This window comes from Amblyomma maculatum, chromosome 9 (assembly GCF_055883805.1).
Source record: "Amblyomma maculatum isolate TAMU_Amacu chromosome 9, ASM5588380v1, whole genome shotgun sequence".
NCBI classification, from domain to species: Eukaryota; Metazoa; Arthropoda; class Arachnida; order Ixodida; family Ixodidae; genus Amblyomma; species Amblyomma maculatum.
The window spans coordinates 24,903,871-24,975,959 of record NC_139352.1 but is presented as its reverse complement, the minus strand read 5'-3'; the positions used below and the strand labels follow the sequence as shown (position 1 = coordinate 24,975,959).

At 42.0% G+C, this 72,089-nt stretch overlaps 1 non-coding gene across 1 annotated transcript; it reads right to left on the bottom strand.

The window, feature by feature from the left end:
- Positions 1–56,567: 56,567 nt before the first annotated feature.
- TRNAA-GGC (transfer RNA alanine (anticodon GGC)) lies at positions 56,568–56,641 on the bottom strand. Its single transcript has one exon. It is a non-coding gene; the product is annotated as a tRNA-Ala (tRNA).
- Positions 56,642–72,089: the final 15,448 nt, after the last annotated feature.

Sequence of the window (72,089 nt, the reverse complement as noted above, 5' to 3'; positions counted from 1 at the left end):
AGTCTAGCGAAACGTGTGTACTAGCGCAAATCGTTGTATTTCACGCGTGCTATGCCTGAGGGTGCGAGAGAAGCATTAATAGGGGCACATCGTCTAGAGAGACTGAGAGAAAAAGATTCGATTTCCGGTCAAGGTATACTTTCTCCCAGAATAAAACAACCGGCTGATAATGGAAGGCGCTGATGATGACACGGCCCTTAACGTACAGAAAAATTTGTTAAGCCTTAAAAAGCTCTTCATTAACACTGTAAGGAAGCCACGGGCTCTCATCAAGAGCAAAGCCTTGCTATGCTAATGTAATAAATTCAACGAAATGCGAAATAGAAAGAAACACAAGGAAACCAGAAATTTCTATTTTCTAATGTGTAGACGCCTCAGCCTCTGTAAAGGATGCATTGTCTGTAGGGTAAGTGCACAAAGTGTGTGATAGCGAATATGCGCCAAAAACAACAAATTGTAGCACATAAAGTAAAACATTTTGTGAAATTTTATAAATTTGCTTTCTGAAAAAGCCAATTATTTTGGAAAACGTAAAATGTACGTACGTATAATAGAGGAAATATATATTAATAGCGTTTCTTGTAAGAATATGAGAAAATGCTTAAAAATTATATATAGGGTTCGGTCATGCAGACATTCTGAGGATGGTCATTGACCCCTACATTGAATGGGCGATAGCAAAATTTATATTACACAAGTGTAATATTTATTTTACTCATAATACTCCTGAAAACGAAAAAAGGTGTTATTATTTATGGCTGATGAAAAGTTGCAATTACTGAAAACAATCAAGGCGACAGAGTTCACTGCAGCCGACAATATAATATATTTTACACTCAATTTAGCTTGGTTATTCAGGAATGGGAATATCGCAAAATAACATCTTTAAGTGTCTGTGAAAATTTCTGCTGATTTAGAACATTCTTGGGGTTCACAATTCGAATCTTGCGCAGAGATTAGACTTTGAAGCAGAGGGCAATGAAGAAAATTAAGAAAACATGTAAAAATGCTGCCCAAAACGATGTTCTTGATGCGACTGAAGGAAGGAGGAGGAGGAGAAAAGGAGGGCGGAAGGCAGGGATGTTAACCAGAATCAGTTCCGGTTCGCTATCCTGCACTGGGAAAGGGGAATGGGAATTAAAAGGGGAGGGTAGAAGAGGAGAGGAGGTGCGAAAGTCACAGTCTGTCAATCATTCTAGTCTCTCCTAAAAAGCGAAGAAGTGTTTTGTAGGCTTTGAGCGCAGATGACGTTTGTGGCCATGGTCCCAAAATCTTCCCTTCCGTTGGAGCGTCCAGACGATCCAATGCAGTACGCAGCGTATGTCGTTAAGTTGCAAAAACAGGACAATCATTATTTTTCTTTTTCATTTTCATTTTCTCTTCATTCTGAAAAAAGAATGAAAAGAAAATGCATGGGCCTGCTAATGGCTCTGTAGCTGAGCCATCTCCGCTGCCTCGTGCAGACAGAGGAGAAAATGAAGAAAGAAAAAGAAGAGGGAGAGAGTAAGACGATCGTTGCAACAGCCGTCGTCCACCACCAAAGCGGTGGCATCTGCCCCAAAATTATGCAAGTACAGCGACTATCGTCGTTTGTTATAACAGATGAAGTCAACGTTTTCTGCCCAGTTGTTTCCGGGATCGTAAACTAAACTATGCCGGAAGTATCCTCGCAGTGAACGGGGATCCTAACATCTTCTCGCAGAATGCTGGAATGCGTAAAGCCTATCAGGCGTCATACCGTGCGGTGCTACCGTGGCAACCAAATTGCTCTACTAATTGTCCCTGTTACCTGCAAGCCTGGCCACACAAATTACACAGGATTATTTTGGACGGCCGGTAAAATTCCAAGCTCCTAGCAGACACTGCTTCTACGAGCACATGGTATGTACTACATACAATGAGTAGGGAGAAGGGGGAGACATTTCAGAGCAGATATACAGTTTTATCGACCTGAAAGAGCGTCGAGAATTAAAGTACTATAGTGCGGTCGGGTCTCTTCTGCTATTTTTTTTTTATGACACCAAATATCTCATTACTGGCTGGCTTACTCACATATAGTTGATATTAGCGTTTCGTTTTTTTCAGTTCACCCATTTCTACGCCAGTTTGAAGAAAGCTTGCAAGCGCGGCTGGCCAATGGAAAGTCTTGCTAATTTGGAAAAGCCTTTCAGAAACGCTTTTCTCAAGAACAGTATGCTTAAAGAGCACGAGATGGGATGAAGACCATGCTTTAAAGAATGGGAGCTTAGGCGAATCAAATATACTTCGAGTAGGTATTCGCAATAAGCAACTAGCGTCTCCTAAAATCAAACAGTGCACTATTTAAATAATTAGAATATTTAAATCATTCCTATTTAAACTCCTATTTAAATATTTCTGGTAGGAGCAAACCTTTTGATTGATTTCTGTCCTTACACTGTCTTGTGTCGTGCTTCAAGTCCGATTAGAAAGAATAAATCGATTTCCTCAGCAGCATATGAACATTTTAAACAAATAATGAGTACCGCCTACCAGGTTAAATGTGGCCGTAGACCCCATTCTGTGATATCTCACCACTGTGCGCATAGGGCGTCGAATGCACTTTCACACAGAAAATTCTTGGTATGTATGCTAATGTAATATCTGCATTCGACATACCTTCAAACTCGTTGCGGTTATAGTATAATCATGCTATTTTGATTGATTTAGTGGGGTTTCAATTCGCGCAGCATATTCTTTACTAGTGCCCTAAAACAGGCCGAAGCATGAAGCAAGCGGTGGGACCCAAGTGCTGCATCTGACTGCTTTATTCTCGCAATAAATTTCAGTAAGGTGCAATAAAATACGAATGCCTGGTGTAGCCTATTTTACTGTTTTTTGAATGCCAGAAGTTTTCCGCGACTTGTATGCGCACGACTTGCTTCTACGTCTCTGGCGAAACACATTTGCTGGTCGCCCCAAAGAGGGATGCGCGACGGTTTAAGCAACGAGCAATGGTAATAAGAGAATTGCGTATACTATGCTTGGCACAGGCATGCCTCAATTCTGATCTCAAATAATAAAGTGTCGCCTTTGCTTTTGGCACTATACCATAAGCGAAAATCACCAACGACAACGAGCGTGACGCGCCGAGCAGTGGGTTCCCAAGGAACGAACAAGCAACGGACTTTGCACAGGTCACGCTAAAATTACCATATTATTGCGGTCTCGTTGCTTTCGTTTCGGTATTCGGGAATACATTTCCCACTTCTTGTTCATTTTTTTGTGGTGGATGTTGCCTGCCATATACAACCTCAATTTCTTCTTTTCCCTTCTTTCAAAACGGTGGGAAGAAAAAGCAAACATTTGCAAAGCTGACAAAGATGCTGTCATCTTTGTTGGTGATCTTTTCGTTTTATCACATTTGTATTTCCTTATTGGAATAAAGTAAGCTGCAAGTAATAATTTTTCTTGCTGAAGTGCACAAGAACAAACTGATGGTGTTACATAGATGTCTGTGCAGCGTTAGGGTCTCCCAGTAATTTGTCCCAAATCATATCAAATAGCAGCGGAGTAAGAACCAAATGGATCCCGATTGAAGAACTTTTTGTTGAATTTTATTTCTTTTTTTTTCTTAGGGTCTCAAACGAGACGCAGTTTGACATGGCTACGCATCATTCAACATCCTGAAAAAAGGAAAGGACAAAAAAAGCAAACCGAAGAAAGAAAAATGAAAATAGCGGTTTGTTTAAGCATTATGAGAAAAAAATAAAACATACGGGACTAAAAACTGACGGCCATTGAAAAACGTCACAAACGTTGAAAGAATGCAGTATGTGTAGTATGTTTAGTGCGGATAATATATCGCGAAGTCAACACTGGCGAAACATTCCTGCCTATATTTTTGGATGAAACGTTCTCTTTGGAGGGCTAGAGTTAGTCCATTCTAACGTCAATGACATGAAAAGAATATGATATTTTTCATTCGTCATGCGAAAGGCTTACAATTTGTTCAAAGCGGTTAGAAGTTAGTGTACAGAGATAAGTAGTCCATGATTTATATATCTTCGAGAAGAGATATTAATTGCATACAGTGATTTACACGCTAATAGCGGATATAAAATTTGTTCATACTATGTCATATTCGATAAAACGTCCAAGCAAGTAAAAATGGCACAGACCAACAATTTTCATACGTTGAAGCAACGATTTTCTGTGAATGCTGCTGAGGGAATTAAGCATGCCACAACCAATGTTAAAGGCATCGCCGCACCCATTACCGCATTTACTGTATATTCCTAACGTATATTGTTCTGTATTATATATTTTCGATGCAGCTCGTGAAACGAAGGTTGAGGATCAGTAGTCACAGATGTGGTGGATCAAGTACACGATAGGTGCTCGCACTATGTTATTTTTACTGAAAGCGCAGGAAGATCTTCCTGCGCTTGTTCGAACAACCGGTTTTTCGGTGCGCGGCTGCTGGCACAGATTGGTGCAACTATTTTCCACGTACAATGAAACAAAATGTGGCATGATCATCATCATCATCATGATAGCAAAACAACAAATAGACGTGCTATGAAACAAAGACCGAAAATATCCCAATGAGCGCAAAACTGCATTTGATTCGGAGAGCACGCCTTATGCGGCCAAACTGTCCGGAGGCCTCCACTATGGCTTCTCTCACAGCCTTAGCCGTTTTGATATATTAAACTCAGTTTCATAAATTGAATGTAAGCAGTTCTCATAGGACGTGGTCGTTTTTTCACAGCTATCTTTTCCAGCTTTCCTTTTTTGTGCAATCATTTCTCTCACCACAGATTGTGCATACGTTAGCAGCAGTGAAGATGGAAACGAAATCATTTTTTTTTTTTAAGGAGAAAACCTTTCTAGGCTCATGGAATGAAATCCCGTGCGAAAGAGGTGTGCGCGAGGTATGTGCACACGATTCCGCGATTTGTGTCCTCGTTGTCGAATGTTCCTGCCATCTGCAATCCTACACATGAACGCACGCCAAGGAACGCCACGTGACAGGAACGAAGGTACACTGTCCAAACACTTGCCAGATAAAGCATGATAGATACTGCGCCTTCGCTTTCATGTAAACCAGTTATAATTATATGTAGCACTGTAACTAACACCGATAAGAGGCAATCGATGAGAGGCAAAGAATACGAGAGGAATTGTAGGCTTTCGCAATTCTCTTCTTAAGAGACAGTTAAGATACCCTCTAATTATTTAAATCCAAACTGCTACACATTCCTTATATTTAGTATCTTAGTTGTATTCTTGTGAACAGTCAAAATAACCTTTGGAGGCCTGTGTTCAAAAAAGATGTGAGTGTCATAAACTGTTTGTGGGGGCAAAACAAATTTGTGAAGCGAAATTGCCTTTATCATCTCATGGTAAATTGAAAGCTCCCGTGAGAACATATACGCTTTCCCGATTTCAATATCCTAAGCACCATTCTACTAAATCAATTTAAACTTGAACAGCTGAATTAGCATAGAAGTTTGTTTTTATGAAGTACGAAGAGATCCTGCAATGTTCACCCTGATCAAATGAAGTGAACCCTGTATGTCAGCCTTATTTTGACTTCTAAAGCGCATTTAAATTCTCCAAATCTACTTCGAAAAAAAAAAAACGCTTGTAGAGGTACAGCCTTTTTCAAACGTTTAGAGCCCAGAGGGTTTGCTTTTAAGCCGTATATTATGACTTCTTAAACAATCGTAGAAGTCCTAGCCACTGAAGAGGGTAGAACGAAAAATCTTGCCTTCATCAAGTTTGGAAACCTGGGAATGCATTACCAGCCGCATAGTATGGCTCAGAAGCAGACCCCCTGTGCTCTAAATGTTGACAAAGGCTGTACTTCACAGGTAGATGGGCAGAAAGAAATCCAAAGAAAACAATTTGAAAAAGCGGTACAGAAATGGTGGATTCCATATATTCACATTTTAGATAAAACAGCGACTATAAATATATGAGTACTTATAGAACTGGCAGCGCTTACAGAACGCAAGCCAACATTTGCGGTATTGATTTCTTATCACCAGTAGATTGACTTTCATTGAAAAGACAGTTCCATTCTTTAGAAGTGTCGGAAAAAAATCACCGTGTAAACGAATCTATTCAGCATGGAGGTTGACTGTTTGGTAGGAATAATCAATAAAACGCGTTAGGCGATATGCTCTACGCAATTTTTTACTGTCTAAGGTAGAGCGATAATACAATTTCGAGAATAGGGTTAGCCGGTAAACTTTCGTCGAGAAGGTAATCTCGGATTCACGACGTCAGGCGTTTGTCCGCAAAGTAGATTGCAGGTGAAGTGAAGAACGTCGTTGAAACGATGCGGCAACTCACCATGCGTGTGGTTTGTCTAGCTGAGATAATAAGATCGCGAGAAATATATTTTCTTATGTTGCAGTCGTTTCAAAGGGTCAAACCGCCATGAGTCTGCATCAACTCGTAGAATGCGTTTCGTGTCTTGTCATCTAGAGCGGAAAAGGTATACGAGGGAAGTTATATCAGGCAGGTGTGGAGGTTCTTTGGCGATCACGTATGGCCGAGGATAAAATGCTTCCATTTACATGCAAACCAGAGGCCTCAAAGCACAGGTTAATTTTCGCTTTTTTGTTAGATCTTTATTTAGGTTGAAGGTGCGTTTTACGACCGCATATTGAATGCGAGTGGTTTCATTTATCTTACGAGACGGGTCTTGGTTTAATGTAGAGGTAGCGTTCTTTGACCTCTACTGTATATTCCGGTGATAACGTGGTAAAATTTCGTACGTCAGATGCAATAAAAACCGTGACGTTGCAGGTTTGCAACGCTATCTCAAGTCCATAAGATTGGTTTTGTGGTTTTATAGAAAGAGCGGAAATGCTACATGTGAATTTAGGAACATGACATTTTGAAACTCTTTTGATAGTTTACTTTCCGCGAGGTTTCGCTGCTTTCAAAACTGAAGTAAGACAAGATCACGTAGTAGACCTTTGTTAGGTTTCGTATGTAACACTGAAATTAAAAGCAGACTTCCTGAATATTATTTAAATTTCAACAACGGATAGCCGAAAAAAGAAGCAGAAGAAAATGCATCTAAAGATAAAAAGTTATTCCTGAAAGGGCATGGAATACTTCAGGCTAAAATCATCTTTTAACTTTGCCAACTACTCAAACTGCAATGAGGATGTACTGTTACTACGGAGAAATTAATCACTGATTCAATGATCAACCTATTTATTTTGCATTGTCTGCCAGAATTGGGCCACTTATATCATATTTGATTTGCGTACAATAAATCCATTTTTTTGGGATTCACCGCTTTGCGTTTTGAGTCGGCGTTATATATCCCAGAGGGTCGAATTACTCCACAGCCCTCCACTACGGATCCCTTTTTTTTTCTCCACTTTCATCCCACCTTTGTACCTTCCCTTAGGACGCGGTTCATGTGTCCAAAGAAAAAGTGTGACAGGTACTACGCCTATCCTTTCCTGTAAGCTAATTCTTATTTTGCTCCTAAAAATAGTCCTGTTTACATTGTCAGTACCATTTGAATTATTGATGAGCATAGAGACGAACATTATTTATGCAGTAGTAATTTATTTCCAGTGCGCGTATAATTTCGAGCAACGGTGCTATTGAAAATTGCTGGTGATGGCTTAATTATATATAAATCAAAGCCCTACTCGTCTGCTGCGATGATAAGTTCACGTTCCTGATTTTGAAAAAAAATTGTTCCACTTTGCACTGCAAGACTACTATCTTCGTAGCATTGGTTTCATTGAAGTGAACTGTATAATGTGAATGATTTAACTATTTCGTCAGCGAAGAGGCGCAATAAGCGTGGCTTAGTCTGTTAACATGCTCGGCTGGTGACCAGATGGGTAGGAGTTCAATCCGCGTTGGTACAGCACTGTACCACTGGGACATGATTTTTTTAAGGGGAAGCCTTTCTAGGCTCACGAAGAGAAAACGAAGAGCGTGGGAGCTGTGGGCATTATCTGTGTATTGCATGTGTGTGTGTCGCATCTATGCGCTGATGTGTCACTCGCAAATAGTGAACGTGTGAGGGGAGTGAAATGAAAAGGACGGCGATAGGTAATGAATAAAAGTTACACGATATATATCGATACAGTCAAAGAGCAATGATAATCACTAATATATAATAAGACACGAATTTCCTCTCATGCATGATATTTGTAGCTTGTTACGTCAAGCAGCAAAAGTAATCTTTAATATTAATATTACGCAGTAATATTAATATTAATATTACGCAGCGGTAACTTCAGGGCTAACTTTCATCCGCCCCCCGTTTATGCTTAAAACACGAAAGACTTAAAAAATACATGTTCACATTTCACGTCATCAAAGCCAAGCAATTGTAGAAGAACGTACTGCGCAAAAAGAAATCACGATCTAATTGGATTTCGATCGCAGCTGATGTATCTTCTGCGTGCACACCATGAGGTCAGGTCAATGCCATTCGGCCCCAGTGATGCGAATTCCGAAGTTGTACCTCTATTGCTAAAGTTTATGCCTACAATTTACCGAACTACACAGATACATTCGTGCGCGTGCTATATCACTAGCCCCATTCATTTTAAAAGCGTTGGAAATGACTGACATTTTCGAACCGGCCTCAGGAACGTTTTGTGCTAGCAAGCTTTTGCCTTTGAGACTTTAACTCAAACTAAATCAGGGTTTTATGTTTATAGTGGCATATGTATATACCTATTAGCCATGGCACCGGGTCAGCGCGCGTGAAGGCAAAATCAGAGCTAGAAGAATGCTATCTCCACGCGTCGGAGATTTCAACATTCAAGCCAAATAGCATTAAAATGTCTTGAGAAATTGGTTCCGAGCAAAGCAAATAACTTCCTTTGAAAAACTGCGTCGCCTTCTTTCACAACGGTCTTAAACAATGCCGTCGCCTTCTTAGAGAACTTCGTGCAGGCTGAGCAGCATCGCTAGGTATTAGCCTAAGAGCTTTGTACCTCGACTGGAAGCAGCGTAATCTGCTAAGGAAGGGCTGTATACGTATAACGTATCACGCCTACGCCTCTTCAGTACGTGCCGTGTCCTTGGATATAGCCTCCTCTCGATGCTTTATCGATATTGAAAAAAAAAAAAAAACCTCAGCAAGCTAAAAACGTCGCAGCAGTGTTTCCCCACAATGCCAAACCTTCTGAGCGAAGAGTCGGGATTTCACAGAACCTTATGGAAAGAATTCAGACGACCGGGTATGCTTGCACAAGGTACAGCAACGAAATAAGTGTGCAGGTGTGAGTTAACACAAGACGCGCTTTAAAGAAGTATTGAGGGGTAGGCATCCACGTCAGTGGGGGCGCACCGAGAATATGCGCCTTCGTGTTCTCGGACATCGGTAAGCCGCACGTCACTCATGAAAGTATTAGCTTCGATGTGCAGTGCATGCTTTGGTGACTGGCTCGTTTAGAGCGTTTAAAATGATCGTTTCTCTTAGACAATGAGTGTTCAGGTATGCACTGCTCTGATACCAGATTGTAATGCTTTCACAGTTTTATGAGGAACAAGCTTGGAAAGTTGCCAAAGTAATTTAAGGCTCTTCCTCTTAAATATTTTTAAGAGTAATTTGTCTTGAAACTTTCACTGGCATTCTGAGAAATTGGGTTTTAGCGACAGGATAGATTCAATAAAGTTTATGAAACGAGCTGGTGAAACAAAATTCTGTACTCACCTAGAGAGCTTCATTTCTTCTACAGAAATTTCGCTCGATAGCTTGTATAAGGACGCTGGTTCCCTTTTTACTAGCAACATTGTTTTGGGGCTTCCAAGAAAATATTTTTTTACTCGATGGAGATGAAGGTCCCATTTTGTAGCGAAAGCTACAGTAGGTTTTCAAGTTTTCGGGTGGCTGCAGTTACGTCGTCGAGAGGCGTAGCTACGAGAAGAAGAAAAGGAAGAAGTAGAAGAAGACGAAGAAGGAACCGCTGGTGATAACTCGGTAGTTGCCACCCTGCTAGAGAGGAAAGACAACATCGAGTTGCCCGCACAAAAAACTTTCGCTACACATCTGGTTCAACAGCGTTGAACCCTTCTAATTTTTTAAGGAAGCCCAGTTCTGGCGTTGTTGGCGTCAGCGTTATGAGCAAAAAAAAACTTGGCATACCTCCAACAAGTTAGTTGGCCGGTGCCGTCTCCACGCACTGACTGGACCTCGGGTTGTGTGACAATAGTGCACCACATAACATAGCAGAGTTGGCAGTTGGCCCCTACTCGGGCTTCGCCTTTCAGATGGAAGGGTGAGATATGAATGTATACTCTTGCAGTACGCTTGGATCACGCTTGTATCTCGAGAACATCCGTACAGGTGATTTTCAATATAACCTGGTAGCTTACCACTGCATTATTAGCAGTATGTTTCGAAAATGCAGTCCAAATTTAAAAGAACGAAATAGTGCTTGAAGCAAAGTGCATATGTGTGAGAGAGGATAATCAAGGAGAGCCGGGAAACGGAAGCTATAAAAGGTCTACTAGCATGCCCATTAAAGTTTCAGTTTAGCTGTACTTGATTAATATACTTTCGCCGCGAACAAACTTTAGCCTATAGAATATCATTTTAATTATACTTGCTAAATTGGCTAAGCCTAACAATAAGGTGAGAATGGGTTTGGAAAATTTAACGCTGCAGCATTGTAAATATGGGTGATTGGATTTGCTGCGAACAAAGGCGAAATGTTTCGATAAACCCCACTGAAAGACTTCATTTGAAAACACATTTATACAGCTCATGGCTTTTCGTCTGCACTGGCTATGTCATAGATATTGTGAAAGAAGGCCAGGTATTGCCAGGAAAGAAGGCAATATTTTATATCAACGAAAAAGAATAAGTGCACACGCTGGCATCACGTCGTCAGTGAGCGTTCTGCTATAATTAAACTATTGTAAAAAAAAATGTAGTAGATATGTTTTCATGGCACAGAGAAGCCATCTTTGTTTTCTCTGTATTTCTCTGGAATCAGTTTTTTGCTCTCGCTATTAAAATACATCTGGAGATAATGCTTGGTGCACAGAACAGAAACCAAACATCTGCACTATTGTTTTTAACGTAATTTTACGTTTAATAAACGTGACTAGAGAACTTGACACAAAATAAAAACCTAAGAGCACGTTTCCTGCTGTTTTATATGCTGGTAATCAGCTGTGCACAAGAGCGGCAAAAGGTTTATATAAAAAGGGAGCGCTTTTTGCATATCTGTTTGGATAAAGGAATCAGGTTTTTGCCCTCCTAAAGAATCTATCGGGGAGAGATCCAGATGTCCTTCACGAAGGAGGCCTTTGGCTTACGCATGGGGCACTACTACACGCATTTGAACCAAGTTTAAAGTTTTTCACCGTACCAGCTGCTGCCGGGGAAGTATCCCATTTCATGTCTGGATTTGGTTGCAAGCTAGATTGGAAGTCATTGCTCGTGAACCAGAGGGGGTTTTATGTGGCGAGCAATTATAGGATCAACGTGCATGTGCATGGACCATCACGCGTGAACGGAGATAGCCCCAGTCATAAGGATAAGGTGAACTCAAGAGCATGTGGATTTGCCAATTTGTTTCATTTGCGTTTGCTTTTGGGGTGAAATAAGCTTTACGATCGCGCGCCAAAACCAGTGTGCTGTTGAGTACTATAGATTATGACCGATTCGGTCGGGGATCACTGAATGCGCACGGGTTTTATGGACAAGAAGGGTTCATTGACCTTCGCTACGTGCTTGCACCTGTATGCGCCAAAGGAAAGGGTGAAATTTTTGGAGATAAATTTATATCACTGTGATCAATACTGTCTTTTTCAGTACTTAGTTGAGGTTTATTTTCTATTTTTATAGGAATTTCCGCATCATAAAGTGCGTCCTTGCTAGCGCGGGTGGTACATAAGCCGTAATTGTATGACTATACACATTGACATTCAGATTCTCTCAATAAGAGTATACACTTAGAAATTTTTGTTTTAATTTGAATAAGTAGAAATCAGAGCGTACTGGGACGTTAGGCGTATGTATATGAAAAATACAATTTTTGTCCATAGTTTTAGCTCGCTAGTTATTAAACATCAGGTACTTTACCTACAAGTGTATTGCAGTATTGTCCCATCGAAGACCCGCTATCCGCCTAGAGCCAGGCATATTAAAGCATATTTCAGAGATAGAGCTCTACTACTCTGCCTGCTCTCATTGACTTCGAAAACGAACCACGGTCAAACCAAGCACACCGCCCAAAGTTAACAATGTATGCCATTTATGACTATGCACACGAAGGGAAATAGCAGTGTCTTTGTCATTTCTCGATGGACAACTGAACAGCGTCGTAAGGGATTGATCTAAAAAAACTAGTTGTGGTTCAGCTCTGGATAACCCTAGTTGAATTGCGAAAGCAACGGTGGTAGCTTCTTTTGCCTGCTGCATTATCTGTGTAAGGTACTACATTATTAGGGACACTTAAGCTCATCCTTTAAGGGTATGACGCGAGAGCGTAAGCTACCAGCACACAAATAAAGTCATGCTTCAACCAAGCCGTATGGACGTGCCTGCGTGTCGTAGGAGTAACGATAATGCAAACGGTTCTGGCAGGCTGATTCTGATATCACCCTCCCATATGAAAGGAGCGACCCGAGTTGGCAACTCCTGCCCGTGGCATAGGGGTAACGTGAATTCAAATGTCATGGCAGGCTGATTTTTTATGAGGAGACCGTAGCTACGCCTCTGTACGGCGTAGCTGCGGTCACCCGAGCTCTTGCTTTGGCGGTCGTAGTATTGATTTCGCAATAAAATTATTTTCCACCAGAAAGCTTACCATGAAAGGAAGCGCCCCACAATCGAAGCGACTGTGCAAAAGCAAGTATAACAAAAATTTCACTTGGGAAAATTAAGACTTAAGGAGACTTAAATCTCGTACTTTTCGCGCTTACTCGGGCATTATAAAATACATGAAATTAGGATTGCTGCAATGAAATTTTTTGAAATTAGAAGGCAAAGCGAGCTTTTCATTTTAGTCAATAGCCTATACGCCGTTCCAAGTCAAAGCGAAAAAGCTAGCGATTTCTGCCGCGACTACGCAAAAATCTGTTTCCAGCTGTCGCGGCGGCTCGAGCGACGCAGTTCCAGCACGTTGGAAATTTGTCGCTCTTGTCGCTGCCACTCGCCGCTGAGTTCGCTCAATCGCTTGCATATGAACCAGCCTTATCGGGCTAGTTAAACCGAAAGGACGTCGCCGTAACCGAAAATAGAAACCGCAATTAAGAAACGTCGAAAAAAAAAAAGCAATCAAACTCAATAAATATGTCGCCATCGGGTTCGAACAAAGCCGTCTGCAGGAAAGCACGGCACACAAAACGAAGACCACGAAAGGTCTTGGGTACCAACCGTGTTACAGGGGCACCTAGTGAACGCGTTCTTGTGCGGATAGACTAACCTACGTGTGTTTGGGATGTGTACCGATGCAGATTAAAGTATGACCACGCCTACACCAATAGAAAGAAAGTGGCAGGCGTAAGTAATGAGAAAGGGATCCCTTCGCATGTGTCGGGAAGCAAAGGTGGCTTAATGACTGTGATAAAATTTAAGAGGCTGAAATTTGCGTGACCAGGGGACGTAATTGCGTAGGCAAGGTAACCGATGGTACCTAACGTGTCAGACTAGAAGTCAAGGTACACCAATCGTAGCAGCTGACGCCAAAACGTTATATGGGGTTGATATTGGAAGTTTGTAGGTTTCAAGTGGTGGCAGCCAGCACAGGACCGGATTAATTGGTGTAATTATGATGATGATGCCGGGACATGAAACAATCAGGCAGCCGGTGGGCAAATGAACTTGGCTCAGAAGGGGTGAGCGCTTGAGCCTTGTGCGCACAAAAGGGTACACATAAATTGTTTTCCCTTTATGCAGTCAATCAATATTTAATTACTCACTGCAACAATATTTTACGTTCGCCCAATATTTTGTCCCCGAATGCCCACCATGATTGATGGAATTTTGTTTCAGCTCACCATCGTTTGATGCAAGATTGATTGCTCTAATTGTTTAGTTATTTATCAATAGGAATAATAAAGTAGAGTACAGTTCAAAAAGCCATCGACAAATGTGCCTCGTCAAAGCAAAAGCGAAAGCAAGTTTTAGAATATTAGCCTTGACATTCCATTTCTTCCATTTCTTATTAAGGGTTCTGTTATATCAAAAATAGATCAGACTGCAAAGACTTGATTAATACACCGTCATCTTCCGTCACAGAAACAAAGAATAGTTTGACCACTACCGGCTGCTTTTCTAGCCTTCTTAAAAACCTTCTCTGTGTTCTGTATTTTATGCGGCCCCTAACAACGAAAAACGGCATCTGAGAAATTAAACATAGCATGCCAAAAGAAGGGAAATCTCGCCTGTATATATATGACCTTCAATGCACAGTAAGAGTAAGTATTATTAGTTCTGCCCTTGGATGTTTTTACGTTTTATGACATGCTAAATAAAAGGAGTGCTTCTCAGCCATGATCTGAAGGCTCATTTTGTGGGTCAGCTTATTGATTGAATGCTAATGCTCTCGCTCCATTGCCGGAGACTATTATTTGCGTGCCCAGGAATAGTGACCTCGTGTGTTAGTCTTTCAACTACGATCAAAGAACTGATCAGTCATGTTCACAGGAATTCTATTTAGACAATGGTTGTAAAGCTCCATTATAGTTCTATTCTTTGAAAGAAGCTATGGAGGAAAAGAAGGAGACCTAAAAGCTTACTGGATCGATTGAGTGCCGTCACCGAAATACAACATCGTGTTTAGAGTAGAGTGAAGGCCTTCGATCATGATAATGGGGCCACGATGCACGATGTCAAATTGGAAGGTTTGTCGTATAAAGGCATCCATCGTGCCAATGCCCGGTAACTAGAAAAATAAAGCACTCACAAAAAAGTAGCTTCCATGCTACAACATTCAAAAGAGCTTTTGTACTCTGAAGCTGTACCATAAATAGTTCCAATTTAAAACAGTAGCTATCGGCGCTCTTCTGATGTAAAGCAGTAAAGATGATAAACAGGCAAAATTAGTATACGGATGATCAAAGAAAGTTAGTAACCTAGATTCCAGTACATTTACAAGTCTGCAGTTACTCTCGTTCCCAACACGCTTGATAGGTTGCTATTCGCCTAACTCATGCCTTAAGTTAAATAAGTTTAGCCTGAAAGTTTTATAGCCATCTTTAAATACAAGAAAAACGGCAGCCAAGCAATCGCCAAATAATTTCTTAAACGCCACAAGTTGACATGAATGAGAAATTAGATACATTATTTGAGGAAGTGAACTGGAAAAATAATTTGAAGGGCAGAAATGAAGTTGTCGCTACCTATACTAATTATCGCGTATCTTGCAGCACGCACTTTTGTCAAGATAATTGGCAGGAAATGTTTGTGTTACAAAAGAATTCCCTACATAGTATATGGGTAAAAACGGGCATACGCACTGTATGGTTTTTCGAGACATAGGGGCAGTCAAATAACCACATTCCAACAAGCAAAGAATAAACACACGCGCATGCACGCATGCACGTACTCGGAAATACACGCTTCCATACACGCACAAAATCTTTAATGATTGTGGTTCTTTCGCTGCAGTTCTGTGCAAAGTAGTGCAGTTCCTTGCCTGCATGAGCATTTATTCTGTTGTCCTGCTTTCTCCTAACAGTTTATTATTTTTTTCTGAAGATTGTGCTGTAAAATCGAAATGTCCAGGCGTAGTATTTTCACGAGCCTCTCTATATGAATCGCATTCCCTTGCGTCCACTGTAAATTTCTCCTCATCGACTATACGCTGCCTGCCTGACTTTGTTCGCCTCGAAATTCAATCAGCAGTGTGAAACAATTACTCGCAGAGCTTTGCATGCATACTTACGCCAATCATGATGAACCCATAAAACAATCCATAATGACGGGACGCATTTTCAGTCAGTACAACTAAGCCACCCTTAATATTTCGGCCGCTCGCAGAGTGCGGCGCTGCATTCAGTGCGCGGGCTATGCGGGAGTGATTTTCATCTACTCTGGCGTGCTGCAGGGCTGGAATAAGTACTGACGGCCTTGTCTTTCAAAGGCCTTCTCTTGGTCTAGGGAGAGAAAGATGCCTCCGAGGTTGCGATGAGGTCTCTGAGTGCTAGACCGTGAACCTCGACACATGCACCCGGTACAAAACAGGGTTGGCGAGGCCCGACGATGTTGGAGAGCGCTAGTGTCAGGCGCTACCACATGAATTCCGCTAATATTTGGTAGCCTTTTCAGCAGTGATATAGGCCTCAACCTCTCAGGTTCATCGCCTTGTTCCGGTTTTTGCACAAGTTGGTTATTAACCTTTCATTAGTATTGGAAATGAGCCGATCCTCCTGCAGCAGTGCGTTCAGAAAGTTCGCGAAAGGGTTTTTGAGAAGCTACTAGAACTGTTTGTAGAACAGGATGCAAGGGTGTCGGTTTTTGCGCTTCCTGTTTGACTTTATAGAGAGGAGGGCTGCGTACAATTCCTCGTGTGTGACGTACCTCGCATTCACAGCTGGTTCTTCCTATCGGCTGTTGAGGGGGAAAGATCTCGCCTCACATGGTCCGTCTACATATTTCTTTGTAGAACTTCCGGGCTTTGTCCAGCACTTCCTCGGGGCAGATTATAATTGTACCGTAGTTGGGGTCTCACTTTATGTGTGGAGGTGGCGGTGCAGCAGGTGCCTTGAGTACCATATACGTATTCTCAGCGCTCAGCGCGTGCGGTTGAGTGTAGTTTCTCCCACCTCCGGCTGAGTAATAGTTGAAGATTTGTGCGGAGTACCGCGAGTTTTAGGTTAATCCCACGGCTTCGGACAGGGGTGCAGAGAGCACGATTATTGAGTCAGGAACGAAGCGAATTTCTTCTTGCCCCTGCCGTGATATGCTCTTTCTTCATTCTTGGAGGCGTATTCGCACTTCCTTCTTCACGTTGTCCCATTCTGCTGCTGAGAGGGGGGGAGAAATATATAGTTTCGCGGTCGACGCGATGACCTGTCAGACTTTTTCATTTTCTAGACGGCGTCCCTACTGAAAAATCCTGCATCATTTTCATACCGTCTTGGGTGTACCGGTTTAATACCGGTTGAACCCGCAAGAAACCGCACGAATCTCTAATTTCAGAATTTCTTGTATGATCGGTGGCCCATTGAAATTACACGTCTGCCTTTGTAAGCTGCGTCAAAGGTTCGGTGAATCGCGAAAATGCCTTAACAAATAGTCGGTAACACGCATTGCCCGAAGAATCGGCGCAAAGCTTTCTTATCAACTGGCTGGGGAAACTGTGCGATCGCAGCTGTTTTATGCGGGTCCGGGCGAACTACCTCCTTGCTGACGATAGGGCCCAGAAACATCTTCTCGTAGGCGAAGTGACATTTCTATGCTTTCAATGTTAAACCTGACAACTTGATTGCGTCAAGCACTGTTCGAAGTCTTCTCAGATGGTCTTCAAAGTTTGAAGAGAAGACAACAACGTCATCGAAGAATACCAGGCAAATTTGCCATTTAAAGCAAGCCAGTACAGTGTCCATTACTCACTTGAATGTCGCTGATGCAGAGCAAAGGCCGAAGTGCTAGAATATTCGAAAGAAAAGAATAATTAGACAAAATGAAACGTGTTGCTCTTTTCGCAACTTTTTCGAGGGCGTTAATAGGGCTTTTTTTTATGTATGGATTGAAAATTGCATTAGCATGTCGCAAAAATGTTTGGTAAGCACGTTTTTTAATAGGAAGTGACGCGAGAGAAATGTTACGCCTTATATAAACGAGAGAGCGTTTATCATAATTTATCATCTCAACATGCTGCATCCATATTAGGTCACATGTAATATGTACAAGGAGGTATTTAACTGATTCAGTTTTTGCAATTTGGATGTTATTGATGATGTAATTAGGACAACGTACTTGCGATGGTGGTAATTGGACAGGTAGGCAGTTTTAGAGACAATTACTGACATGAACCAAGTGTCACACCAGTCCTATATTCGAGAAATGTCACTTTGTAACACGTATATAGTCAGTAGAGATTGATATTACTCGGTAAACGACACAGTCGTCATTGAAGAAGCGGGTATGGGAAGAAATATAAGGCAGGTCATTATTGTATATTAAGAAAAGAAGAGGCCCAAGCACGGTACCTTGCGGTACGCCTGAAAGTACGGGCGTAAATTAAGAAGAGTGTGAGTTAGCGTACACGAACTGTATGACGCTTAGTTAAATATTCTCGAATCTAACTCAGAACAAATACGGCGCTGACACCTGTGAGTGTTGAAGATTGCAGTATCCCTTTTAATAAAAATTATTACGACTGCGCAAGCCATGATTAACTGCTAAAGTTATGTTTAGTGAAAATCGCATCAGATTTTCACGAACATTCTTATACAAGGCTAGAGCACTGCCCTCCGTACGTGCTGTTCATGCAAGCGCGTATAGTTAACAAATCCACCACAAGAAAGCTGTTCGCACATTCTCAAATTCTCAAGCTGCTTATGTGTACGAATGTACTCTTTAACCTAATTAAGAACCATCCGCTGGCACAGAGGTGCAGAATTTGTAAGTACTTTGTAAACAGCAGCTTCTCCAAGGCGTATAGACCGGACAGGAAAATGCAGAGTTGAAAGCGTCACTGAGGAGTGTTTGTATATTACTTAAGCCTCTCTGAAAGACGAGTCAGCGTCTCATGGACCTTTCTGAAAGACCCTCAGACAGCAGGGCCGCCGGCTAACGAATTAGGCGGGAAAGCAACTGCTCAGGTGCATGTTTGCCGCTGCCAGCCCCAAATTGAATCATCGCGGGTGCCCCGAGTAATTTAGTGATGGCAATGGGCGCAGGATGAGTATTTTCATTTGGTGTTGTTTTCTTGGTGACACCGTTCACTTGCGCAACACTTGCTTCTGCGTGCTTTCCAAGTCTCGCTGCAAGCCTTTCTTAGCAGCTTCATACGGGTTTTTGTCACTAATCATGTCAATAAACTCGCAAACTTTGCGCCACTTTGTGCACACTGCTCGACTAGATGCTCCGCGCAGTACCCACACGTAGCGTAAAAACTTGCCTAGCTTACAGCATTCCTTCACAACCTTCTCTTATTCACGTTTATTCGTCGGTACTTTCCAGACTTTGCCAGGTGAACTGAATAATAATAATAATAATAATAATAATAATATAATAATAATCAATCAATCAATCAATCAATCAATCAATCTTTATTTAATGTGCGCAGGAACAACCATGTGGTCTTTGTGCTGCAGCACAAAAAAAAAAAATGAAAAAGCACAAACATGTTTACACACACAGAGAGAACACAAAAAAAAAAGAAATAAATAATACATGAAATGAAACTGAGACGAAAAGTATCACGGAAATTAAGCAAACAATGAGTATCATCACTTATATACACAGTGAGAGAATTTTTTAGCACACCAGGAAATAAAGAAAAAAAAAAAAGAACGGTAGGTAGAAGAGGGGGAAAAAAAAAAAAAAACAGATGACTGACATTGATTATAGTAATATAGAAATATACATAAAATAAACAACCATTCCAGGCGCAACAAGTGCATGGTACTTAAAACACAGGCTAGAAATACAGAATAATACAATAAAGAAGTAAAATTGAACAAGGGACAGTAAGATTCGAATATAAAGTTTAAAGTTTAATAATAATAATAATAATAATAATAATAATAATAATAATAATAATAATAATAATAATAATAATAATAATAATAATAATAATAATAATAATAATAATAATAATAATAACAATAATAATTATTATTATTAATAATATTATTAATATTATTATTATATTAGTAGTAGTAGTTGTTGGTTGACAGGAAAGGAAAGACGCAGCTCTGTCACACGTTTTGTGGACACCTGAGCCGCGCTGTAAGGGAATGGTGGAAGGAAAGAATAAAAGCGGAAAGACAGAAAGCGAGGCCATATTGGGGGGCTGCGAAGTAGTTTCGACCACCTGGGGATTTTTTACGTGCACACGCACAGCCCACAGACGCCTCTCTTTTTCGCCTAAATCGAAACGCAGCCGCCGAGAGTCGAGTTCGAACCCAAGTAGTGCAGAACAGTAGGCGTCATCGTAACCACTGCTCCACCGCGGCTGGTACCTGAAAAACGTAAAAAAAAAAAGGTTTTTGTTTCGTACAAAAGCCGCCGTATCTGTCACATTTTCTCCATAATTTTTGATTTTTTTTTCTGATTTATTTATAGGAAGGGAAAGGCGCGGTAACTGTCTCACTTGTTTTCTGTGGACATCGCAACCGCGCCGTAAGGGAAGGGAGGAAGGTGGGAGTGAAAGTGGAAAGAGAGAAAGAGGAGCCGTAGTGGAGGGCTACGGAGTAATTTCGACCACCTGGGAATCTTTAACGCGAGCTGACATCGCACAGCACACGGACGCCTCGACACATCTGTACAATACGGAAATGTATGAAGGTGGGAGTGAAAGCAGAAAGAGAGAAGAGGTTGCTGAAGTGGAGGGCTGTTGAGTGATTTCGCACACCTGGGGTGAGGAGGAGGAAAAGCAATACTAAAACGCCGAATTAAGCGTCGAGAATGTCCTGGGCCAGGATCACCAAGGCCATCTGGTCTTCTGCTTGGTCAGAGGTTAACTCAGCCCGCCAGGTTAGGGAGAAGGACGTGGGAAGTTAGGTGACTGAATTTCAATACGATTCGGGAAGGCGGGAGAATGTCGGAGGCGGGAGAGAAACGATCTAGCTGGAGTAAGGAGTGTATTTAGGGGTAGGCGTTGAAGAGAACGCATTTTCGTAGCTGTGAAGTATTTGCCCGGTTGTGCAAATGTACAAAGAGTTTCTCAAATGTTGTCATAGTGAAAACATGTTATTGCGAAAGCAATACTACTTTCACTTTCAAGCCTTTGCAGTGCGACGGCGGTGCACATGAAATGACCTTTCGCATGACCTCTGTGTGACGTCACGCCTCAAAGCTGGGCGACCAACTCGCGCCGTCCGTGAGAGACGGTGGCCTAACTCCCACTCTCTCCGCCAGGAGCGCCACAGGTGTTATGACGTCACGCCTCAAAGTTGTGCGACCAACTCGCGCCGTCCGTGAGAGACGGCGGTGTGCATGAACGGCGGCCTAACTCCCGCTCTCTCCGCCAGGAGCGCCTTGTTAGGATTAAAGGGAAAGATTAGCTTTCATCGCTGTGATGCTCGGGGTAGGGTTATATTTTGAGAGAATAAACCGAACAAAACTATTTTGCACAAGTTCAGGGCAATATGCTATGTTATCATGCGCAGGGTCCCATATTGATGTTGCATATTCAATTTTTGGACGTATTAGTGTTTTTTAAAGTACAAGTTTTAGGGAAGATGGAGCGGCGAAGAGGTTGCTGCGTAAATACTCTAGCATGCGATTAGCTTTATTAATCACGTATTCGATATGGGTACGCCATGATATGTTTTGTGTGATATGGTCACCAAAATATAAGTAAACTGAATCAAGAGCAATCTTATTCAGGTAATATAATAATATTAATAATAGTAGATGGTTCATGGGAAGGGAAAGGCGCAGTATCTGTCACACTTGCTCCGTGGACACCTGAACCGCGCCGTAAGGGAAGGGAGGAAGGTGGGAGTGAAAGTAGAAAGAGAGAAAGGGGAGCCGTAGTAGAGGGCTACGGAGTAATTTTGACCACCTGGGGATCATTAACGTGCGCTGACATCGCACAGCACACGGACGCCACTTCGTTTCTCCTCCATCGAAACGCAGCCGCCGTGGTCGGGTTCGAACCCGGGAATTCTATCATCAAGCTCTCAGCTTTCAACCACCACGGAACCACTCACGTACACACTTACCCTCGAATACTACAGACAACAACGAAGAACACTTCCCGCACCGCATAAATCCTTCTCCAGAGCAGATGCCACTACCTGGCGACAACTTCAAACGCACACATTCCCGAACCTCTACCACAAACACCTTTTCTTTCCCTCGCGGTACCCTTCGATCTGCCAATCATGCGCCGGCACCAAACCAACACTATACCACTCCATAAGGGCGTGTCCAAAGCCGCAAGGCTTCCCGCCCATTCCCCACCCCACCCTCTCCTCTTGGGAATCTGCTTTGTCTAGCTCACACCTGCAAGATCAACAACGGCTGATCGAGCGGGCGCGCGGGATAGCAGCAGCTGCCGGCATTCTGGACTGAGGAGGCCGCCTGAAATGGACACGACCACCTAATCACCAGTGCCAAGTTATTGGGTTTAAATAAATGTTTTTCCTCCTCCTCCTCCGGCTCGAACCCGACCACGGCGGCTGTGAAGGAGAAACACTCATGAGTTTGCATTTATTAACGTTTCATTCCATTTTCCATGTTCTGCACCAGTTTGCGATAAGATTGAGATCGGACTGGAGTGAGTCAGTGTCGTTATGGTTACTTATTGTCCTGAAAATTACAGTCATCTGCGAAAAGATGGATGTTGTCTATATTTTCATCGTGTGCCTAATAGCAAGAGTTTGTAGTTAACTTCTACAATTAGACCAGCATTTTGGAAACAAGTGAATGATTGGCTGCAAACTAATGTAACTCCTATATAAACTGCGCGATGACCAATTCAATAACCCTAGGAAAGCTCAAACAATTCCTTTAGAATCTGGTACCTTACCAATCTACCGATCCTCAGAGTTCTCAGGTGAGGAGAGCAATAGAATCGCATTTTTGAGTTTCCCGAAACTTAGAGTAATTCCCGCTTGAAATGAGAGCACTAAAAGGCAAACTTATTTTTTTGACACCCTCGCCTACACGACGTTTCAAAAGACTGCTTAGGAAGATCCGGCAGGTTAGCAGTACCGGAAAAGAAAGCCTTTATTTTGCTCAGTGCGGAGCCCGTCATATTAATTTCATCCGAATATAAAATAGCTTTAGAGGGGCCAAGCGTAAAGTACTTAGAAGGTGTTTAATCTTTACTCAAACACTTAAGACAAAACAGAATTTACCAAATAAAAAAAAAAGAATAAATTGCCTGAAAAAAGCCACACTGGTATTGGTTTTCGCGCCTTTCTGCGTATTTTAGATAGACCTAGCAGTCACAGACTCGCATCGTACAGTTTGCGAGGTCTGCATTTCGACCACCTGGGGATCTTAAGCGTGCAATGTTAGCGCCCGCTAAAGATCCCCAGGTGGTCGAAACTCGGCAGCCCTTCTCTACGTCTCTTTCTCTCTATCCACTTTCACTCCCACCCTCCTCCTTTCCCTTACGGCACGGTTCAGGTGCCCCCAGAAACAAGTCTGACAGATACTGCTCCTCTTCCTCCCTGTGAACCAATTATTTATTTATTTGTTTATTTATTATTACGCAGGCACAGTAAAATATATTCTCCCAATACTCGAGTGACTACACACCACATGGTCGACAAAGGACTTCAAACTTTACTTAGGCCAACCACCTTTTACCAATGAAGAAGGAATGTTAGCGAAAATTCTACGTATGTTTCAATGAAATATTCTGCCTTAAATTCTGTTGCGACAGTAGGAGTGATCATTTCGAGAGTGAATGCCTGGTGTGTGACTGTTTTTGCACAAAATTATTGTGCATAAGCGTCTTTAAACTTCCTACTGACATGTTACCAAGAGAACATAAGTAAAATTGAAGTTAATGCTGCAACAGAAAGGTGACAAGCACTAAAAGAAGAAACTAGAGCAAACATATTAAATTTAGAGCAGGGGGCAGTCTTCACTCCGAAAGGGAGGCGCTGCACCAACCATGGGCAAAGGTTTGCTTGTGGCAACACCTTGTCAGCGTGAGCCCGCCAATCGAAAGTGGCTTGTTCGGTTCGCCTCCCACAGATTAGGTATGTCGGCCTTATGTCATCCAGCACATCTGGTGCTGCAATGACGAAGAGTCATCTGCTGCAGCCATTTGCTTGCTGCTTACTTTACCTCTATTCGCCCAAGAGCAGGAGGTAGGAATGATGTCTTCTATACACATATCAAATCTCTTCTTCGTTTCGTCCTTGCCTACTCGATCTTATCCTCATAAACACGGATAACATATGCACCCAAATATGCAGTACTGAAGGATGTAATTGCACATATGAGATGACTTCTTCATTGTCATTGGTTACCTACTGCGACGAGTTCATGGTGGTGATACCGAGAAACGTTAAATGAAGATAAAAAAGGGCTTGGTAACTTCAAATACTAAATGGCAGAGAAAAAACGTAAAAAAAAGGCAGCCATAATGCTTATATACGGTGAACTCAGCCTAGGCGTCTATTCAGTGATTTGGCAGCGATATTGGTACTTATATCAGAACGCTCAGTCAAAATACTCAATGCACTAAAAATTAATATTGTTTCTATTGCCAATACTTCACTCCTTAAAGAACAATTCGACTAGTGTATTTCACATCTGAACTGGCGCCAGATGTTTTTGGTTATAGCTTTCGGCCTCACAAGAAAATTATTCATAAAAGCCTACTCGTACGAATAAAATAGAATGTCACGACCGAGGCGCTTCCAATGTGTGCTCTAATAGTGACCAAATTATTCGTCATCCCAGTTAGGCAACCCCGATATTGAAATCTCGGTGTTCGAAGAAGCACACTGAATATTGATTGTTGTAGAGGTATGCAATGTTTTGCACGAAAAACATAACTCAATGGTAAAAACATCAAGCGTTGAATACCACAAAGTCACATTGGTTCAGGGCTGCTCCGCATTCAAATTTATATTAGTTATGTGCACTGAAACCAATAGATTGCCGACGCCTTTCATTGGGCGCTCAAGTATGGTGGTCAAAGTGTATTAACTACGGTGGTTCGAGGAATTTTGCTGACCAATGAAACTTCCACAAGCGCACGCCCCACTCCAATGGCGCTGCCATCTTATAAACAAAAGCTAAAAGAAAAAGAGAGAGATTATAGAAGAATGTTCTGAGTAAAAGGTTGAAACGAAATGAAGTTAAAATGAAATTATATATTTTAACATAGAGTGATGTGCGATCCAGGAAAACGTTCTTCGTTTTGACTGTCTCTTAATTTTTAGCTTTTTTTTTGTTAAGCTACTTCGGTTAGCTGTCTTGACTCCATACCGTGTAAATGTGGGTTAAAACAGTTGAGCTGCTTCTCTGATAAGCATTTTTAGTGTAAAACTCGTGCGCGCCAATAAAGTTTTCAGTGGTAGCGTGGCGTTCGATACTGTTTACTGCCTCCTCTTCTTCGCCCTGTGGTTGCTGCGTTATAAATGATCACAAATTATAAACCGCCCCAAAAAGTCCGAAGTCAACAATCGCCTCAACGTCGAGGGTTCCAGAGCCGGCTTCGTGTAATTCACGGCGTTTTATGTCATATTGCCTAAAACGCACTAGCGACGAATTATGGTAGCCGCCTCTACAGATTGCATCCTTCTATCAATGCCCTGACGTGATAGGTAAGAGTCGGAGAAGGCAAGAGGCATCAGCTCATCTCGACCTGAACCACGTCGGCGTACAACGACTATACGCCGTGGCCGAGCTCATTTCGCGCCGTTTCTCATGAATGCCAAGGAGCATACTTTTCGCAGATCCGAGTTGTTCATATTCGGTCCTTGAGTATTCGTGTAGTCTCCGCGCTGCGAAGTAGGTAAAAGTATGGTACCAGCGAGCACCGGAATCGTAACGAGGTAGCAGATGCGAAAACATCAGTGAGCCCTAGAGTAGCCAGATAGTCACAGCGGATTCCCTTGTCAGAATAGGTTGACGAAGCCGCGACAGAGATGTTGGTAGCGCGGCGTTTTCCACCGGCACAACGCATACCTATTTCCAGTCTGCCCTATTCCGGCCCGATGCAAAGGAGAAATGTTCCTTTTACTGCATAAAACAACAGTACTAGCAATAGAAACTTTACTGAGTACATATTTTAACACACACAGTGCGTAAATATTCAGACATATTCATTTCTTCCCGACACTCAACACTATCCTTCTACGTCATCTGGCCCTAGTAACAATGAAACGAAATTGTTTTCTTTACAGCGAAAATGTTTTTAAGCTCATAGAGCTAAATTAGATTCGCGAGAGTTGTTTTCAAAATGTGCGCGGGATTTGTACATGGGATCTGTGTTTGATTTGTCACTTGTCTATCATTCCATGACGTCATCGGAAAGAGTCTACAGGCAGGGAACTACGTACACCCGGTCTGCTCCTATCACGCCCAGAAAGACGAGAGACAGAAGATAACGTGAGGAGAGTGGGACCCTCAACTACGTAATTTGGGAATGCGCTAGTTCACCAGGGGCTGACAAATATAGATATTAGAGAAGCCTGGCAAACCCTTCAGTGGAGCGAGGTCCCAACTCTACAGAAGTAAGGCATCCACCTGGCGGAAGAGGGCGCAAGGAGCCAAGACCTCTTTGCCTGCTTCTAATCGTGGAGGTGCCGGCCCGCGTCCCTTTGGCTTGCGTGCAGGGCGGGGAGTAGGGAGCCTCCATTCCGGTGGAAATAAAGGTTGTCCACGCACACACACATACACACATATTCCGAAATCACTGCAGGATCTGAACTGGAGAAATGTGTAAGTAAGCCTGAGCGTTGCTGTGTTGTCCGCAAGATGTGTCAGCGGGATTCTGGGAGTGGCAGATACCGCGCATTTGCTTCTCAACCAACCATAGAACGCCGGAGAACTTAAATGCGTTCAACAGAACGCTGGTTATTTTCGACAAGGAGCGTGAGATGTACCGTGTGCAGAAGCATAATTGGTTCAGAGGAAGTGAAAGTCGCTGTATCTGTCACACTTGTGTCTGTGGACACCTGAACCGCGTCGTAAGGGAAGGGAGGAAGGTGGGAGTGAAAGTGGAAAGAGAGAAAGAGGAGCCGTAGTGGAGGGCTACGGAGTTATTTCGACCACTTTGGGGATCTTTAAAGTGCGCTGACATCGCACAGCACACGGACGCCTCTTCGTTTCGCCTCCATCGAAAATGTGCGGAAGCAGCGCTGAGGATTTCGCATTTCTGCACTGCGGATTCTGCAGTACTCTCGGAATTTTTTCCTTAATTCAAAATATTTAATTCAAGGAGCATTCTTGGGTAGCTAGAGGCAGCTGTAAAATGTCCCAATAAATTTTTACCCAGGATGGGCACTTGTAAATTGTAAATTGCTTTATAGGAAAGAAAAAGTCGCAGTATCTGTAACACTTTCACATGGGATCCCTGAACCGCACGCTAAAAGGACGGAGGAAAGTGGGAATGAAAATGAGAGTGAGAAAGAGGTTGCGTAGTTGAAATGTGTGGTGTAAATTTGGCTACCTGGATATATAAATAATTGGTTCAGAGGAAGAGAAAGGCGCAGTATCTGTCACACTTGTGTCTGTGGACACCTGAACCGCGCCGTAAGGGAAGGGAGGAAGTGGGAATGAAAGTGGAAAGAAAGAAAGAGGAGCCGTAGTGGTGGGCTACGGAGTAATTTCGACCACCTGGGGATCTTTGACGTGCGCTGACATCGCACAGCACACGGACGCCTCTTCATTTCGCCTCCATCGAAACGCAGCCGCCGAGGTCGGGTTCGAACCCGGGTATTCCGGACAGTAGTCGGGCATCTTACCACTGTACCACCCCGGCGGGGCAAATATATTTAACGCTCATTGACATTGCGTAGCACGCGGACACCTCTACATTTCGCCTTTATCGATACAGACGACAGTTGTCGAGTTCGACATGGGTATTCCGCTCAACAGCTGGCTGTCTTAACTGCTGCGCCACTGCGGCGGGGCCCGGTGGTTGGAATGAGTAAGTTGTCGACCGTGTTAAGCACTGAACCATGCCGGTGCCACGCTTTAGCGCTAGTATGCTTCCCTAACGTAAATATTCGGAGTTTAGAATATGCATGGATCTGAGTTCTTAAGTTCGTGATGATATAATCTAAAAGCCGTTTGTGCTGAGAAAATGAAAATGACGAGAACTGCTAATTTTAACATTGACTTGTAATTGGTCCTATAAATCGAAGTAAACTGCATGTATGCTTGGCACATTCTTGCGTGTTGTCTAGCGTGGCAGAAAAACAGCGCTGTAGATTTGGTGGCTCTATATAGGAACTATATTGAGATGCCACCGATTACGCTGTCTAACTGCTCTGATGATTTTTTGATGCTCAGCACTGCAAATGATATCGATTCTCTTGTTAGCTGTTTTGTTAAGACATGGCAGAAAAACAGCGCTGTAGATTTGGTGGCTCTATATAGGAACTATATTGAGATGCCACTGATTACGCTGTCTAACTGCTCTGATGATTTTTTGATGCTCAGCACTGCAAATGATATCGATTCTCTTGTTAGCAGTTTTGTTAAGACATGGCAGAAAAACAGCGCTGTAGATTTGGTGGCTCTATATAGGAACTATATTGAGATGCCACTGATTACGCTGTCTAACTGCTCTGATGATTTTTTGATGCTCAGCACTGCAAATGATATCGATTCTCTTGTTAGCTGTTTTGTTAAGACATGTATTGATCGCTTTGTTCCTCTGAAAACTAAAAAGAAAAATACCAAGGTGCCATGCATGAATTGCAATATTTTACACTTACCCGCAGGGTAAAAATGCTTAGACGTCTGAAATCAATAAGCAATTCAGACAGTATCATTCGATTTAAGGAAGTAAAAGACGAACTCCAAGGACTTCTTTTTTCGGTTTGAATTAAACTTTCAAACCACTAATCCAAGAAAGTTCTGGTCTAGTATTTTGCCCAAGGCCACTCCATCAAATACGTTCCTAGACAATAACGAGATAATCCAATGCTTTACAAAATTTTGAGACGCCTTGAACACCTTTTTTCAATCCGTTTTTACTTATAACCAAGTGCTGCCATCATTCACTAGTACTTCTCCAATTTCTAACATTGTAGTTTCTCAAAAGGGTATTCTAAACCTAACACTTGCCCTAGACACTAAGAAATGGGGCTGCCCTGACGGAATTCCAGACGCATTTTTAGTGCAGTCTTCATTATGGACAGCTCGCTATCTTCACATCATATTCAAAACATCACTTACCTCGAGCACTGTTCCTGCCTCTTGGAAGCTGGCGAAAGTTCTTCCTCGTTTCAAATCAGGTGATATACAGCTTCTATGCAATTATATACCCATTGCACTCACATCCTCATGATGTAGATATTAGAACATATCATTCATAAACATATTATAGAGTATTTAGAAACTAATAACATCTTGTGTATTGTTCAACATGGTTTTACACGGGGCTTTAGCACAATAACACAATTCGAATTTGTACATGATATTTCTTCTAACTTAGATTGTGGTAATCAATTTGATGCAAGATTTATTGACTTCTGTAAGGCTTTTGACACCGTTATTCATTCTAAATTCCTGTTCAAGTTAAACCTTATTTTAAAGAATCCGTGTTTGGTTAAATGTATATCTAATTTTCTTTCAGCCCGCTCCCAGTACGTAACACACAATTCAGGTGAATCCTATGTGGCCCCGGTTTCTTCTGGTATGCTGCAACGGTCCGTATTAGGGCCCTTACTTTTTTTACTCTATATTAACGATCTCCCGAATAATATCACATCTAAGGTTCGCACGTACGCCGATGATTATGTCTATTATGACATCATTAATTGCCCTGAGGATCATTATCAACTTAACAGTTCATTACTACATTTTCTAAATAGTGGAATAACTGACAAATGAGTATTGATTTTTGTAAATGTGTAGTCATGACATTTTCTAACAGCCCCTCGCCTTCTTTTTTCGCCTACTCATCTAATAGCATGTCACTGTAAAGGGTATTTAATTATAAAGATTTGGGAGTTATCTTCAGCACCAATTTATGTTGTTCCAAGCATATTGATTATGTTTGTAGTAATTGGGTTATTTAAGGCGCACTCTTGATCAAGCTCAAAGGAATGTGAAATTACTAATGTATAAATCATTAATGCGTCACGTACTAGACTATGCATGCGTTGTATGGAACCCTAACTGATATTACTAAGATCGAAAGAGTTCAAAAGAAAGTCATTAGTTTCATTTATCACTAGTATCACCGTGATTGTTCGCCTATTTCTGCCCTCGTTTTGTTACAGCGTACTACACTCTCATGTCGCCGGCATTTGAAATCGTTCAAATTCTTGTATTGTATCATTCATGCTCATTACCGACATTCATCTAACAGTTACATTACTGCAGCCTGGCTTACTGCCTCCAGATACTACCATGAGCTCGATATTGTCCCCTACTTTGCTCGACACAATTCATTTAAAAACAGCTTTTTTCCCTCGTACCATCGCAGCTTGCAATAAGCTTCCTGGCTCACTTCGCTCCCTTCCTTTACAAAACATTACTGACGCCTTCGCACACTATTTCTCACATTTAAGTAACCTCTAGTCGTTATAAGTGTTGTTGCTTTGTTAATTTCTGTCTTGTTACTGGTCTACTGACTGTATTGTATAATTACTTTATTTTATCATGTTCACCTCCCACTCCTGCTATAGCTCCGGATGCAGCTACAGTATGTAAAAAAATATTTACAAAATTGAATGGTTCGTAATGATGACCTGGCGTATTAAATCTGTTTCATCATCTGGAAGTGTTTGACCAGCTAGAAAGAGATGGCAAGGCGCGGCTTTTTTTTTTGTGACATGGTATTTATTAAACATGGTTGTGTACAGAAAGGGCTATGTACACTGACTATTTACAAAACCCTCAGCCATTGCTGAGCTGCACAACACAAAACACAGCTAATAGGCAGGCAAAGATCACCGTGTCACCAGCGGAAACCAATCAGATTTAAAGTCATTTGCATCATAAATGTCCTTCAGTTGCAGCATCATTCTGCTAAAATGGAGTCTAGGTGGAATAACAACAAGGCAGTGTCTTTTGCAGAAACAGAAAACAATCTGCCGACAAGCCTACATTATGCGCAAGAATGACATTAAAATCTGCTAAAAAGGGCTGCAGTGCCTGCTCGGTCTCCTCCTCGCTCTTTATCTTCACCTCTCGGACTGCCACATTATCTAGACACCTGCTGTGGAAAAGTCGTGAAGTTGCATCTGTCTCTGGCGAGACCTAAGACCCCGTACATTGAAAGCTGCAAATACTATCTCTTCAGAGACCACCAAGGTGACAGCAGATAGTTTTGCCTACAATTCCATTTGCCTGTCGGAAGACGGCGAAGCCGCCTCGCTACAACGCGGGTCCACGTGCTGTTTTTGTACATCGAAGCAGGCTGGAGACGCCAGTTGTGCCTTACAGACCAGAATATAATGTCCTCTTTTTTTGTGCCCTGGCATGTTACAATAATCGGAGACACTGGGTCAATATCGTTCCCTATAACAGCCACTTTATTAATCGCCGATCTGCACGCTGTTTATCGGGCTGACTAGGCGGCACCTTTTTAGTCTGTATCCAAGCTCGAGCTGCGATTTCAGGAAATTCGAAATTTCTGCAGGATAACTCACGGTTCACTGATTATGCGAATCTAACTGACGTTGACTATCCTTCATGCAGAAGGCTACATGACAGGTCACTAAGGATTTATGGAGTGAAAGGCAGCTAGCACAGAAAAGAAGTATGGGTAGTGGAGGGGACTAATAGGCTGGTGGCTGTTAAAAACATTGTCAGCATGTACTTCTAGAGTTCCATATTGTAATATAGCTCTTTTCACTCATTCATTCTTTATTTATTTATTTATTCTGTATCTTGCAAAATACATTGATGGACCCATATTCATTGGCTAGTAACGGGTCCGTAATTAACATATAATGCAAAATAAATGCAGCGCGTGAACGGAAGAAACAAGAGATACAGTCCATAACACAATAACTTATAGCATGCATCGCGTATACACAAAGCAATATAAAGCTACTTATCATTCACAATATTTTTGAAAAAAAAAGAATCTCTTTAAAGCAGGAGTAAAAATAAGGGCTTGTTCTATATCTGGGGGCAAAGAATTCCAAATAAGAGCGCCGTTAAATTCTACGAGCAATTCTCCGTACATGTTTCATTTCATTTCATTTCATTTTTATTTCCTTAAAGACCTCTTTTGAGGGGCATTACATAAGGGGTGGATACAAATTTTGGATGAGATGGTACAAAGTCATGTGCTATGATGATAAATAGTTGTAGGCTTTTTGTGCGAAGATTATTGGACAGGTTGTTGTTGCAATCTCTTCGGGAAGGCCATTCCAGTCCACAGCGGCGCATGAAGAAAATGAGTTTGCGAAGGAGACGGTTCGTGCACGTGGACGGTTGATCTGGAGATGGTGGAGAGTGCGGTGAGATATGCGTGCTGGTGGGACCATGGAGGTAGGTTAAAATTTTGGTATGCGGCAGTTCTTGTGTTTAGTAGCGGAATTTTAAACAAAGTGATGGGAAGTTGCTCATTACTTACTATCATTCTATGAATGATCTGAGCAATTTTGAATTCATGCAGTGCGTTTAATGGCAGAACACTGAGAGACTTGTACAGATATATGCTACATTGAGAGCTCCCTGAAAAGGGAATTATTCCTAATGCACGTTTTTGTAGACGGAATTCAGGTTCCAGGCAAGTATTAAAGGTGTTTCTTCGTGGCTCAATGCAGTCTGATGCAAGCTTTCTGATGCAGGCGAAAAGCTAGGCGCCTGTGTGCTGTGCGATATCAGTGCACGTTAAAGAATCCCAGGTGGTCGGAATTTCCGGAGTCCTCCAGTACGGCGTCTCTCATAGCCTGAGTTGCTTTTGGACGTTAAACCCCACAAACCAAACCAAACCATCAATGCAGTAACTGAGGTGGCTTTGAATAAAGGAAAAGTGAAGAATTCGTAGGATGGGGCATTCGAAACATTCACGAGCCTTAAGTAAAATAAAACATCCATATTCCAGCTTCGAACAATAGTGTGTAATGTGTGTTAAAATGTGTGTGGTAATGTGTGTTAATACTTAAAACCACCATACAAACATTTATTTATCCAGAACAAACCATGACAGAACGATCAGGCTTTTTATCACCCGCTGTAACACGTTTAAGCATTCCTTCTTTCCGTCCATCATAGAAGCCTGGAATAATCTGCCACTCGACATTGTCCGCTCCACATCTGCAGATGAAATCAACACCAAGGTGGAAATGTTTTTTGCCCAGCAAACTGTAGCAATGTGAGCAGAGGCATTTATGCGGATGGCCCTAGCAAATCATGGAGTGCTTTGAGTGTTTCCTGCGCACACATTGTCGGTATTAAGCGAAATACTTGATGTTCCTTGTTGTTCAATGTTCCTTATTATTCCATTGTTATTTTTTTTGTCTTCTAGGATGTATTGTAGACTGTCTGTAAAATTGTGACTTTTTTAACCCACTCCTGTATGAGCCTGTCAAAAGGCTGACAGTATAAATAAATAATAAATGTCCGATTAAAAAATACCCCTAAAAACTTGTATGAGAAAACTTGAAGTTTTGTTCCACGCAATGATATATTCAGTTGTTCAGCATTCAATTGTTTTTTCCTGTAATGAAAAATTGTGTGCTTTGTCTTATAAATGTTTAAGGTCAGTTGACTAGTTGTGATCCATATAAAAAACATTTTCTAACTCAGCAGAGATTTTATCTTGAATTTCGCGCAAATTCTCTCCAGTAAGCACAAGAGCGGTGTTGGTATACACTAACGGTTGACTGTACTTAAAGCTGCAGATTATTATTATTATTAATTATTAGGTAAAGTGAGAACAGTACTGGCTCAAGAATGGAACACTGCGGCACGCTAGTTAAAACAGTTTGAGACGTGGAGGTAAATGTTTTTATACTGTATGCTGTTGACGTTCACTGAGTTAGTTTTGAATTTGCTTCAGGATTTTAACCCTGAACCCATAGTTGTTAATCTTGCTTAGTAATATCTGGTGGTTAACTGTGTTGAAGGCCTTGTCTATATAGAGATACACGACGATAGCAATTTTATTCTGGTGGAGAGCTGCATTTAACTGTTGTGTAAGAGCGAGAACAGCAGTGGAGGTATATTTATGACGTCAAAAACCATGTTGGTTTGGGCTCAGAATGTTGTTTTTGGGTAGAAATTATTTAATGTACGCAGAGAGGATGTTTTCAAAAACTGTGTTGATTACACTGATAGTTAATATCGTCCTATAATTTGATGGATTAGAGCGATCTCTGTTTTTAAAATTTGGGACACCTTTTCCTAACTTTAGTTCAGAAGGATAAACTTTCCATTCAAGGCAACGAATAAACAGATATAGGAGAGGGTCTATATTGTCTTTAATCAGTAATACCGGAATTCGATCAAGCCCTGCTGCCTTGCTGGTTCCTAACTCTTTAACTGCTACTATTTTTTCATCGAATGTAATATCCGCAATAATAAATGTATTTACAACCGATTTCATCGACTGCATGTATTCAGTTACTGGTGGTAGTTGGGCCGCAAGTTGTAGTCCAATATTTACAAAATATTCATTTAACTCATCTGACGTTGCTTGATAAATTAAATCAGGCAGTGCACGTTCGTCTGAAGGGAGCCCCAATGCGCCTGTAACAATGTTCCAGATTTTATTTTTGTTGCCATCAGCGTTATTAATAAGAAAAATAATAGTATTGTCGCTACCTTTCTAGAACTATAAAAGGTACTGACAGGTTTCTTAAGCGCTTAAATTGCTTTAAATAATAAATATTAGTTTTAACACGTTTCCATTTATCATGTCATTTTTCTTTCACCTTTAGTACGCCCAAGATTTCGTTAGTCATCCACAGGCATATAGGTGCATTATACATTTATCATGTCATTTTTCTTTCACCTTTAGTACGCCCAAGATTTTGTTAGTGATCCACGGGCATATAGGTGCATTATATTTACCCGAGGCTTCCCTTTTCCTACTCTGCAAAACAGCATCCTCGATAATGGCGAAGAGATTTGTGCATTCATTGCTGATCTCCCTATCGCAGGTATCTAAAAAGTTTGTTTGCTGTAGGCGCTCACGGAGAAATCGATATTCAATCTTTTTCTGAAGGTTCATGGCCATTAGTTTTCGGGCCTATTCTTCCTTAGATTTTAGTAAAAAACTAATGTGGGTATGTGATCAGCTTTTGGCTCTAAATAGGTTCCAGCCCATCTGCTGCAGGTTAAGTTACTTAGCGCATGGTCAATTAATATACTTGAACTACCTGTTATACGTGTGGGCTCTGGTATAAGACTGCATATATTATACGACTTTAAGAATAAGGTATTTTATTAGCTTATCCAGAAAGATCTGTATAAAAGTCTCCCACAATGATAACACGATTGCCGTTTTTAGATGTCAAATCCGCTATCACTGATTCAAGTTTTCCAAGAAAAATCTTTCTTCAATTTCAAAAGCAATTGTCTCAAAACATAAAATCTTGCTGCATTTCACACTTTTTTCCCCCGAAACTACTGGAACTAGTGGGACAGAAGTTTAGAGGTATTTGAGGTATTTCGTTAACTCTACAGAGGGTCTACTGGGCCAGAATTATCAACATTGATAGAAGTTCGATTCAAAGACAATTTACTGCAGGTTCTGGCTTTAAAATTTGATAGCCATAGTAAAAAAAGCAAACAATAAGAAAATAAACAATAAAAGAACAAAATAATCTTGGTTCAGTATCACTACCTCAGATTGCTGAATACAATGTTGCCAAAATAAATGCTGCTTACCCAGCAGATCATGAGAAAAGGGTCAAAAACATAGCCTGAAATGCATAGGAGGAATAGGGCCTACTCTGCAGCGCCGCGGTGGTGCAGTGGTAAGACGCCCGACTACTGTGCCGGAGTACCCCCGTTCGATCCCGACCGTAGCGACTGCGTTTCAATGGAGGTGAAACGAAGAGTCGTCCGTGTGCTGTGCGGTGTCAGCGGACGTAAAATTACTCCGTAGCCCTCCACTACGGCCCCTCTTTCCACGTTCACTCCCCCTTACTTCCTTCCCTTACAGCGTGGTTCAGGTGTCCACAGAAAGAAGTGTGACAAATATTGCGCCTTTCTCTTCCTGTGAACCAATTATTATTAATATTACTGCCCCCTTAAGAACAAGAATAGCACAGGCTCCAGTTAAGCTCTTAACATACCTGATATGACTCAACGCCGCCGATAAGAACAGACGGATTACAAGGTCATCAGTTTACTGTTTCTTATCTACATTTTATATTTTGTATGTAAACTCAAAAACGAGCACATTTCTGTGATGTGTGCTGCCTTACTGTGCCATCAGAATTGAAGAAAAATGATAGCAGTAATGTGACTCGCGCCCCATCTTATAAATTCAAAACTACTTCAAAGCTTGATTCCGTTAAGGACACATTTGATGTGGTTTACTTAATCCGTAACCGCAAAATAAAAATGAGGTTCGTGCTTTACTTCCGCAAGAATAAATTTGTCTTCAGCCATGAGCCAATTAACATAACAAGCGTAAATTCACAATTTTCAAGTAAAACGGGTTAATTAAAGCCTGTAGAGTTTATTACTAAACCCCATGCCTGTGCATCGAGCTATTGAGGAATATTTCTATAACCTATTCGCGAAATGTCACGAAGTCTTCCGAATTTGAAAAACAAGCAAGAACAATCCGTTGAAGCCATTGAAGTCTTGGTGCAGGTACCGAGAAAGAACAAGCTTATTAAGACGCCTGGCTCATGCACGACGTCCAAACAAGGTGGATGAATCCGCTAACGATGTCGCCTTCCGCCTCAGGGCGCAATAGCCCAGTGGGGAAAGAATAAGTGAGCGTAAGCCCACACAGCAAAAAGCACTGCTTAGGTAACGTGTTTAGGAGGCAACAAACATGCAGTTCTAAAACAAATATGTGCTCGTTGATGAAATCAAATACAGAGTAAACTTTGATTCAGAGTACACTCACTACAGTTTCTGTGCAAAAGGAAAGGAATTTATAGCAAGAGTTATAAAACTGTGGCAATGAACAACGCTAGGTATATGAAGAAAAATTTCCTGTGCCGAACGGCGTCCGATTCACTGCAGCTTTAGTTTTCTTCCAAAATGGCCGCTGCACCTCTTATGTGGTTTTGCCTACACATAGTTGAGTGATAATGCTCGATGCTTTCAACTCTCGTGCTGCTTTACTCTGAGATAACATACTTTTGATAAAGTCGCAGAAAGAAGCAAACTTCTGGAAAGATTGTAGAGCCATCTATATTCTGGAAAAACGAAAATCCCGCGCTGCCCTACAGCGGCCATTCTCCGCAATCTGTCACTCTGCTCACAAGGCACAGGCGGTGAAACCTCACACGGGGCTTGTTGTCTTCCTTCGTCCTTGTAGTTTTTTCGCGCTGTTCTACACAACGAAAAAACAAGCATGGATACAGCAAATAAATAAATAAATAAATAAATAAATAAATAAATAAATAAATAAATAAATAAATAAATAAATAAATAAATAAACAAACAAATAAATAAAGAAAGAAAGAAAGAAAGAAAGAGAGAAAGAAAGAAAGAAAGCGAAAGAAAGAAAGAAAGAAAGAAAGAAAGGAAGAAAGAAAGAAAGAAAGAAAGAAAGAAAGAAAGAAGAAAGAAGAAAGAAGAAAGAAAGAAAGAAAGAAAGAAAGAAAGAAAGAAAGAAAGAAAGAAAGAAAGAAAGAAAGAAAGAAAGAAAGAAAGAAAGAATCCCTGATTGGTGTTCGCCACACCGCTGTTCATGAGTGTGTACTTCGACGCTCTGTGTAAGTAATCGTCTGGGCTAGTGCGCAGAAGTGGATTTACTATCCAAGAACGCTGGAAGAAAACAAAATGTTTTTGAAAAGGTTATCTCCAGCAAAGCAGTCTTATTGGCTTCATGGGGCTACGCTTCCTCAAACTCTGATTTGCTTACGATACCAGAACACGGGCCAACACGCATACATTCCTGCAGTGGAATATTCTAGACATATCGCTGATCAGACCGCCAATAGTTTTACGCAACTTTTTAAAGAAAACAAAGTGATGCATTTGGACATGTCCTATACTGCATGTCTTATTGTCTCTGTCCGCAAGATGTCACCCATTGGCGTCGTGGTGACATTCAAGTTGTCGTCACATCTACGAAAATTTTACGTCATCGCAGGTGGAAGAGAACTGACTTAGGCATCATATACTACTCCACCCCAGATTGTCGTTTATGCCAGTAGAGGGGTTTGTCTGCTCGCACACAACTCTGTCGATGCGCAGAGGTGCAGCCATAGCCATGGGCGTATTCCTTGGAAAATAACGTATGCACTCGCGAAGGAATTAATAGCCTGATTTGATCATTAAGCTCTGGTTTTGCGAATTCACGAGATGGTTCCAAACAGGGAGGACAAAGATTGCAGTAGTGGTAAAATAAGCGATATATGAGCCTAGCTGACGCGCGCCGCGGCAGTGGGCGGGCGCAAAAGAGAACGACGTCGGCTATTGGTTGACGCAGGGAACAGGGCAGAGTGCCGGAGTGACGACCGACCACACCCCGACAGCTCCGATGACGCCTTGCGCTGACATTGGGACCATGTTGACCGTCACATATATGCTACAGTTAAGGGCGATGACAGCACAGAAAAGGCACTTGCTTACGATGTACCATGTGATATTAGCCGATGAGCATTAATGAACACGCTTTAAAATAGCGATCATGCGCTAGGTTTTGAACAGGGTTTGTGGTGCTACAAGTTTTTTTAGTCGGAGAGAACAGGGTGTAGGCAGGTAATAGAAGTGAACGGCGTTGCTCTAGTTATTCTGGAAAATGTGACGTCTTCTCCGGTGAGGAATTCCTGCATTATTAGTGTTTTCTTAGTGTTTCCGGCAATTGTTTATTGAAAGCCAAATCCTAATGTCATTGAATACGACAACCGCGAGGCATTTAAAAGGTAAGGTGCCAAATGGGCTGAATATTTTACGACATCTGGAAGCTACGGCAACGGCTCGACGCTGTCCAAGACACAGCTGCTTCTTTTAGCGGCCCGTGATTACCCTATATCAAATGGCTTGAGAAAGAGCATAAGGAGCCCTCTGCCACACTGCGTACTACTCTGCGTTTTTTATATAACTATTTGGGAGCAAATAGGCACAGGTCTGTATGACCTGGAAGGGCGAGTTTCATGTCGATCATTGATCCCCAAGGGCCGATACCTTTCCGTGCGCAAAATACCATGTAGCAGCGTATGACCTGCTTTCTTTTTCTCACAACGTATAGTTTCCTGTTAGCTTAACTCTATTCTGTTGACTTACTGCCATCTGCGGAGCACTGTTTCTAGGTGGCAGAGTGTCCCCTGCCAGTATTTTGACAGGCGGGATAAGACCGCCTGATACAAGAATAAAAGCTGCTGTCTTAGCAACAGATCCGTGTTGTTCTCCAAGCGGCCCGAGAACATGGAAAGCACCCAACGAAATGTCCCATAAGGGCTTTCTAGAGCTTCTCAGGGTAGTGCATCACGGTTGTGATGAAAATAGCGACGGCTGGCGTTTTGTTTCGAATCCTCAGGGGAACGCACTTCTTTATAACTATGTGTCGTTCTAGCTACGTTCTCCCCCTAACTTGCTCAACTCAGCTATCCTATATGATTGTCCTAATGGCTATCAATTTTTGTCATGTTCACTGTGGAGCCTGGAAGCAGCATTCCTTGCACTGTAACGTCTTGCGATGCTTGTAATGTGGCTGGTAGACGACAGACGCATGCTCTTGGGAATAACAGGAGTTGCGATGCTGCTTTGACAAAACTGACTGCCGGAAATTTCGCTGTCACATCACTTGCTCACCTCTTCAGGTATGATTTGAAGGGTCGCAAAAAAAAAGTACACTCCTCGTTATGAAAGCACTGTGATGTAGCGGCTTGCCTCCTAATTTCTTCCATTCGCATAGACGGACGCATTATACCGTGAACATGCTTATTACCGGTGAAACCCCTAACCTTTCCAGGCAAGGCTAAACTGCTGCTAATATATCAAACATTAAAGGGATGGAGGAGGACGTGCATGCATCAAGAGTCGTGTGTTGTAAACAGGGGATAGTAAAAGAGGCGAAAGAAAACATGGTGCTGCTGTTACGTTTGCCTTTCATTGGTCGTATTATTAGTTCAAGATCATTAGAGTTTACGTCACTCCAAAGCCTCGCTGCATTCTGAGACGTAATTTCCAGAGTGGTTGAGATGGCGATGACCGCACAATGGCAACGTGACGATCAAAGATAAATCACAGCGAACAACTCACAGCAGTCAAATTCAAGAATAATGCTTGGGCCCTTCAAATACATCTGAAGGCATTTCTCCCGCCAACATTAAACTTCATCTTCGTAACAAATCAAACTCTCACAGGTCGAGAAAGGGATGAATTCGTAAACTTAACGTGAATGCGAACGACTATTCAAAAAGCACTATCAACGGAGGGCAACTTTGGCGAGCTTCATATAACCCCAACGGGTGTTGGGTGATGTACAGACAAATACAGCAACAGATGTCCAGCTCATAACCCGAATTATGTTATATTAATTGTAAGGAGTCTTTAGTGGGTGACAGTTTTGTTATTAACTAGGCCTAGGAAGAACCAAGAGACGTAGTTGATAATTCCAAAAATCTTATATATCCTGTGAAGAAGTCTTTGATGAATAATAGGTCTTTATTTGTTAAAGCTAGGCTCGGACAGAGCCAACTGACCAAGATCAAGCCGTGGACCAAGTTTTAGCAAAAAAGAAAAATCCTTGTGCCATGCTCCGCGCCAAGTGCGGTAATTGAAAGCAGAAAATGCATTTTTGAATAATGTTCTCGGAGAGACTCCGAAAATTACCCCCTCCCCTTCTTTTAGTAGACCTTTCCCCGTCATATGCAAAAGACATTGCCCTGTTGTCGCCCTCTCGTGCGAGGGACTTGAAATAGGACAGGTTATATATGATCCTGAGAGAACACCGCTTTTTGATTATTGAAGATTAGTGGGCAATTCATCTCCTCAGGACGGAGAAATGACACAACCTACCAAGATAAATACAGCAATACAATTTAGTACCACCACGTCGAACAAATCCGTACAAGGCTCGTTTTCTCGCGAGGGACATTGTAGAATGGGCTGCCTAATCAGATGGTGAACCTTTAAATGTCAGAATCTTCTTTAGCAGCCGTTATTCCGCACATGTGATTGAATCGAATTTTTTCCCCACTTTTGAAATTGACAATTTATTAAGAAGTGTTGATTGCTAGCTGTATAATTTTGTTGTGTTACTTGTCATTGTTGTTCATTCTTTACTACTTTTCCGAAAGTGCCAGTTTCTAGAAAGTGCAGATTTTTTTGTGCAATTTTGTTGATGTTGTTATTTTCAATGGCGTTTTTTTTTTTTGTCGTCTTAGCACGACAAACACTTGTAACAAATATAATATTTATAGCATTTCAACCACTCTTACTTTGACGGCCGAAGCGTTGCTGGCAGTATTGAATATATAATAAAAAATAAAAATACAGGACACTTGTGGTCCCAACACCTCCCGCAGCCGTAATCCTGTGAAAGTTCTCATTGAGACCGACAGCACTGTCACCTGAATTCTAGGGTAGAACAGTCCGAACGCAGAACAGGTGTGTCAACCGTGCCGTTGGTAAGCAGGTAATCTCTTGGAGTTGAAGTAACTTGGTGACCTGGATGAAGACCGTCACATAAGTGAATAAGAAAATTATATTGAGATGGACGCCTGAAACTCGCAGAATAATTTTTATAACCGTTATGTTAATACCTGAAGGTATATTTTACAAATTGCCTAATTGAAACCTAAATAAATACAAAAGATAAGCTCTTCATGCTGGAAGCCTCAGGCATTGTTTCTAGTTAATGCTCTACAGATCTGACAAAGAACAAACAACCAAGACTTCATAAGGATCTTCACGCATACCTACGACAGCACTTGTATAGATATATAAATATTCATAATCGTCAGTATGGTAGCATAAATGGCCGAATTTTGGAGGTTCACACTGTATTTACACGAGGATACAGACGCATATTTTCAGAACAGAGCAGTCTGTTTAGCATGTGAGGATTCCAATTTTTGTACTAGAAATAATTACAGTTAGATCCTTTACCACTAGCTGCTTCGTTATCAGCGACCATGTTTGACAAGAAGCGTCGCTTTCGAAAATAAGCATGAGTTCTAGATCAAAATAAGATTTCTGCCAAGATGTTTACCTCAGCTTTTACATGACATACATTACTCTAAACAAGGAATTCTAGCAGATAAAACAGCCAAAATACCTAGCAGCACGGCAAGGCTCTTTAACCAGCAACACCAACTAGAGCGATGCAGTTTTGTTGACTCAGTTGAGTGAATTTCCGAAATTGTCATTGGAACAATCTCCAAGCAAAAGAGCGTGTAAACCTTTCTATGATCCTTTACCAACGTACAATGGAAACTGGGCCTCCTTCCGGTGAAGAATTCATTCTTTTCAAATATTCCTCTATTATGTTAGTAGTTTACGAAATCAGGACAGCGACTATTCAAAGCGGGCAAATTGACGGAGTTACTGGGAACTTCGCGGGAGGTTTGCATGTGATTTGCATTCGTGGCCACTCACCCCAGGAAGCCGAAGCATTCTTCCAAAGCGCCGTTTCTCATTATGCTTCCTCGCAGCCGTCTCGCACATTCAAGGGAGCATTTAAAATGAGCGAATTATGTCACACCACGGAGAAAAGAAGGAGATGAGGCTATGACGACAGCGCTGACCAGGTGATAAACATTATAGCTGCTCTGAGTGAAAGACAGAAAAAATAAAACCCCATTAGTTTCTGCGATCTTGAATCTAAGAAAAGCTTGTCAAAACGTCCTGGACCTTTTCAGACAAGGAGGTCTTAAACATGGTATTTTCGCATATTGGATACCTTCACGTAACTGCCGATATTTTAGGACACCTACCCTTACCAGGCATGTATTCAAAAACAGCTCAAATTCATTTTTTTTTTGGAACTTAAACTACTCGTCAAACCTTCTGGCATGTACAGAGCATTAAAACACGCTAAGCTGTTTATGCGTAGCGCCGGAAGCTCGGACCATTTTTATCGGTGTGTTTATAAAACTCATATTCTGTGACCCAGCTTAATATCTAAGTTCTACTCAGACTTAAGCTTAAAGTGAGGACCACTCAGGGAGCTATTGAAGGAAAGGTGATATGTTCCGCTTTAAGGGTAGGGAGCAATATCTCTAATGGCTCTTATCCGGTTTCTCTTGACATAAAAATCACTGCTTTTTGTCCCCGTCACCACATCTAAGAAGAAATTATAAAAGCTACTATGATACACATCCTGCCCTCACTTCCTAATATCTCTGCCATGTAAATATGCCTATTTGGCCAAGCCGGTAGCGTAGCTGACTGGCCGCTCACAGGTTGTGGGTTTGAATGACAGGAAGCGTGCTGACTGAGTTAGAGAGAGAAAAAAAGCAGGCTTATGAGAATTCAATGAAAATAAAGAAAGAAACGGGCAAAGGCGGGACATGTAATGCTAAAGTATGACAACCGGTGGACTCTAAGGGTGACAGAGTACATTCGAAGGAAGGCAAGCGTAGAATGCGGCAGCAGAAAGGTAGTTGGCTGAAGCAGATACGGAAGTTCGGTATGATCAAATTGATGAAGCAGATACAGAACCCAGTTTACTAACGGGATATGGGAAACACATTTTTTATGAACTAGATGTACAGTCAGCTTGGTGTAAGTGGCGATTATATCGATGACCTCATAATATTCTAAAAACGCAAAAACGCACGCCATTGGTCTTCGATGCAACACTTATTCAATTGGTCTGAGCGCAGAAATCAACTTACGAAAGAAAATTTTGCTATGCATCGGATCCTTACACGATTTATAAATTTTTATCACAACATATTTGTACAGTGTCCTCAAATTTATTTAGGAAAACATAGCGCCATTGGATTTAAAAGGTAGTTTTAACCGCTGGGTGCGACAGCAGTTATAGCATTTCTTAACTGAATGTCTAAATAAGAGAGATTTACTAACTTCAGCACTGCTTTAGGAAAGGATACGAGACAGTTACGCAGTCAATTTATGCTGTGTCCAGCTTGGCTGACGTTCTTGATAGATCAGGCCAACAAGAAATTTTTCACATTTTGCGAAATATATTGATTTAGTTTCACAGTATAGACGAATTCATAAACTAATTTTAGTAGGTCTACCGGCGTTCTTGATCAAATTCATTGGTTAATATTTTATGCAATTTGTGCATGTTAGTTATCACTCATCCCGTTTCCTCTCAGTTACATCCGGCATATCTCATTCCTCGTTGGAACATTTTTATTTCTCATCTACATTCAGAACGTTTTAAGGGTGCAGTTCAGATCAGACAGTAGGCGGATAATTGCCTTTTATCACTGAAATCAAACCTCTGGATATCCAATAGCAATAAAGTCTGATCTCGACAGAATATCTCAACATGGCCCTAAATGCTGTAAATCACTCATGATGAAAATGATCATCAAAATGCAATGTCTATTCAATCAGCACAACCTATCATCAAAGCCCCTGTATGTAGAGCAGTGCAATTATCTCAGCGACACTATACAAATATCTGGAGTTAAACTGCTCACAGCTCTTAATTCTTCCTTAAATATAAGCAATATTTCCGTGAGCACTGTCAAACCTACGCTGCAGGAATACGAAAACAGGAGCGGTGCTGCTGCTGCTGTTCCAGCCTGGTGTAAACGCGGACGCTGTAACCCCTCCGAATATTTGCAATCCTATTTCCATTTGCTTCTTTTGGGATTTCGGAAATCGTCGCTACGGAAAATTGGTACCAACAGCAGTCCGGCTAAATATCCGCATCAACGACATTTTCCAGAAAAGCTCCTCTATGTTTTAATGCATTCAGAGCCATCCACCCTTGACCGAGGTTGTCGCCAGTTCGAATAGTCCTAGACGTGTTGCACATCCTCATATACTCCTCATTGACCGATCTTAATGTGACGCCAGCTGTTCCTGTACTTGTACAAAAAATGTGAGGCTACTGCTTGTACACCACTCCGGGTTGTGTTATAGTACACCTCCTTGAATAAAGCATGCGTGCGCTAGTGATGTCAGATGCTATCTCGTAGGACATATTCAGTCAATTGATGTAGGTACCACCAATCGCATGCTTTCAAGGCGAGGTGTCGGCGAATATGGCTCCCAGACCACCTTGAAAAGTAAGTCTATGTGAAATGCGCGCACACACGCACGCACGCACGCACGCACGAACGAACGCACGCACGCACGCGCACACACACACACACACACACACACACACACACACACACACACACACACACACACACACACACACACACACACACACACACACACACACACACACACACACACACACACACACACACACACACACACACACACACACACACACACACACACACACACACACACACACACACACACACACACACACACACACACACACACACACACACACACACACACACACACACACACACACACACACACACACACACACACACACACACACACACACACACACACACACACACACACACACACACACACACACAGAATACAATACCAACACCAATAATTTCAATACATGCAGCCAACCTTCCTCGAAAACAATTCCCCTGCAGGAATGTGTAGTTTTCGCAATCATAAGCACAAACAGTCATTGGTATTGCTGTCCAATTTTTGTGTGTGAAAATAGGAACAGTGCAAAGTTGTATCCGCAAGAAAGAACAGAGCGTCATCATGGCATTCACTCTGCATTGTTTGTCACCTCTCAAAGCAACAAAATCGTTCGGGAACCTAAAACGACGATTTCCTGTATATATTGCCTTTACGTTCTTCATTTCAAGAACTTTCTTGATAAAAGGCATTTTCTTACTTCGACATTGAGACACTCGCTAGACAGTTTTAACAAAAACACGATTGTGAAAAGTGTGGCTTCCACAAACATATACCACGTTGTACACACATTTACGTGATTATTATATACGTAGAATCATACGTGAAATTATTAACTTTCTCAGAAACGCTAGAAAAAACTGTAGAGTAAATGGAAAAAGGCGCGACTATGAGATAAAAACTGCATAAAAGAGAGGGAGAGAACGAAAACTTTCATAAAAAGTTTTATTTAACAGGAGCTAGCTAGTCGGTGGCCCTAGGCCAGGAATCCACTGCGGCAGATGACTTGCGGGATAGCTGGAGGATCAAGGCTTGCTGTTCTAGGTTTTCGCTAGTCAGGGCCGTCTCCCACTGCTCGTGTGTCGGGTTTAGCACTATTAAGGTTTTGTAAGGTTTGCCCTGGCATTCCCAAGAGGTATGGTAGCTTGCTCCGCAGCAAGGACACTAACACGGGTATTTTGGTTAACTGGCTTTGTTTAAAATATAACCATATATACAGAACTGGCTCAGAGACAACAGTAGAAAAGATGATAGGTTTTTTTGAGGCTGACTCTTTTAGCAGCCCATCGAGTATTGTCCTTAATTGACAGTTCACAGAAGCGTCGGTCAGGGGTGGAAGGGTGTTGCGCACCCGTTTATTGAGGCTGACGTGCAGTGTCACTACAACAACGATCGAGTTGCACAGACGGCTCCATCAGCGCTGTCTGGGCAACCGTGTAACCCGCAAGCCATCAATCTTAGATTGATTTGTCTTTTTGCTTCTCAGTTGCTTGTTCGCTATTATTTTTATCAAGTACACTTGAGTATCCGTCCAAAGCACAAGATTCACTGCCTCAGGGGGAAGACCGTGCATGCATTATGAGTGTGATTACAAACTAGAAACAAGATCTCTTTGCTGCATTTCAATGCGAACAATTATAGCCAAAGAATACGGATCTGCTTATAGGATTTGTGAGCATGAGCTGCCAAATAGAAGCGCTGTTCTGTAAATTATCTGGTTGAGCACTCCAGGCACTGTACAGGATGCAAAACATAGTAGGCCGGTAAAATTATCTCTATTTAGGCTTTTGGACGTTGGATATGAGCTCCTTGAAGTGTTCCGGAAAGTGGTTGCTTACTGTATCGTGACAGAGTAATGCGCATGAAAGAAAAATTTGATGCTATCCAACTGATGACGTTTCATTTACATGGTGTGATGAATCCTTTGAAGTATTTGTGTATCTACGCGTATCTTTACAAACAAACAAAAGACTAGTCCTCGTGCTGTCCGCACATATATAGGGCCGTTTTGTGATGTACTTCATTTAAACAAACTCCCCTTCTTTACGTCTTCCCTTTACGCTCTTGCTGCTCACGAACACGAGGCTCTAGCCATTAACATTGCAATGCACAGTCTGCGCTTTTCAATAAACCAACCGTTTTTCAATATAAACCATACAAGAAAAAAGAAAGTGACTGCGCTTTCCATAACAAAAAGAAGATAAAAAGCATCGAGACATAGGGGCTACTCGGCAGTTTCAAAATCGTATTGTCCGCCCGGCCCGTGTGCGGATTCTGATTGACTATCGATCTGTCACAGGCGCGGGGTCAGACAGCTGGCGCTGCTTTGAACCGTGACGAGCGCCGAAGCACTCACGTGTGTCCGGCTGGTCTCCAATGACTTCAGCCGTGACGTAATTTATTTTCAGTCGCTGTGTCTACCCACTTGACGCCGTTAGCGCTTATTTGCAGTGTCGTTAGAATTAGTACCAATCGTTAGAAGTGATGCCTGGGCGAGTTGGTATGCCATTTTGTAGAAGAACAGAGCGACTTAGACAAAGACGGAAGGGAGACACACGCGGACAGGCGCTGGTTAGCAACTGGTCAGATTAGCTGCAAATCAGCGCCTGTCCGTGTGTGTCTTCCTTCCGTCTTTTTCTAAGTCGCGTTGTTCTTCAAAATAGTACTAATTGATTCTTTTATACAAGGTATTGAACATTTATGCGAAATGTTCAAGCTAAATTTAATGTCGTAACTGCAGATCTTTATCTTATACCGCGGAAATGATAACAACCCTATATTGTTTAATTTCATATATATGACGTTAATGTAGGCATGAGAAAATAGAGCTCCTCATACTTCATTGCGACACACCTGAGATTCATGCAGTGTATTTTCTGCACTCCTATTCCTTGATTTTTTTGTGGAAGTGCTGATGAACCACTAGTAAGCAGTATATAACTATTTTCAAAGCACAACTTTTATATTAAGTAGTTGCTTTTAAATGCTGATTGAAATACATATTTTCTCTTTCCCAAATAGAGTTCGTGATCTCAAGGCATAGTTTCATCTCTCAAGTTCGATATTCATAGAAGCATTTTTTAGTTCTGTCTTAACCTTTATACCTCAGGTTCAACGTAGGGGTAACAAAACCTACTAGAAGAAAATATATCGCTAACAACCGCTAATCAGTGAAAATATAATGAACTTTTTCATTTTATTCCGGAACATATTATAACAATCAGAAGTGTTCTTGTATGTGCAAGTGGAACGAAAAATAAAGAATCCACAACATATATTTAACGCGTCACCTAAAGCGCAGCTGGTTAACGCTGAATAAATTATAGCGTAAAGGTTGCTTGAAAATTAGTCGGTACTGTAAACGAAAGCGGAGAAAACTGATTCTGTAGATGTAGGATATAAGAAAAAAGGAATAGAAATAAGAACAGTGGCTGAAGGTCATTCACTTCGGAACTCATTTTCAAGAATGAGGTCGGTATTCCCTCAGCACCAATTGTCTTCGAATCCTAAAATAGCAGTAGAAGGCATACCAACATGACGTGCATGAAACTGCTCTTGTATATGCTGAAGCCACACGCCTTACCGTCTAGTCCCGGGAAGACCTCGAGAACACCGTTCGAGGACGACAATGATTGTAGCCGTCCGCTTTTTCTATTTAATCAAAGACTGGTGCTGTTTTTGGTGGCATTTTGTTTATTGTGTGATTATTTTACTTCCATATCGCTAGTGTATTGGAAAGCTAGTTTTAACATAATGCTATGAAGCGTAGATATGCAGGGTCTTCCACTCGCTGCAAACGCGCAAGAAGACAGTCGCTCCATTGAAAGCGCAATTGCTAAGTGCCAGGCATGCACGGAAGCCCTGCCTTCATGTCTATCTGTGATTACGTCACTTTTCTTCGACGTAGGCCGCGTCAGATGTAACGACTCTGAAGTGAGCGGCCAAGTTCCCGTGTTTCCGCAAGTCGCACTAAAAGTGGTCAGGTTGTACGTTCTCGCCCGTAGCCGTTGCACAGCTAGAGGACTTCAAGGTCGGGGCACCCCTGCCTTTGGCCAACGTTAGAACCTGGGTTTGATCATTACGTTAGCGGCGTCGTTTTTTGATTATAATAAAAAAACGACGTCGCTTAACGCAGAGAAAGCACGGGCTTAACGTGTATAAATATACGCGTTCATGAGGTTACCACCCAGAATATCGTAATGATTGAACTCGTGGGTGGTGTGAATAAACCCAGTTATTTTTTATACGGTGCAAGCAAATCTGTACAATGGGTCCCATTTGCCGCCATACGTCTCTACAATACTAACAAAATTACTAATGCAAAGAGCAATTCCCAAACTTGCTTTTTCTGGAAAAGCATCCTCTGAAAAAAAAATCATGATGAAAGAGTTGATCGGCAAACTTTATGGCTAGCTACTGGTTAACGACGTATAATTTTTTCTAGTATAGTTATATCGTGCTGGTTCATAAGCAGTGCAAAAAGGTTTCCTTCAATCGGGAGAGTTCTCAGTAATACGTTTCCACATTAGCACCATGAGGACGATCGTTTTATATTTTTTCCCCACCATTGCACGCCTCGCTGTTTAGGATTGCAAAAGAAAAGTAAAGATAGGCTCATAGATGCCCTTTCTTTAAAGCTTTTTTAAAACCATTCCAGGCACTAATGAGCTTCAGGATGAGCTTTGTTTCCAACTAGTTTAACTGACTGAGCTCTCTCCTTTCCTTAGTGTTTTAGAATCGAAATCCGCACCAAAGCGCTTGGAAGGACCGGCTCGTATCACAGATCCGTAATTACTCTTCATCTAGTTCTTCACATGTAGATTGCACATTCCATTTTTGCGCTTACAATCGAACCTTAAGGCAAGCCAAGCCAGATACTGGCCTCAGATGAAGATTCACGCTGCCATTCACTTTCGATTCTTGAAATTACAGCTTCACCATTTTTTACCGAGATGGCCGGAAAACACTGCCAGAAAATTAAGCACTGTTCATTTCGAAAGCACTGCCAGAAAATTAAGCACTGTTCATGTGCTTCAGCCTCATTGTTCGTATATTTCATGGTACGCGGTGATAAGGGTAATCCTCATTTATTAGTGTCCCTTTCTAGCTTCGGTCGCATTGTTTCATTACTTTCTCTATTATCGTGTACCTCGCATGCCTCTTACGGCAATACGCTCAACGTTTGGTCTGTATACTGTAAGCTTGATATTCGTTGTTGGTGGTTTATACCCCGAAAGTGGGCGTGTACAGATTAATTTAAACAAAATAGCCTTTTCATTGACGTGGAACACTGCCTATCACTGCACGCGGCCATCCTTGGCCGCAGAAGCCTTCGGGTGTCAGGTGGTCCCGACATACTGATTCGCTATCCTCCCTACATTAATGAATAAAAATCAACATCTGCTTCATCAATCTTGCGTTTCGTCTTCATCGCTATTTGGCCGTAGCTAATACCATTACATCTCGTGACCTCGTGCTCAAGCAGCACAAGGCTCTCTTCAGGGTGACAGTTCTCAATTTCGCATTACAGAGCAGCCGTCGCCTGTTTTGAGGCAAAATTGCCCTGAAGGTGAGTATTCCTTTCTCTGAATTTCAGCAAGAGCATATTTAACTTTGATTTAATCAGCTGTCTACCGTGCTCTTTATTGCACCTCAAAAGTCTCAGTTTTGAATGTCCGCTTGATTGCGCTGGCCTCAGCTTCATTCAAAGCTGTTCTATTTATCTCCATATCTGTAGCATACACAGGCGCTTCCATTTCTAACTAAACTCCTAAAGTTATGTTTCTTTAAGGAAAGCTATTGAAAATAGTGCAAGGCGATCCCATCAGGAATTTGGGATTCTCTGATGGCATCGCCTTACTAAGCCACTCAGGGGATGAACTGCTAAGAACGATTGATGACGTAGACAGGAAAAGCAGAATGGTAGGAACGTTCCTCTGGCATAAGTTGGCATGAACGTGGCATTTGGATTTTGTTCACTTGAGTGACTGCGGACAGCCATTGAGGAGAAAATATTTCATTGAGCACGGTGGGATCGCTTCTTTAGGTTTTCAGGCAGTATTTTTCTTCCCAATACTAGCATATCGTCATGAGAAAAAAAGTGCAGACGTGGGAAGGATGTACAGTGCCAAGACATACATGAATGGACCTGTCCGCAGTAGGAATCTAGTGACATGAAAAAATTTGTTTTGATTAATTCCGATGCGTGTTACCTCAGTTATCGGCTGCGACTGATATTCTAAGTACCGATGAGATTGCAGTGGATATAATAGAGCCATCACATTGTTGTTCATCTTAAATCAGCGCGAAACATAAGACAGAAGAGCAGGAGACGACACAAGCGCTTTCTAACAATTTAATTTGTATTCATAGAAAGATATAGTTATATAGGAACCAAGCACAGATAAAATCAAGACGAGACACGTGAAACCACCGCGATGCCCTGTAAAAACAGTACGCGTGCGCAAAGTGAGGATTGACCACGTCGACACAACTACCAAAATTATCAACCTTCCACATGACAAGCACCCGCTAACATCTCGTCGCCAAATAAAATAAAATATTCACCGAGAGCATGAATCTCGTTTTCTACAAGATTAACGGAAGGTGTAGCTACGCACGCGTCAAACTCTTTACTTATCAGAAACTCCTCGACCAGCTGTCTGCATATTCGATCAGGGTGACTGAACAAGATATTGGTCCTGTCCAAATGAGGGTAACAATCTTTACACTCCCGGCAATGAGCGACAAGGTTGGATGACACAGCTCCTTTTACTGGTCTGCGGTGTTCAAACAAGCGCTCATTATTACATCGGCCTGTCTGGCCAATGTACGATTCACCGCACGTAAGCGGGATGGAATATACCCCAGCCGTGCCGGAGTCGATGAGTGGTTTTCTGTGCGTTACTGTGCACTTCATCCTCGCCTGGGCGCCTTGGGAATCCAGCTCTCTCCGTATTGCACTATAGAGGTTGCCCAGCTTAGTTTTAGCTGTGAAAAGTACTTTTAAACCGTATCTTGCTCCAAACTTTTTCAAACGATGTGAAATTCCGCGTAAGTACGGAATACCAACTATTCATTGTCTACTCTTCAACTTTATCAGACTCTTTTCCAAGATTTAAACCCCTATTCATTAACCTTTCCGATACTTGTGCCAATCAACATCCGGAAACCCAGCGACTCTAAGCCTTTTAACATACCCCTGGAAGCTGGCCTCAACCCTATGGGAGCACGATCTCCTGTTCTTCTGTCTTGTGTTTTGCGCTGCTTAAAGATGAATCCAATCCAACTCGCCTAGTTTTCTATACCCGTGAACTACATTGTTGTTGCTTGAAAATCGCATTTTAATTACGCAACATGGTTTATCAACTAAAGATTCGTCAGTAAACAATGTTTACGCGAATGCTGCAAAATGGAAGGAGCGTGTAATAAGGTAGTTTTACTTATTCGAATCTACCCAGCACAGCATTAAGACAACAAATGAAAGCTGTACAGCTCTTTTAGAGCCTTCGCAGACTTAGACGGGCACCTTTCTCGACTTCGAGAAAGCTGTACAGATTTTCTTTGTAGCCGTATGGGCGTGATTAAGCGGATGTTAATGAGCAATTGTTCCTTTGTTACTGCCATTTGTTCATGAAAGGAGCAACATTTTAGCGTCCGTTTCTAACCAACTCCAGACAGCAGCTTCATTTGAAACTCAGGTTGAATGGGACGTTGACAGAAGTTTTTGTCTTTGCGAATGGTCTTTTCTTATTACGGCTAGAATTGATCACTGCCGAAAAAAAATTTCTGCCGTACAATAACCACAGTTGCATTGAACGCGGCGGAGGCAAAACCAGAGTAGAATTCTGGCCCGATGTCCTACCCTACCACCGTTGCTGGATGGGTACGCCTACATAACAACTACCAAGCAAACATATACGGACTATATGAATTTCTGCATATGGCTCCTTTCGTATTATCCAGGGTTTTTATGTCGCGTATTCATGTGCAGTAAATGAATAAATGTACAGAAGCATAATGTACAATAAGCGGGAAAGCCAACCTAGAAAATGGTTGAGGTTGAAAACGGTGGCTTCTGTACCTGCCTGAAATAAAGAGTGGGGCCATAGCGTGCTACAGCTGGAAAAGAAGCCACTCGTAGCTGTGGCCAGAGATATGTTTGAGGTGGCACAGCGTATCTGGAGTTTGTTCAAGGCGGATAAGCGTTCATCGCTTTCACGTAGATGGCTGTGCCAGGAACGTGTCTCCTTTACGCCAGCTCTAATCCTTCCAATTGCCTCTATACGTTACAGGGAATGAAACTGAAGCGGCTAGAGCCAGTCGACAAGCGTGTGAACTCTACTGCTTTTTTTTCGTGTGACAACTTACCACTCACCCTCGTTCCTGCCCCCCCCCCCCCTTTCCCCAAATGAAAGCATGCACGCGGAGAACTCGAGAAGCATCCAGAGAGAATATGTGCGCCTATTCGGCTACAAGCGGTCACAGGCGATACACCTTCAGCATTTAGATCATTTGGCTGATTGCTGAGGACGTTTAGGTCTATGTTCAACCCCTCGATAAAAATATTTGGCTGTCATGTTTGTTCAGAATTCTCTTATAGTATATTATTCGTCTCGTTTCTTACTAAATGTTGAATAAAAAAAAATAAAAAACGAGCCCCCTGAAAAAGGGCTGAGTCGAAATTACCTGTCAGGACCATACGACTCGCTCGCAAATTGCGGCAGACCTTGTGAGCTCATAATTAAAAATATTTTGCCTTTATTCGTGAGCATTCGAATGCAAAGAATACCACAGGGGATCAATGCTAACTAATGTTAAGGTATACATGTTCTCTACGCCACCGTGCCGTTCATACGGGTTACTTACACTAACGCGGAGAAAATAACAGTTCATCTTTACTTTTTAAAATCAGTGAGTGCTTGTGCTAGAATTGCGATTTCTCAACAAAAAGGTTTAGGGCGAGCGAGGTTGAAAAGATGCATGCGTTCGCTCATGCGTGAAATTCTTTACCGCAGTTATATGCGTAATCTAGTTCGCTTAGTATTTTAATGTTTTATTTTATCTATATGTTTCACTTGATACCAAAATTCAGAGAAATTTGTATGCTAAGTATGAAGCACAGAAAAATGTTGTTTTGTTTTTGAAAAATTTAACTGCAACCACTGTCAGGACAGAACTCGATGGTGAGTTTTACGCTTCATGTGGTTCTCATCACGACTAACCCGCGTTTTTTGAATATAACTCTGCCTTAACGTTCCGAAGATAATCATAGTCTAGAAGGGATGTCATATACGAGGGCTTCAGGTTTATTCAAGAACCCTACAGAGCTATAAATTGTAATGAAATTGCACTCCGAGAGTGCTCGCGTTGGGCCTCAGTCGTAATGTGACGGGCGCGGGCGGGCGTGATGCGGCGACAGGAACGCATTCCCTTAATATGTTTTTGTTCTAGGTCTGTAAAAACAAAATCGTGTTCCCGGCGCAATTGTTATATTCGCTGAATTGTTGTTTTACAATAATGAGTTTCTCGGAAGATACGGAGCACTAGATTCACCGACACGGTGGCTTTTTCGAGTACTCCATAGCCCTGAGAACGGACTTTTTAAGATTTGCGTCGTCTTTCTTTGCGCGTTATTCAGATAGGATCAGCGATCCCACTTCCAAAAATAGATGTCGTTTTCTTCATGCTCCGCTAGGCTCCCTCGCATAAGGAAGAATAATTGCGTTCTACATCATCCTTTGGTCTTTGTATTCTATTGCAAATTCCTTTAACTGAATGTAAAATCACGTCGCTTGCACAAGCGCCGGAGCCAGGCCCCGCGTCGTGAAGCGCCTTTCCCTTCCTCGAATATTTCGAAACACAGCAACGCCAAATATAAACGTAATGTCAGTAGCATACCTGCCGGCAACATCTCAGGTGAAGGCGTTTTTCGGTGACGCAGTGTCTGACGTTGAAGTGCAATTTTCAGCGCTTTTTAAAATTATTTTCTTTGTTTTTGATCTGATTATTTATTATTTAGGAACTGTTTCATGATTGCTATACGCGTGGTCCTCATAGTGACTTTCTCATTTTCTTGCCTCACTATACAATTGCCACCTGTTTTCATTAAGACTGAACGCCACACCTGACATGCATGGTAGAAATATACAACATTCTTTGCTTTTAGGCAAACCGACCATTACCTGTGTAAAGCCTGATGTTATATAATTCAGTTGCTCGTTACGTTATTTTTATTGCGAAAGCAATAATACGCTAGGTTTCGAGCCTTCAGCGTAGCGTGGTGAGGTAGGTACGCTTTACACCACGTGGCTACTGACGTCATACCAGCGCGAGAGCTGGGCTACCAAGTCGGCTCTTAAGCGTAGCGTGGGTTGTAGTCACGCCGGGCGTTTCGCGCTTCTCTCACTAGGGGCGCGGCCACATACTCCGTGGAAACTGCCGCATACTCCTGCCATGCGCTTTGCACGTATACGTCTCCATAACGATCCCTGTGCTCCAAAACTGCGTCGTGCGGGCTGCACAGTGTAAGAGCGTTAAAAGCTTACCATTTTTTTTAACCTAAAATTAGGTATGAGTTAGTACCCGCTGTTTAAATTAATTATAACGCTTGCTCTAGACATAATATGTCAGTCTAATGTTTCTAATGTTTGTATAAGTAGTTAAACTACTCCTATCTGTAAAGCGTCAACGGCCCTGATAGTAACCAAATAAAAAAATAAATATATAGCGACTAGGTCCATCCGTTTGACGTAAAGCCTGATATTGTTTTATATTGCGCTGCGCAAGTGAGAGAAATTGAAAACCTTGGTGTGGTTACTGTTGTTTGGGCAATATTTTTTTTCACTTCCTTCAGATCTCTACCTTTGCATTGAGCAACCACCTTGTACCCATTTCCAGCAGCCCATGATAGCTACCTTGAGCGGCATAGAGTTGGACGAGGACTTCATTTACAAGAAGACCGCGCATTTTAAAGCGCGTCTTATGAAACGATCGGGCTTAGGTTGGGTCTCCCGGCGCAAAGCTTCAGGAAAGCAGGTCGGTGAATCAGTTTTCATCGTGTCATTCTCTCCATGCCTTACGTCATCGTTACCACCCGCAGGTTCCGAGTCTTTTACAGCGTAATAAATGACTTCACAGAGTAATAAATCGCTGGCACTATTACAGGCTCATATTTAACTCATTTGGATGATAACATCGATGTAATTGCTGCTGAGTCTCCGGAAGTGAGAATAAATGAGAGGCAAATATTCGAAGGAATGCGAAATACGTTATCATTACAAGCACCAGCACGGGGAGGCAGAGGTCACAGCATCGAACACCAACCAAGAAATCGCACTTAAAAATCACTGTTAAATAAACTGTTGGTCAAATATTTAGAGGAAACACCATTAAGGGGGAGTAGATTTTTAATAAGGAAGTATTTACTCATTGACGTCCACCCAAGCGCAGCCATACGGCTACAAAGGAAAGCTATACAGCTTCCTCAGAAACTTCGTAGTTCGTCCTGATCCGGGAATCGAACCCGGCACCACCGCCTTGCCGGGGCAGTCGCTCTACCGACTGAGCTAACCAGGACGGTCAGCAGATCAGATGGTAGGGCGAGAGCGAATTGTTCATAACTCGAAGTGGGAATGGTGTTGATCTAACATTTAGGGGGAACCCCCAAGGTGGAGTAGATTTCTATTAAGGAAGTATTACTTTGTAGCTGTATGGCTGCGCTTGGGTGGATGTCAATGGGTAAATACTCCCTTATTAAAATAAACTGTCTGAACTAAAAATTTAGGGCAAAAAATTTAGTTAGTATAACTAAATCACAGCTACTAAGAAGGCCTTGAGCCTATATATATCTGCTATGGCTGAACCATAAGCGAAAGCATTAGGTAAAATTTTGGCTAATGAACAACTCAGGAAATCTTTTCAAGTTTTTGCTCCTGTTATCTTGTTGGTGGTATTTTCATAATTTTAAGCATCCTGAGAGCTAGAGAGCCCCAGGTCTTGAGGGAGTTTGGCAGCGTCAAACTTTGTAACTCCAGAGCCACGACTTGTTTATACTTTGAAAGAAGCATGGGTTCCATGACTCGTCGACGATTTGCGATACTCTAGAGGTTGTAGATGCAGTATAGAGGGCCAGGTTTTGGTTAACGGCCGCGTTTCACACTCCCACTATCCTGAAAGTTATATGCCTTCTAAACACTGTTGCTTTTACCTGTATCATCCTAAATATTCTGACACGGTAACTCAGTGATTAGGGAGCTCAAGTACCGAAGCAAAGGACAACGATTCCTTTCCGGCTGTGGCAGCAGCTTTTCGGCGGAGGCGAAAAGGAAGGTGGCCGTGAATAGTATGATGTCATTCAATGCACGTTAAAGAAGCCTTGGTTCTCGAAATCTCTGAGGCTTAAACTACGGCATTTTTCATAGCATGAGTTACTTGCGAATGTTGAATCCCACGAACCAAACGAAACCAGCCGTAAATGGACAGTAACGTCTTGCTATACTGTCTCTTTTTTAAGCCTGCTATTGTGAATAAAAAAGAACATTAAACCATCTATTCTATATTGCGCAGAAACATTATTGGCGCCTCATGGGATACCAGAGATTCGAAATATGAGAGCAATACTGTTAAAGAAAACACTCCAAGTCATTTTGCACGAATGAATTGTAGTTGGGCTAGCGGGCCAGCTTTCACACATCAGCGGTCTTTTCTTCAGCGGGAGCCGATAAGAAAGTCTGGCGTCGGCTTACCGCTGGAAGAAAAATGGCTTTACAAGGACGGCTTAAGGAGGCTCATTCGTCAAGTGGGCCTTACCGTCGGCGTCAAGTACTCGTCTTCCTCTTCATAGATATTTATCGCTCGGTGGGGCTTTTCTTGAAGGATAAGGTAGTTTATTTTTTTAGGCATTCATCGCGTCATTTGTAAATTTAAAGGGACTAGTGCATGTTTCTGCTGTTTAATTTATTCGACTTTGTCGTCCGGCTTTTCTCACTCCAAGTACCTTTCTTTCATGTCTTTGTCTTCTTTATTTTCTTTCAAGAATGACAACATGCGATAGTTTTCGTTGTTTGCTTCCTGACTGGTGCAGCATGTAATATTTTTTTTTTCTTTTTTTTTGCTGTGTTTCCGGTCTGCAGAAGCTTAACCATACGTTGCGTGAAGCTGTATTCCTATCGGTGGCCAGAAGACTTCAAACTTTTTTTTCACCCTTAATAATACCCCAATTGGCCGCTTAGAATGAGCGTCAATTATTGCAGTGGGTATCGTATTGCCTTATACGTCCTCGCTTGCGTAGTAATGATTGCGTTGACTCCCGGCATAATTAGCTGTCTAGTTAAATATGGCCAAAAAATAAAGAACCACTTTTGTCCTCGTCATAACGCTGCAGATGTGCTGCTTTCTTTGGAGCGACTCATTTGCCCAAACTACGCTGATCGTTTTATTAGTAGGGGGTGGTAAACATGAGTCTTATTGCAAGAGTTGGCATTCTTAAGTCTAGTGCAGATCTGTAGAGTGGTCGTAGGTAGTCGTTTCTGGATACACATTATTACAACAATGCTGGGGTCAGGCAGTAGGTCGGTGTGCACGATTATGAAAACGCCAGAAAATGTATAGTCATAGTTTCTTGTGTTTTATACACATCGCATGCTTTCTACGTCAATAAAAAGTTTCGGGACTCTGGGGTCGTCAATGTGTCGGTTAAACTTATAAAAAAGGCATAATCATCTAATGACCGATGTCGCATATATGTAAGAGAGCCTGAAATTGCGAATAATCTTCATTTCTACTCGCACACCAATGCTTAATACTCATGTACTGTTGCTACAGCCGTGGAAAACATGTGTATTACTGCAGTGAAAAAGTACAAGCGCCAAGCGCTGCACGTCACTCGCTTGCCGTAAATGAAATGCTTGCCGTAAATGAAACTCCTTGTTTATAATAGCATGCATCCTAAATTATATCCCATATAAGGGTCTTACTTGTGCTGTTGAAAAGGCGCGAATCGTTGGATGGAAGGCAGGACTCGGAATGCTTCATAACCGGAGAAGGTGAGCGGCTCAGTCGCAATAGTGTACAGCGAGATGCTCCTTACATTCTTCAGCGGGCTGAGCGTGGATTTCAGTTTAATACCCAGACAGCCCTTCAACTTAGCTCCTCCTGAGGGTTCGCGTATATTTTCGCTGCCTGAATGTGCTCCCCATCGATCAACGCGAGGTCTAGTGGCACCTGAAGTCACATGCATGTTTATTTTTCCATTCCTTCAAATGGATTTATTCAAGCCTAGTACTTAACCAGCCATCCTTACAGAAATTATGCACAATCCATGTTTGCTTTTAGGCGTTATGTGGAATGCTTTATTTGTACATTTTGCGAAATGATGACGTGAATTTGTGTATAGTCGCTACCATTAAGTTCTTAAGTACTATCGAGTCAGTATTCGGTGAGTACAGATACAAGCAACTACTGGTAGCCAAATTGATCATTTAGACTTTATTTTTTAAGATGTGGAAGCCTAATACCTCTTGCTGTAAATAATCAAACTGTTTTTCAGATGCCAATTTAATTACAAACCTATTGCAGAAACCATCAACCTCCGGTGTCTTCCAGTACGAAACCATAACGCTTTCCCCAAAAGATTTCTACTGTAAAGCTATCGATCTGTTAAGTTCACTGGATCTGTGGAGGAAAGCTATGGTGGCACTGGTACGATGGGAGGAAACACTGGAATGTGGTTTATGACGCTGTGTATGCCGCTGGTGTTCTCCATGACACTGGGTGATGCGTCAAGCGTGGACTAAGGCCGCACTGGACCCAGTTTTATTTTGCGAGCAGTTGGAAGTCCTGCAACTGGTAGCCGAGACATAGGAGGCTAATGAGAAATGTCCTAGTAAGCGTTGTTTTTTTTTTCTTTTTGAACTCATTGTGCACACTGAATATAAAACGAAGGTGATTTTTTTCATTCTCGCGTGTAGAGAGCATAGTCTCTCTTGCTTGAGCGACTATGGCCTGCGCAGAATTGATGCTTATATCTGCAACTGACGAACAAAGTAAACTTGAAAAATGGTTTCAATAACGCAGGTTAGGTTACTATCACGCATTTCACCATTTTTCTTGACCGCACTCCAGCATAGTGATGAGTGACAAAATATTCACTGTTGGATAAATCGTAGGGTCGAAACAGCGCATATGTATTAGCGCGCGTACCCTTCACCGAACAAGTATATACAGTAGAAAGAAACAAATATAACAAGGAAAAGAATAGCATACCTATAGCGATCGCAAACTATCAGACAAAACAAGAACCGACAGCGCGTAATGCATAATACATTAAGATTTTCTCCCGTTGTACACTCTTTCTTGCTCTATACGTATGAACCAGCCGAATCCATTAGTGATTACAAATAACTAAAATAAAGTTGCCAGACAAAAATTGTTTCCGTTGTTCCCTCTTCTGGTTGTACAGCTTCTTCACACATAATGTATCGCGTTTTCGGCTAGTACTATGTGGTCAGCAACAATAACTATAGTAGAGCATACGACCAATTTGCTAATGCTAACACATTTGCGAGAACTGTGAAAATTCAAAGGGTAAATATTTTTCGTGCACAATATAGTGTGCCACTACTAGCCAGATTACTACATTTGAAAGCAATGTAGATCTTTAAGGAGCTGGCTATACATATGAGGACGGAACGGAATAACAGCAATATTACCGACGCATGCGTCAATATGCGTTACCCTTTATAAAAAGCTCAAGTGAAAACTTTGATAACAGCGACAACAACAACAACGTTAACGCTGGGAGCTGGCTTTTGCTTCAAAAAAAAAAAATTAAAACAAAAAAGAACGTTTCACATAATCGTACCATACTACGCAATTCTAGTCTTATCATTTATACAGCTGCTTTAAAACAGCTAAGTAAATAAACTCAGGCATTGGCTGCCTTCCGAACATCGACATTAGGCAGTTAACAACGAACAGCGTAAGTTGAGGTTTGTTTTGCCACATACTCACAATTATATACACAGAGCACGCTTTCCAGGTGAAGCGCTACTCGCCGATTAGTATATTTGAACGCAAGGTGGATCCTTTTTTAGCTGGCTATACAAATGAGGACGGAACAGAATAACAGGATTATTACTGACGCATGCCTCTGCATGCGTTAGCCTTTATATATGGCTCAAATGAAAGTTTTGATAAAAACAGCAGCAACAACAACGTTAAGGCTGTGAGCAGGCTTCTGCTTCAAAATGGGCCTTGAAACAAAAAAAAGTTTCCCATAATCATGCCCTACTACGCAATTCCCGTCTAAAATAACATCTATACATGTGTCCGAAAACGGAGTAAATAACAATCAGGTATTGGGTGCCTTCCGAACAACGACATTAGGCAATTAACAACGAACAGCGTAAGTTGAAGTTTGTTTTGCCACATACTCGCAATTATGACAGAGCACGCTTTACAGGGGAAGCACCACCCGCCTATTAAATTTGAAAGCAATATGGATCTTTAGTTAGCTGACTATACAAATGAGGACAGAACGAAATAACAGCATTATTACTGACGCATGCGTCAACATGCGTTGGCCTTTATATATGGCTCAAATGAGAATTTTAATAAAAAACAACCGCAAGAACGTTAACACTGCGAGCTGGCTTCTGCTCGAAATAAGCCTTTAAAACAGAAAGATGTTAAACATAATCGTGCCTTACTACACTAATCCGGTCCTAAAATACATCTATATAGCAGTCTTAAAACGGCTGAATCAATGAACACTCAGGCATTGGGTGCCTTCCGAACGTCGACTTTATGCAATTAACAACAAACAGCGTAAGTTGAAGTTTGTTTTGCCACATACTCATAATTATAATGACAGAGCACGCTTTACAGGGGAAGCGCCACTCGCCTGATTATTAAGTTTGAAAGAAATATGGATCTTTATTTAGCTGTCTATACAAATGAAGATGGAACGGAATAACAGCATTATTACTGACGCATGCATCAACATGCATTAGCCTTTATAAATGGCTTTAATAGGAACTTTATTAAAAACATCCGCAACAACGTTAGCACTGCTAGCTGGCTACGGCTTCAAAATAAGCCTTTAAAACAGAAATACGTTTCACATAATCGTGCCGTACTACGCAATTCCAGTCCTAAATAACATCTATACAGCTATGCTGTATAGAATATGCTGTGAAAGTGAGGAAGCAATTTCCAGAATTAGATCTAGAAGACAGAAACCCTGAAGAGATGTGGACTGTTGTTCGTGATATAATACAAGAAGTTGCTACTAAGGTAGTTCCAAAGCAAAAGAAATGCAAGAAAGCAAACTGGTTATCTGAACAGGCTTTCCAAATAGCTGAGGAAAGGAGGATGGCAAAAGTTATGGGGGGAAGAAAAAGATACAAGGTTCTCAATGCGGATCTTCAGAAAATACCAAGAAGAGAGATAAGAATGCCTTCATGAACGTACAGTGCCGAGCAGTTGAGGACAACAGCCAATTAAGGAACACAAGAGCTCTGTATAAGACAATAAAAGATATCAAAGGAAGCTCCTGGGCTATGCTGGGCGTGATAAACGACAAACGAGGCAGGGACCTCACTACTGAAGCCTCAGAGATAAAGAAGAGGTGGCAGGAATACACAGAAGAATTGTACAAGAAGGACCCGGTTGTGCAAACCCAACAGAAGACGGTTGTGATTACTTATCTCGAGCCGGGCATCCTGAAGAGTTAAGTTGAGTGGGCCTTAGCCAGCCTTGCTAAGAACAATGCTAGCGGAATTGCTGGCATTCCTGCTGAGTTGCTTCAAAACCACAACCATGACGACGCTGTTAACGCTCTGTATACATTATGTCAGCAAATTTAGACAACCCTGCAGTGGCCACAGGATTAGAGGAGGTCAGTTTAGATCCCCATTCTAAAGAAAGGCACTGCCAAAGATCCAACTACCACACGATTGCGCTTATTTCGTATGCTAGCAAGGTGATGTTGAAAATCCTCAAAGGTAGCCGGCAGCAGTATGTGGATCGGGAGCTTCCGGACGTACAAGCTGGGTTTCGCAAGGGCCGAGGAACTAAAGACCAGATTGCCAACCTTCGCTGGATCATGGAAAAGGCAAGACAGGTCCAGAAACCCGTCTACTTCTGCTTTTTTGCTTATGCGAAAGCGTTTGACTGCGTAGATCACAGCAGATTGTGGCAAGCTCTCCAAGAGATGGGAGTTCCAATTCACATCATGTCTCCTCAGGAACCTGTATGAAGTGCAAGAGGCCACCGTCAGAACTGGGCCTGGTCTTACTGATTGGTTTCCGATTGAGAAAGGAGTGAGACAAGGTTGCATACTGTCGCCCTGCCTATTTAACCTATTTGCTGAGTGCATCATGAGGAAGGCCGGTCTGGACGAGTCTTCAGCTGGAGTGAAGATTGCTGGGAAACGTATCAACAACCTTAGATATGCGGATGATACCACTTTAATGGCAGAAAGTAAAGCGGAACTAAGAGACTTCTGATGCGCTTACATGAAGAGAGTGAGAAGTTTGGGCTTAAACTGAACATTTAAAAGACAAAGATCATGGCGTCTTGCCCTATCAAGTCCTGGAGCATCAATGGACAAGAAGTGGAAGCTGTGACAGATTTTCTCTTCTTGGGCTCCAATATTACCTCGGAAGGAGACTGCAGCCATGAAATTAGGAGACGCCTGCTTCTGGGAAAGAGAGCAATGGTTAGCCTTGACCGCCTAGTAAAGAGCAGAGACATTAGTCTGCCAACCAAGATCCGTATAACTCGTGCTATGGTCTTTCCAGTTGTGATGTATGGATGCGAGAGTTAGACTGTGAAGAAGGCTGACCGCCGAAGAACTGACGCGTTTGAATTGTGGTGCTGCGGGAGAATCTTGAGATTTCCTTGGACTGCCAGAAGATCATATTAGTCGATATTGTCGACCATAAACCCTGAGTGCTATTTGGAGGGTCAAATTCTAAAGTTAAAGCTCAGCTACTTTGGTCATCTGATGAGAAGAGAGGAGTTGCTGGAGAAAGATTTGATGTTGGGAAAGGTTGAGGTTCATCGGAGAAGGGGTAGGCAGCGAACGCGATGGTTAGATGGCATCCTCGAGGCGTAGCAGATGATGTTATGTGATGTTAGGAAGATAGTGAGAGACCGGAAAGCGTGGCGTTATATGGTCCATAGAGTCACGAAGAGTCGGACACGACTGAGCTGAACTGAGCTATCTTAAAAGGCTACGAAATAAAAAAACACTCAAGCATTGGGTGCCTTCCGAAAATCGACATTAGGATATTAACAACGAACAGAGTATTTAAGACATCCAGATCATTCGCTGCAAGTCTTGAAAGCAGGCAGCATGGGCCAAGGGTGCAAAGCGCTGTAACTGTTAGAGCGGCAGCCGTTGTCCCTACTGTTCCAAACATGAAGCACAAATAATGAAATATCTAGGCTGACTTAAATGCAAAATAATTGAGGTATGTTTCAGTTTCCGGTTTGGTGAAGCAGTTAGCGTAGACACCTTGAAAACACGAGGTAGCTGGCTAGTTAAAATGCTCCGTGTGCTGTGATTTCCTTTTCGTCAGCTCTTGTTTTGTAGCGAGAGCTACATTGGCCACAGTCTCGCCATTTCGCTGTGCCTGTCCGTGCCTGTCCGAAGAGCGAAGAAAAAAGTAGAAAAAGAAGAAAAAAGAAGAGTAAGAAGAAAAAAACAGAATGAAGACGACAGATATCTTGGTAGTTGGTGGAGGCGAACCACAACAGTGAGTTGATAGGACAGAAGGTTTGTTCGAACGTTTTGATATCGGTGTGCCCCGGAGTTGGAAGTAAAGACAATTACCCCTAGAAGTCTACTACACCCGTACGAGAATGGTCAACGACGAGAGTCAAGGGGTGCTCATACTTGAAGTGACTCAACAATGGCATAAATAAAGCTGAAACCATAGAGTTAACTACTATGTGCAAAAGTCGTGTGTTTACTTTCAATCCGAGCCTAAGCGTAGCCATGCAGATTGCTCTCGCTTAACTCCAAGTTTAACCACAATAAACCAGAGTTAATATTTTTACATCTGTTTAATCTATGTGGGCTACATTATTCATTTGCCGTTTTTTTATTTGTTATCCAAGGCCCTTTTCTTCTCATGGAGATCAGTACCATTACGAAGGAACGTTCCAGTATTCCGCTTTCATACAGGGTCCATATTCAGAAATGGCCCCGGGACGCTGCCCCCCCTCCCCCCTCCCCCCGTTACTTCGGTACTCCAGGCAGTCAGGCACTAAAATATGATTGCATTAGAATAATCAAAAGTTTGTAAATTTCTGTGTTAAAGTTCACAATGCACAGCATCTTTAAAAAAGTCTGCAATTTTAGGTTCAACACCAACAATCAGAGGCAACTTTTAGTAGCCGCTAGGGATCCCAACTAGGCGCTTCTTGTTATCGCTAATATTTCGAGTCACTGCAGAAAGTGAACGCTCCGTGTACTGCGTTGTTTCATGCAGTAAAAATGTTTGAAACACCAGCTACACTGTACTAAATAGGGGACTAACTGCAAGTAACAGCTCAGTGCGAAGACTTATATTGTCTTCCATATTTATCTCATGACAATTAAAAGAATAACTCGTACCCACTCTCATCTGAATTTCTTTTTAAAACAATTTTCCTTCATATGTAGCTTACCGTCTTCCTATATTACTTCGGAGACCATTCAGCAGCTTCGTTAGGTTTACCTTTCCTCATAGTGGTCTCCTTACGCCAAGCTAAGATAAATGACCCAGCCCAAATTTTGCAGGCAGCTCCAGAGCATAATATATTACTGCCTTCAAAAGAATTGCTCATATGCCGGTGTTGGTTCGCCTGGTGCAATTTCTGGTGGAGAAAAAAAAAACTGTGGGGTTCAGGAACGACCTAAAGAATGCTCCCTTTTCCTGGTGAGTTTTCGAGTTCTAGAGAATGCGAACCTACTTTGGGTAACAAGAAGTTTAGCGATAAAATGAGGTCAACATGAAATCCCCATCCTGAAAACATAAAAAAAATAAAAAGGTTTTTCAGCTCTGTTTCAATATCGTGTCGCGTACAGAGTGGAAAATCTTACGGACAGGAAAACATTGCACTTGTTCAATTTTGCTGTCACGCGTCGGAATATGTTTCTCCAATATTCTGGACGGCGGCCCTATATTGCCCTCTTTACGTGTTTTTCTTGCAAAAAAGAAAATGAGGGTAGTATTTTAGCCGTAGAAAATTGAGAACGGGACATTTCAACGGGAACAGTAAAAAGTAGTCACATTACTAAAAGTATATTGTCAGGAGCTTTTCATTTTTCCTTTATTAGTGCCCCAAAGGAAGAACGTTATGTGTGGTTGATAAAATTTTTCTTTAACAAAACCAGCGAATTTTTTTCATATGATCTGTTTTACTGGCTTTTGCTAGGTAGGTTTTCAGTTATCAGCAAGAAATAATATCTATTCTGCCTTTCTTAATATTTCTCTGAAGCAAATGTTCTTTATTCTCAAATTAACGACACTTTCATATCCTTGGACGGGTGGGCCACATTATCACTTGTTCCAGTCATCCGGAAGGGTTCCTATCTTGCATGAGATCTCTAAAGGCGTGATTCAAACAATGCTGATAAGTACGCTATTGTTGTTCTTATCATTATCTCAGAATTATAGAATTCGCCGTTAATTGCCATAGCGTGGTGTTTCGTGTCGGTGGTTTCTCTGTTTCAGAAAACTTCTCAAGCCATATGTCAGAACATATGCCAGAATTCATGACTATAAGAAACGCAGAATATCATAGTTCACAAGCTAGCATGCACAGTGACATTGTATTTGACAGTTACACGCATATATGTTTTATCACATTGCCGGCAGAAGTTTTGCACCTCTTTTTAAGTTGAACGCACAGCCGTCAGCACAATTAACATGAACGCTCGAACGTGTGACCTGGACGGACATCGCGCCGTTCAGCAGTTTCCGCTAAGTGTCAGTTCATGCTGCACTGCCTTGTTGCGGCCGCTGGAGATCGCACGTTCCTGTTAGCAACCATAACGTGATGTTGGGCTCATCGGCAAGCGTTGAGCGCTTTTTTTCACGACAATTCGTCGCGCGGTTGCAATGTCGCTACATTTGGATGTTGTCATTACAATAAGTGAAGTAACATTATACAAAATTTGAAACATTTCGTCAGCAATTTATCTGCTTATTTTTTGCTCCTTAAATCGAGAAGTTGCATACACAGAGAAGTTAATACATTATGTAGGCCGCAAATAATGCCTTTTCGACAAAGAAAACAAATACCAAGAAGAAGATTTTATTTAAGCTATTTGTCCTTGTACATATAATGCAGCCATAATTTACCCCCCCCCCCCCCCCCCCCGCTTTCGCTACCTCTTTTTACCAGGCATAAGGTGTCTGTTTTTTTTTTCTCCCCGATAAATTGAAGTGTTTCCGAAGGGAACATGCTTAACCGCAGCTCAGCCGATTATTTGCATTTTAGATCATCGGTTATGACAGCGAAGAGATGTGATGTGATATGACTGGGATGTAACTGTACTGTCAGCACCCATCCCCCTCTCACCCACAACTTTTATACCCGTCTACCCCTCTCCCCAGTGCAGGGTAGCAAACCAGTTCCTTTACCGGTTAACCTCCCTGCCTTTCCTCCTCTTCTTCCTCTCCTCCTCCTCCTAGATCATTGGTTCATTGTCAATGCTTGCTATAGAAATTCTATGCCGGTCCTCCCGACTTCCGAGAGCAATCCTACTATTACTTTCTCAAGGAGACTAATTATTGTAGCTGGGATATGACACCTTGGGCGTCTGGTTCGCTATAGGTTATACTGATTTACAAGTAGGTGCACAAGTACTGCCCTTTTTATTAGCCCTACCAGAGGTAATGCACCATGGAAAACCTCAAGAAAGAAAAATGTTTATCCCTCTTGGCACTACACCCAGAACACCAGAGGGTTGCGTCATTCTTAATCTCCTCCTCCTCTTCCTCACTTCTTTCTTCTGCAACGAATGAATTGGAACATAGCTAGACGTTCCTTGTGACAGCTCCTTGACGGTACGCCATCTCAGGTAATAATCGATCATTGTTGCCTCCAGTATGAAAATTAAATGCGAATTCTAGAAAGCACTCGCTGAAGGCTGACATATGGACAGTTCAGAATTAAAAGGGGCTGTACTTGTAATAAAGGCTCCTTTGTTGCTCAGGCGGTGAAACACTTTCCTTTTGTATATTGCAGCAACACTTCGAACAGCTTTAGCAAGATGTTAATTCACAACGTTTGCTCGTAATATGCCTTTCTCCAGATATGCGTCGCCTTATCTACGAAATGACTAATTTCACAGTTACATATCACTGTGATGAGTAGGTCACCGAGCATTGATCAACCAAGCAGACAGTATAGATATATGGGAGTCATGAACAACCATATATTTTGTGCTGTTGCCATTTGGAAAAGAGAAAAATAAAGAGTTGAAAGAAACTTTGTGATAGAATCTGATATATGTGTGTTGAAATGACGTTTTCACAAAACGTAAGAAAGTTTTGTTATCTGGGATATGGACGAGTAGCAAGAGGATGTTGCTACAACTCAATTACGCGACGGAGAATTGAACCGTCTGCAGCAATAAAGCTGATATTTGAGCCGAATCTCTATATTTAGAATCAACTGTCACATTGTTCATGTGTGAGGTTTTTGTACTGAGGCGCGCCTATGCACTTAGTCTTTATTCAAAAAAAAAAAAAATTGGATTAGCATTTGCTGTCACAAGGATATAGGTTAGTGCGCTGAGCACCGCAGGCACGCTGGTATATTGCCGCAGCAGACAGAAATTGCTCGTGGCCTGAAGTAAGCCGACATACATTACTGCTTCTGACGACAAAAAAGGTTTTGGCATTGCAAGCGGGCGTGCGCATTTTTTTCCCGAACGAGAAAGGCAGTCATCAACAAGAACGCATTCGCTTAGGGTTGATAAGGCGGGCATCGATCCGATGTGCCAAAATAGGCTTTCTGAATTGAGCAGGGGAATACGATCCGCGGTATTTCGCAATTTCCGAAAGCAGAGAAACACGGAAGCGCATTATCGTAAATCTTCATCGTGAAAGAATAGAAACGTCGCTATCCCGTTCCATCGGTGATTCCTCCCTGGAAGACCACAGTCCATTTGCGCTACAATGTTTCGATTTTCAGATCAGAAGCGAATCGCCAATTTATGTTGCCATTTTTGCAGTATGCCTTCAACAAAGGGAAATATAACGCTTCATTTTTGCTTATGACCGAGCCGTTGTGTCGTTTCTTGTACTCCGCACATCCGATAACAAATATTGCGTCAGCTATCTCCGGTTTTTAATGGAAGCTTTCCTGGAAAACTTAATGGCAGCCTTTTTGTCAGCAATCACAAGGCCTGACTGTGAAACCAGGTTGAGTAAGTTTATAATTTTTGCAGAAATGAAAGTCACCATAAAAGTTCTTTTTCTTTATGGTCAACTAAATTTGTTTATGATGAGCATACGTAAATATAAAGCGCATATATACAGCTGTTCTTCTTCATACCAAGCTCGCTCATTGCTTGTATAAAGACACGCTTAATGGGAAGACGCCTGTTCATGCTGATATTATTACCTTAGCTTTCGTCCTTCTACTAGCAGGAGCAATAAAGGGTACTCGTCCTGAATTGGATTAGGTCACTGTCTCTCTTGGGAGAGAAATTTTAGGACCGCTTAGAATTCCTAATGCCTATTGTATGCTTTCATTTTTTTTATATCCAGTATTCTGAAGCAGCAGTAAAAACAAAAGAGGGCACAAGTTTTATGACGACCGTAATAATTTCGGCGATATAATTTCGTTGAAAATTCCAGTAACTCAGATTGCGGCCGTTATATGAGCAGTTAGCACAATGTTGCGGTTGAAAGCCGATACATTCCGCTATTGTTTCTGTCGGTAAGCGCCTTTATGTAGATTTCTACACTCTCGTTCTATTCAAACTGGCCACGGCATTGAAACAAAACGCCACCGAGCAGTTTCAAACGCACCTCAGAGTAAAAACTTTGTAGCAAAAAAAAAAAAAAAAAAAAAGACAGTGCGGCCCTTCGCAATAATCTTGAATTCTGCGCAGGAATGACGTTCCAATGCCCCCCTCCCCCCCCCCTCCCCCTCCTCAGAGGAGCAAAGATCCTATGGGGGGGGACTGGCGCAGTTCCCAGGCCGAGGTGCTGGCGACACCGAGGCCTCACGTGAACGGCGCACTTGATCACAAGTCCAATGCTGTGCCACTCGGCGTTTACCGTCCGAATTTTAACAAGTGTAGGAGCCACATATTACTTTTCCGGTTCCTATTTTAAATCAGGACCTGCACAATGGCGATGTTTAGACTGTATTCCTTGTTCAATATTCTAGAATATTCCAGAAGTAGGAGCAAAATGCAATTAGAATACATAACCATTAGCCTGAGCACTCAGATTAGAGCGCTAAAGTACCCCGCTCTCTGCATGTCGGCACCATTCAGTCTTCTAAAATAAGACGGGAGACTGTTTCGTAGATAACTAGGGAAGGCAGGAAGTTGGCGTTTCAAGGACTGAATATAGAGATCATTGCACTCATGTCCAAAAAAAAAAAAAAAGAGGCTCGGCACTCTTTTTCCTCACTGACAATAGTTGCCTGGTAGAGCTGGAAAGGTCTGTTCTTTATTGTATTGCATTTAGTCTTTTCTACGGCGAAGCTCGTGGTCCACTCAAGCGTACCGTCAGAAATATTTATCTTTATTCCTAAAGACTAGAGAGAAAGACCATGGACACTGCAGATAAAGTAAATCAGACTACAAATAAAATAACCTTGGGGTACACTTAAGCCCGGACTTTAAAGGTATGACTCGATAGCGTACGATACCACACGACTTAAAGCACCGCTTAAACCAAGCTGCATAACCGTGTTTACGAGGACCAGGGATGACTTGTCTGGATTAGTATGCAAACGGTTCTGACAGGCTGATTCTAGTATCACCCTCCCATGTGAAAGGAGAGGCCAGAGTATAGTTTACGGCTCCTTCCATACTTCTATACTTCCACTCACTGTGCGACCACGTTGGCTGTCATTTTTCTCGCGCCAGCAAAATGTTCGTAATTTTTTACTCACAACATTGACGTCGACGACGCCGGTGATGCCAACTTTTCGTGTGAATGGAGTCTTCAAATCTATTTCGTTAACGTATACACCGGTGCAGACAAAAGTAAACGGAGCATATTATTTCCTCCTAAATTTTTTCACGCTCTGCATAATTGTGCGCTGCATAATTGAAACCGGCAGTCTTGGTATGGGCAAACCGGAAGTAGACGCCAGTGCCTTTTCACTTGGACAAATATTGTTTTCTTATCTCCAGTGCAGGAGGTGGGATTTTAATTTCAAAGGAAAAGCATGCTCCTTATACTTGTGTCCCCACCTGTACACTGGCTTCTCTTTCTGACATACTGAACGTTAAACAACAGGTCATTGACTTTATTACAAATGGTATTTCTCGTGAGGGCCATTTTTATGCATTTCCATTCAGTTTCAAATAAACTAAACAAAACATGTTTAACATTATTTTATTTTAATATATATATTTTGACCAATTTTTTTGTTGGTGTATGCAGGAGCCGTTAGCAGCTAAACCTGACTCATGATTATTTTAATGAACGTGATTCCGAAGTTATTGATTGCAGGAGCGCTCACAGTTCAGTATTCTTATAATGTGCATACTTGAGCAAAGAAGACATCACAGAATGAACAAACGCATATATGAATTGCACAGAGCTTTATTCGTTTGGAGAAACGTAATGTAGTGTTGTTGTAGGCTATTTGTTAGGGAAATCGTAAGGAACAACCGCAAAAACTACAGGCGAGGGGTAAAGCGACAACACGGAGCGGCAGTCCCTTTCCCGCTGTCCTGTCGTTTTTAAGGTTCTGTTCCTTACGATAGTTTGAGCGGATTGGTTTATTCCTAGCAAGGTAACTTCTTGCGCGAAAAAAGACGGGCTACTAC